The sequence below is a fragment of the Palaemon carinicauda genome, chromosome 10 (assembly GCF_036898095.1).
Source record: "Palaemon carinicauda isolate YSFRI2023 chromosome 10, ASM3689809v2, whole genome shotgun sequence".
In the NCBI taxonomy this organism is placed as follows: Eukaryota; Metazoa; Arthropoda; class Malacostraca; order Decapoda; family Palaemonidae; genus Palaemon; species Palaemon carinicauda.
This window is the reverse complement of record NC_090734.1, coordinates 115665793-115728292: the sequence shown is the minus strand read 5'-3', so window position 1 is coordinate 115728292 and position 62500 is coordinate 115665793. Positions and strand designations below refer to the sequence as shown.

The 62500-nt window shown below is 41.9% G+C and overlaps 2 long non-coding RNA genes across 3 annotated transcripts in view; one reads left to right on the top strand and one right to left on the bottom strand.

Annotated features, from left to right (window-relative positions):
• The window catches only part of LOC137648685 (uncharacterized), a 35368-nt gene extending 10231 nt beyond the window's left edge, over positions 1–25137 (top strand). The window contains exons 2-3 of the long non-coding RNA XR_011045681.1: positions 4378–8141; positions 23021–25137. This is a non-coding gene — a long non-coding RNA (uncharacterized lncRNA). The remainder of the gene's footprint in view (positions 1–4377; positions 8142–23020) is intronic.
• Positions 25138–31254: 6117 nt separating this feature from the next.
• Positions 31255–61160, bottom strand: LOC137648684 (uncharacterized). 2 transcript variants are annotated; one of them, XR_011045680.1, is made up of 3 exons: positions 61113–61160; positions 46864–46987; positions 31255–31350 (listed from the first exon to the last, which is right to left on the bottom strand). It is a non-coding gene; the product is annotated as an uncharacterized lncRNA (long non-coding RNA). The 2 variants fall into 2 exon arrangements; XR_011045679.1 differs by lacking the exon at positions 61113–61160 and adding an exon at positions 57323–57444.
• Positions 61161–62500: the final 1340 nt, after the last annotated feature.

The following is a 62500-nucleotide window of genomic DNA, read 5'->3' as shown; positions in this document are numbered from 1 at the left end:
CCAGCTATGCTACCAGCGCCACGCCACCCACGCCCCGACGCGAGCGCCATCTCTTATATCCTCTGCGACAAGTTCCGTATGCTTACTATCTCTCAGGTACGGACCTTACTTCCCCGTGGGGCCGTCACCACCTCTATCGATCTTACCGACGCCTATTATCATGTCCCAGTAGCTCGGAACTTCTCTCCTTACCTAGGCTTCCGTCTCGGCAAGAAAGCCTTTGCATTCAAAGTCATGCCCTTCGGTCTCAGCATTGCCCCCAGGATATTCACGAAACTGGGAGAGACGGTGCTCGAACAACTCAGAAACCAAGGGATACAGATCATCGCCTATCTGGACGATTGGCTCATTTGGGCCCAGTCGACCCAGGAATGCAACAGAGCTACGTTGAAGGTAATTCACTTTCTCGCCAAACTGGGATTCCAAGTCAATCTCCGAAAGTCTCACCTACAACCATCAAGCCACTTCGAATGGTTAAGCATCCGGTGGGACCTTTCAAAGCACAGGCTCTCCCTTCCTCCCAAGAAGGTAAGGGAGATAGCTTCCAAGGTCAGGAACTTTCTCAAACACAAACAGGTGTCCAGAAGAGCTCTAGAACGCATCCTCGGCCTTCTCCAATTTGCCTTACTGACCGACCGATCTCCTATTAAAAGCCAAACTCAAAGACATCAATCGAGTTTGGAGAAAGAGAGCGACAATACCTTTGAGAGACAAGATCTCGAAGATCCCCTCTGTCCTAAAAATGAGACTACGACCATGGTCCGAACGGAGGAACCTCTCCAAATCGGTTCCTCTACAGTTCCCCTCTCCACAAGTAACAATTCATACCGACGCGTCTCTGAGTGGATGGGGGGGTTACTCCCAACATCAGATGTTTCAGGGCTCTTGGTCACCCGCCATGAAGCAGTTCCATATCAATGTTCTCGAAGCCATGGCAGTGTTCTTGACCCTGAAGAGAATCTCTCCTCCGAGGTTGACCCACATCAGAGTGGTCTCAGACAGCACAGCAGTAGTACACTGCCTCAACAAAGGGGGATCCAAGTCACCCAACCTGAATCAGATCCTGGTCACTATCTTCGCCTTGGCTGCCGACAAAAACTGGTTCCTGTCAGCAACTCACCTAGCAGGAGTCCAGAATGTGATAGCAGACTCATTATCCAGGACAAAACCACTGGAATCAGAATGGTCCCTAGACATACACTCCTTCCGGTGGATACTCAGGCTGGTTCCAGGTCTCCAGGTAGATCTATTCGCGACCCAACTCAATCACAAACTCCCCTGTTATGTGACCCCGAACCTGGACCCTCAGGCTTATGCCATGGACGCATTAACCCTGGATTGGAACCATTGGCAGAAGATCTACTTATTCCCACCAGTGAATCTTCTACTGAAAGTCTTACACAAACTCTGCTCCTTACACGGGGCAGTGGCTTTAGTGGCACCTCACTGGCCAAAGAGCAGTTGGTTTCCTCTCCTCCTCGAGTTGAAACTCCGTCCCTTCCGGATCCCACTCCCCAAACTGACCCAAGTGGTCCAAACTCGGACTGTGTCAGATTCCTCAAGGATAGCCAAAACCCTAACTTTGTGGATTTCATGAAGTTTGTAGCTCGTAAGGATGCGAACATCGACCCGGATAATGTCCTCTTTATAGAATCAGACAAAAGGGACTCTACGATTCGCCAATATGATTCGGCAGTTAAGAAACTAGCAGATTTCTTAAAGAATTCAGACCATACTGTTATGACTCCTAATTTAGCCATTTCCTTCTTTAGGGTCCATATTTGCCAAAGGCCTAGCAGCTAGCACTATAACCACCATTAAGTCAGTGTTGAAGAAGGTCTTCCTGGTTGGGTTTAACATTAACCTGGCGGATTCTTACTTCTCATCTATTCCAAAAGCATGTGCTAGGCTTCGACCTTCGGTTCGCCCACAAAAGGTCTCTTGGTCTCTGAATGATGTCCTCAGACTTGCCTCAGACACGGACAACGAATCCTGCTCCTATATCACTCTTCTTAGGAAGACTTTATTTATAACAGCTTTGGCCTCGGGTGCTAGAATCTCAGAACTAGCAGCTCTCTCACGAAACTCGGAAAACATCGATTTCCTCCCTTCAGGTGAAGTACTTCTTTCTCCAGACAGGGCGTTCCTAGCAAAAAATGAAGACCCCCAAAATAGGTGGTCCCCTTGGAAGATTATTCCTCTTCTCCAAGATACTTCTCTATGTCCAGTCACTACTCTCAGGGCCTTTTTAGCTAGGACTGCTACCCGATCGTCTGGCCCCTTGTTTATCAGAGAACAAGGAGGTACCATTTCCATTCAGGGTATTAGGCAACAGATCCTATACTTCATTAAACAAGCCAATCCGGGATCATTTCCCCATGCTCATGATATCCGGTCAGTAGCTACCTCCATCAATTATTTCCAAAATATGGATTTTGATGACCTTAAAAAGTACACGGGTTGGAAATCTCCTATGGTCTTCAAACGCCACTATCTAAAGTACTTACAGGCCCTTAAATACCCAACGGTTGCAGCTGGGAGCCGTATCTCTCCCCAGTGATCTCTTGTTCTTCCTTTCATCCATCTCTTTTCTTCTCCCTCCTACCCGCCACTCGCACCACGACGCCGCTTCCTTGGTGGTTCGTTAGCCCTAGTTTATTACATATTAGGTTAAGATGATTGTAACTTTTAATGTGTTTACCGTAAATTTAGTGTTGGGGTATTCTTAGCCATGTCAGTTTTGTTGCTTGTTGTGCTCTGATACTCGGAGGCTTCCTTGTTATCATGTTTGTTTAGCCTTACGCTCACTATGTCCTGTGGCTAGTTTATGATTCATGCTTACTTACCTTGATATAATATATGGTTTTCCTTACATGGTGTTCTTTTCTCTCTCCTCATTACTAGTTATTATTGGGCTTGGAAGGCATTCTCTGGTACATTTTCACCGGCCGCCACAGGTCGACCCAGAAAAGGGATTTTGACGAAGGAAAAATCTATTTCTGGGGAGAGACCTGTGGCGCCCGGTGAAACCCTTCCCTATTCTTTTGCACGATCCCACCCTTTCCTTTCCAAGCCATCATGTCCAATACAGAAGGATGTTGTTCAGATGGCGCTCGCGTCGGGGCATGGGTGGCGTGGCGCTGGTAGCATAGCTGGTGCCTCTGTATCGGCCCATCCCTTTGACGAAGGAATTAACTAAATGGAAGACAGCCTGTGAATAGTGGCTTTCACGCGCCTTTGCTTTATACACGACACCCACAAGGTGCTCGCGCGAGGGTAGTAACCTCTGCATTCCATGCTTTTATCTTTCTCTGGTATAATTGGAAGGTTTTATCAGAAAAGGTATCTTAGAAGGACCCCTTTTCACCGGGCGCCACAGTTCTCTCCCCAGAAATAGATTTTTCCTTCGTCAAAATCCCTTTATTATGTACATAAAGGTTACATAAACAAATCAGTTAAATTTGGAAATTTAACATTTGTATGGCTTAGATCTTTTGTGAATTCAACATTTTACTAATTCATGTTAGTCAATTAAAAAAGAATAATAGTAATAATAATAATAATAATAATAATAATCATTATTATTATTATTATTATTATTATTATTATTATTATTAACTAATTGATATTTTTGAATCAATAACTTTCCTATTGAGAAGTCTTCAATTTTCTATTCTAAATTTTACTCCATCAAATACTTAACCCTTTTACTCCCAAGGCTATTTGGAACTTTCCAACCCTTAACCCACAGGTGTTTTCCTTTTTCAAGCACATTTTGCAATATTTTTTTTTTTTTTTTAGATTGCGCTGACAGCCTTAATTTTTGTCATAGAGAGAGGTCAGGTTGGTGTCATTATTTTGGAAAATGCCTTAAGTTTCTCATAAAGTTATCAAAAATATGCAAAAAAAAAGCAAATAGCATTTTTTTTTGAAGGACGTACCGGTACGTCCATGGTGGTTAAGGGACGAGTTTTGTGAAACGTACCAGTACGTCCACTGGGGGTAGAAGGGTTAAAACATTCCTTATAATTTCTAGAAAGTTTTGTGCATACTATCTGATACCCTAATTTCCATTTGTTAAAGCCAGTTTCCATCTAAGAACGCTATTTTTTGCAAACTCGCGAATCAAATCTTTTGTTGATATAAAATCTATATTATTCATTTAGATCCCATGGTAAAACATTTTTAAAAACTGAATCTATTGAATGTGTGAGTGCTAGTTATTATTAATTTTCCTCAAAGAATTGCTATGAAAAGCAAAAAGAATTTTTCACTATATCCTCATCTAATACATAGAACGTTTTTATAGGATTTTTTATCATACGTTTCATTTTGCCTAATTTGTAAGAAGAGTAATTCATAAAATATTTTTTTCAGGATGCATTGGTCACCAGGAGGAGAGTAACAAATTTACGGCAAGAGTAATCTAGTATCTGTGACTTCATGTAAAAAATTACAGTACATGCCATGGTTTTAGGTGTGGAGAGAATTAATAACTCAAAATTCTTTTGTAGCTCTGCTTACGGCGAGGCTCTAAGTCCCTAGATATTGCCTAATTAATCTTAAAGTTAGCTGTTAGAATTCAACTGAAAGCTTAATATTTTTTTTATAAATCTTAAAATCAGTTGCTGTCGTTGCCATTTATTTTTCTTTTTACGTTATACTGATTAAGTCTTACTATTGTAACTGCTATTACCAGGTTTTATTTGAAAATTTTAACAAAGAACAAAGTGTTAAATTGAGTTAAACTTTATTTGCAACTTGAAATATCTCCTAATCCCCTCTTCAATAACTTTGACCACCATCTCAGTCTTTTGCTATCTTGTGTCATACTAAATTTACTAGAAGCCTCAATAATATATCTCGCTCACACTAATTTATTGCTGTCAGTTGAAAATTTTACTTACAATATTTTTTTTTTGTATTTATAGGAGGTATAAGAATGTTGGTAATATCTTGTTTTTTCAGGACTATAGAAAAGGGGTTATGATTTTCAGTTGTGTGCCAGCTTTTTTAATTAGATTTGACCATAATGCTTGTAAGCACATTTTGGGATAACACTTTTATGCTGCATGAATTTGTATTTCCGGATAATTGATCACTATAATTTCCTTGTAGCATTTGAAATAACTCAAACACTTGATCATAGTACAGTTATAAATAAGAAAACACATTTAGCTAAATTTTTTATTACTAATATTAAATAATTAGTCATTTTAGAAACAAGCATTTTGGTATCTTTAAGTCATTTTTTTTCTTTTTACAAAAATTTTGTAGAAAATCTTCAAACCAATTATATAATGTATGTTTTAAAATGATATATTACCATAAGTCTAGATATTTGGTCTTGACTTTACTTAATATATTTTTGTGACCTAAAGTTCAACTGATGACCAATTTCTCAATTAGAAGAGGTCCTACAGGTGAAGATCTTATTTGTTCAGTGATTTCTACTGTTGTATTTTTATGATACGGTTTTCTTGGCGGCACCTGAGGATATTGGACTATATTAGGTTTTTTTATCTTGTGTTTTAACTTATGGTATTATTAGGGTTTGTTTCTATCCTTAATTTCCATTAGGCCTTCTTATTCTATATATATTTGTAGGTCATTAAACTTTACCTTCAATTGAAACACACCATAGTGTAGGTTGACCAAGGAACCAGCCACTCTGAGACACTGCCACTAGAGAGTTACTGGGTTCTTTGACTGGTCAGATAGTACTACATTGGATCCCTCTGGTTACAGCTAATTTTTCCTTTTGCCTACACATACATTAAATAGTCTATCCTATTCTTTACACATTCTCCTCTTTCCTCATACACCTGACAATACTTGAGATAATGGAAAAATTATTTTTCACTCAAGGGGTTAACTACTGTACTGTAATTGTTCAGTGGCTACTTTCCTCCTGGTCAGGGTAGAAGAGAGACTTTAGCTATGGTAAGCAGCTCTTCTAGAAGGTCACTCTAAAATCAAACCATTGTTCTCTGGTGTTGGATAGTGCCACAGCCTCTGTACCATGGTCTTCTACGGTCTTGGGTTTGAATTCTCTAGCTTGAGGGTACAGTCAGGCACACTGTTCTATCTGTCTCCTTTTCTTTCCTCACTGGGCTGTTTCCTCTGTTGGAACCCTTGCGGTTGTAGGTTCTTACTTTTCCAGATATGGTTTAGCTTAGCTAGTAATAATAATGATAATATGCACCATGATGACATAAAACCTATAATAATTGTTATGCCTTTTTCTAGTTCTTTTAGATGCTGCATTTTTGTGAATAACCAAGTTTCAGCAGCAGTAATGTGATTCCACTTTTTCTACTCTGTTTGAAGTGAAGCTTGCTCATGATGTTGATTATTCTGGAGAATTGCACATGATATACATTATTTGCTTAAATCATAATTCTTACCTCATGTTAATTGATTGTTTTGTATATATAGTGGTAGATTTTACTAAGCTATCAAGATTATGTTGTTAGTAACTGATTGTATATGATGGTTCTTTCCAGAAAGTTATCCTCTCGGCAGATCTGTTGCGGAGAATCTATAGTCGGGTACTTAACCTAAAGTCTTCTGTAGTATCTTTTCATGGATCTTGCTGGACTGATATTTTATTATTTGTTAATTGTTGATGGTTTGATAAGTTGGAAATGTTAGTGTTATTTATGAGTTAAGGCTTTCTGATTATATATGTAGGTTCTGTCCAGAAAGTTATTCTCCCAGAGAATCTGTAGCTAAGTTGGCTTCACAGCTTACTTTCCTTTAGATCTCCAGTTTCCTGAAGGCTTCCAGTTTGTTTCCTCCCTAAGGAATAGTTCAAATTCTTTTGTTCCAGTGGTTACTTGAGGAATATAGTAAAATTTAATTTAGAACATTTCTAAATATCTGGATAATTAAATGGTTTGATAAAATCTACAGCAACTAATTAAATTAGTTCTTGAAAATGGCAATAATTTGTCTATGTTTCCAGGGATATTCATCCTAAGGAGACCACTATATCTGTACTACTAGGGTGGCACAGCCCACCCTCCCACATTATCCACCACAGATGGAGCTTCATAATGCTGAATCCCTTACTGCTGTAAATGGTTATGGTCTTCCATTATCGATCAAAATATTTTCCTTCATACCTAAGTTTGCAAAGGTTTTCAAGGCTTTTCTAAGTTTTAGGGTTATGTTGCCTTAAGGAAATTTTAGGCCATTCTAGCTTATAGTTTTGAAAGGGCCAGCTTGGTTTCAAGAGATTTAAGATATTTACTTTCTCTCTTTTAGGGGGTAATACGGCCTGGTTTGATGTATCTCCTTAAAGTAAATTCTGTTATCCTGTGTGTTTGTTCTTGGGTCTCTTCGAGTTATGTTTGGCATTCTTTGCCCTATATAGTAAGAGTTGTTGGTGAGCAATCCTTCTTTACATTTTTTTCAGGTAATTCTGTTGTCAAGATATATTTCTAGTCCCTTCAGAATATAAAAGGGCTCTTTTGTGGTTACTTTGTTTGAAAAGGTCTTGTAGAATGCCCCTGTTTTAAGAATTTTCTCTGGAGAAAAATTGGCTATTGGTTAATACCTTGATTTAGCAAGCTTTCATGATTGTACTCCTAGTTCCTATTTACTGAATAACTTCTTTTATAGCACTCCTTGGTCTATTGAATTATTCAAGGAACTCCTTAGTCATGGATTGTGGATAAATTCAGGCTCTACATGGTTTTATTTTCGGTTATTTGGGATGCTCGTTAGTCTATACAGTATTCTTTGAATCCTTTATCTATGGAGTTCTTCGAGGAGTTTCTTAATTCAATAAGTTATCTGGGGATCTTATTGGATTTACCCATTTTTATTATTCCCTCATTTGAAGAATGTTTTAGCGCACTTTTGTTTATTCAGGACACCACTTTGTCTATGAAGTTATTTGTGTCTTACATCCAGGTAGTTATAAACCTTCTCAGTCTTTGAAGTTATTCTGGACAGTTTAATCTTGATTGTTATTTAGAATACTTTGGGGTTGTTTTGAACACTCGCTGGACAATGAAGGGATCTAGAAGTTATTTGGAACACTTTATTATTGCCTATGCAGTTATTTGTCAATGGATTTGAGCTACACACCTTGGTCTAAGGAGCTATTTTGTGTACTCATTGGATTATTTCATGTCACTCACGTTTGTCTGATTTCTATTCAAGTAATTCCTTGTTTTTCTTTTTTCAATCACACTTGTTTTCAAGAGTTAATTTAGGTTACAGAGTTATGTGGTATTGCTCTGTGAATGAAGATCTGATTGACAGAATCTTTGTAATTGATGGATTCAAGATTTATACACATTTCCAATAATTTTCTTTATCTTTCGGGGAGATATTTAAAAGAGAATTTCTGTTTTAATGGAATTCAAGGTATGTTCTTCACATGTAGCACCTTAAGTTTTTCTTCTTTTGCTATCTGATGATTGATCATAACATTGGTGAGACATTTGCATCATATCCCCTTTTGATTCTTGAATAATAAAACAGTAAAAGCATAATATTCTGTAAATCTCTTGTATATTGATTATTAACTTATGGTTTTCTTTTATTGCAATTCTATTTTCTAAGGATGAAAATAAACTAGAATTCTTCTTTTGATTTACATGTGAAAGATAAGGAAATAGTATGGTGTCCTGTATATCTTATTTGTTCATGTGTGAATAACTATTGAATATTACTCAAATTTCCACCCAATACCCATCTTCCCTTTGACATTTATTTGTATTGCTATGCAACAGTCTCTCTCTCTCTCTCTCTCTCTCTCTCTCTCTCTCTCGCTATGCAACAGTCTCTCTCTCTCTCGCTATGCAACAGTCTCTCTCTCTCTCTCTCTCTCTCTCTCTCTCGCTATGCAACAGTTTCTCTCTCTCTCTCTCTCTCTCTCTCTCTCTCTCTCTCTCTCTCTCTGACTACATGAATATGCCTTGAAGATAACATGCTAATTGTTAAAAGTAAATGGAGATTTCGTTCACTTTTTCAAATAAGGTTGAATTATGAAGAAATTCTCTTTTATTACAACCTGATGCTTTCCTTCAATTTCAGATCTCCCATTCCCCATCCTTGATCCTTCCTTATCCCAAATTTGGAAATGTTATAAGAAAAACAAGAGACTTGCCTCATATGGCTGATGTGTCTCCCACTGCCCCCCTCCTCTTTGAGCATCAGCATTTTCCATTTTATTCTTCACCACTAAAAAGGCTAAAGAGTCCATGAGGTAGATTCTGATCTTAACTAGAGTAATCACTTGTTCTTTTAGACTGTTATTTTTTCCCCATGCACAGAACTAGTTCATTCTTTTACTGGTGTATTGAGAGCTGTAGCTCAATGTGTTAGCTTGAATATATTGTTCTTGTCAAAGGCCAACAGCCTATTCTGGTAAACATGTTGGACTTTCATCTGCTTATTGATCCAGATGTTTTGTCAGTGCAGGTTTAACAATGACAGCTTAAGTCTTGAAAAATTTATGTCTGTGTTATACCATTATTAACTTGCTCAAAAGCCTCAAATTCTTTAAGGTTGTAAATTTATTATAAAATTTTAGAATTGATATAAATGATTTTGTCTAAATCAAATATTTTAAAATGTTTAAGAAGCTTGTATTGTAGAAGGTTATAATGTCAAATGTACAGGTTTTAGTACTGTCATTTTCATTTCTAGCAAAGATGTATGCACTTGTGTCAATGAAAAAAACATCAAATTTGTTATATGTGTAATGTTAGTAGTGGAAACTCTATCTAATGTAAAAGGATTGTGATTCAATGGGCTCCAGAGATGGTTATGCTCATTTTGAAGTTAATTTGTAATTGATGGTAACTGCTATTTCCAGACCTTTTCATAAAAACTTTCAGTTCAAGTATGATTATCATGTTAAAGATTAATTGAAAGGTTACTAACGTAAGTGTTTCAAGGAATTTGGTAAGAGGGCCATTTTTAAGTCTTGCATTTCAGAACTTTTTATTATGGCGAGATATCTGGGCTTTCTGAAAAGGTGCACAGCTCGATTCATAAATTCCATTTTGTTTCTTGGCTCGTGTCATTTGTGCCTATGACATAAAGAAGGGATAAATAACACTTTTATCATTTTTAGACGAATTGTGTAATTAAGTTTTTGAATATCTTGTTGTTGCTGCGAAAGTTGTCCGGATGTGTATGAGTGTCTGTGTTTTTAAAGGGTGTGAAAACTGATGTGGTATGAAGAATAGGTTAATAAATTGTTGACAAAGAATTGCGTCAGGTTTGTATGTGTTATGTGCGAAGTTAACTGGATTTATGGTAAAGATTTTTTATATTTCCGTACATTGGTCAGGGTATGAAAGTGCCATTTCCATAAAATTGCTTTGCTTACGCAGCCTCATAACCTATTTTAAAGATGCATTGATTTCTGGGTAGGTTTTTGGTTAATGCAATACTGATGTGCATAATTAGTCCTGTTGTCAAACAGTATCCTTCCTCGAGGAAAATTCATAACATTGTAAAAGACATAATAGGTTTTTTACACTTGCAAAATTCACAATAATTGGAATATCGTATTCAAAACTTTGTTAATGCCCTAAATATAGATCATTCATATTATGCTTTACTCCCGTTTTTTATCTCTTTATTTTTATGTTTAGATATCTTGTCAATGTATTAAAATTGTAAGATTATTAGATTACCATATACCGTACACTAGGTCGTGGGCAAGTTCATACCAGTCATTTTAGATTTAGTTTGTTAGATTGCCAGAGTTTCGGCCAGATTTTATTTTAATTCATTGGAGATAAGTGGTATCAATCAATTTATCTTTTATGAAACTAGCTTGAACATTGACTAGAATTCTAATAATTAGAATAATTCACAATTAGAACATGGATAGTTATCAAAGTAATAACAAACCATACCCATTATTTGAAATGAGAAATTTACAAATTTTCATATTGAAAGAGGGTACAATTCAAAATGTTACAGTAAAATATTAAAGGTTATGTCTTTCGATGTATCTCAACGTTTTAATCTTGCCGACAACAAAGTACCCACTATTGACCCTATAAGTAAAGAAATGATTTCTGTGCCCACACCCTTCAGGGATAGCATTGGTTTAGTTTTTAGCACTTAAAGGGATCGTCAGAGCTCACTCGAACTAAAGTAGCTTTTCTATTAAATTGAGAATTACAAGATTAGATTAAAAATGACTGATGGATCTGCAAAAGTAATGAAAATGAAATATGGGAAATTGCATATTGTATAATGTAGCTACCTTTCTTTTTCCACAATGCATTGAAATATTGTAACACACACTCTCTCTCTCTCTCTCTCTCTCTCTCTCTCTCTCTCTCTCTCTAAGTAAGTAAGTAAGTAAGTAAGTAAGTAAATATAAATAAATAAATAAATAAATAAAAAAAAAAAAAGAGTAGCCATTAGTGCACTTCACATGATTATCTGTTGGCATTATTTAATGGTTCCTTTAGGCCCTACTGTAACTCTACTAGCTTTATAGCCTTTAATTTTACATCATCCATTATTGCCTTCATTCTTCCATTTTGCCATCCAAGCTCCTATAATTTTACTTCAGAGTGTGCTTGTACGGTTCCCCCCCCCCCCCCCCCCGGTTGCACTTTAGTGCTGAATAGCCTCACAGGGCCAGGTGCAAGGCCATATTCTTAGATTCAATCCAATCTCCATTTAAAAAAACTTTGATCATAATATTCCCTGTCAAATATATTTTTCTTAATTTCTAATTAGTAACGAGATCAACTGTCTTTAAGCCCACTTTACTCTAGGATGGATATTTATTGCACATCAGTATAGGAAAATTATTAAAATACAATAAACTTTTATCCTTTGTACAGTATCAGTGTCTGATTTAATTGTGACAAGATTTTGCAAATATTGAATGTTGGGACTTTGTGCTTTGAAAGTGTTATGAATTCCACTGGAAGGAATGAGGGATTGTCGTGCTAGTATGGAATGATTGGTGTGAGATGCTTTTGGAGAAGTCGAGTCGTTCTTTTGCCTATTTCCCTTCAAAAGATCAGGTTCCAAGGTAGACAAGGAAGTCAGGTTTTTTTTTTTTTTTTTTTTTTTTGTCAGTGTTCCCTTGAAGAAGTCAGACAAAAGATTTTAGTTAGTTTTTTTTTATGTAGATGGGTATGAAATAGGATGGCAGGTTTTAGAATTATGGTGGGTTTTGCATTGTAATTTATGTAGTGTAGCTTATGAAGAAATTTGATTCAACTATGTGAAAAGGTGAAAAATATTCTACAGTATATCTATTATCAAGTACAACACCCAGTAAGTCAGCCCATTGGCAAGCTTCAAACTTGAGTTTCTTTAAAAAAGAGGATTTTCCAAGAGTAGAGTCATCAGCTTCAGTAAGCAAAGCAAAAAAATTTGTTATAAGTTTTTTGGGCTCAAGCCATGGCGTCCTGATGGAAGGTTCCTTTTTGGTAGCTTCCTTGGGTATAAGACTACTAAGATATTCCCAGAGAATTTAACCACAGGTTATCACAGAATTCTAACTTCTGGAGCGAGTATCTCAAAGGTTTCCCTTTAAGACATCGTAATACAACAGGGGACGCGCATGTCTGAACGCGCCACATAGCTATCTTCACCCCGAACAGAGTTAATGCTTCGGTGTGTAAGGACTGAGAATAGCTGGGAGCCGTTCCACAGCTAATCTCACTCGTGGCTACTACTGATACTCGAGACGTAAACAAACGGACGCCATTGCTCTAATGACGTCACGCCCGTCTCCATCCTTTGTTTAGTAGCTGCCCTACTTAGACGGATTTTCCCTGTGTTAACTTTATCGTTTTGCATCTTCGCTATGTCGTTACCTTCAGCCTCGCCTTCTTCTGGAAAGTTGAGTACAAGGTTCCAGTATTGTTTAATTAAGCTCTGGCCGTAAAGTAAATATTACTTTTCGAGATAATTGCGGTTTTGTGGCAGAGCTGTGCCTCTACCGGACCCGCCATTTTATGGCGTCGTTGTTGTTATGCATGTCTTATTTAGTTAGCCACAACAACGTTTCCGGCCTTATATACTAATCGATTACATTAGTTTATTTAGTCTTCATAGCTAGGAACTTTTATATCGTGTTTAGACGCTTTTTATCGGTCATCGATTGACCTCATACCAGTCGGCTACTATAGCCCCCAGGCCAGGAGCCTACATACAAGTGTTCATGCATGATTTATTAGTGATCCTAGACTAAGTTATGAAGATAGTGGCATTATTTTACAATACTTTTGACAGTGATGCAAATGTTTTCGCCTTCAGGGACCATATAGGGGATAGGCTAGTCAGTGACTCTTTCTAGCCTAACCTAATGATAGGACCCCTATATGCTTCCTTCATCCCCTGCCTTGGCATTCCCTCTATTTAGCCTTGATTCCTTTTCTGAGTAAAGGGATTAATTGTCTAATAGAGTATATATCGCCTCTCTGTCCTCCTTAAAGGAATGAACGCCCTTTAGGGTTGCGTCCGAGAGTGAGGTTAGGCTATCCCTACCTCTTTGGCTAGGATAGTCTATGACTTTCCTGCGATAGCGATATGTCTTCTTCCTTTCCTAGTTCAGGACTCTTAGCCCTGCTCTAGGTTAGGTTAGGAAGGTTTCTCTGTTCCATGCTGAAACTGTACTCTTGCACCGTTTTAGCTGATCTGCCTGATCTTAGGTTAGGGAGTGTCCTCCCTTTCCTTAGTGGCCGCTCTGGTACAGAAACCCTTCCTGGGAAGACTTCTCTCTTCTCCCTCCCCACCTATCTCTTGTATAGTCTAGCCTATGCTTAGGTTAGTTTATACCCATCTGTCCCCTGTCCTACAACTCCTCCTTAGGGTGGAATAGTAGGGCTACCCGAGCTTCCTTGTGCAGTCCGCTCTGGTACATATACCTTCATAGTGTCCTATAAGGTTAGTTACTAGTATAGTTCTGCATATGGGAGTCTCCCCCCCCCCCTTTGGGTGTTCCCTAGCCCTCCCTTGGGCTACCTCGCTCCCGGTCCCTAGTGACCCCTGCTCATGGATGTTAGAGCCTGCCTCTATCATGGGTACACCCTCTCAGGGAGGGGGAGGGATGTCTGGAATCCTGATGGTACTTCCTACATCCCTTCCCCCCTCCCCCCTGTCTCTCTCCCTATCCGGGTGCCGGTCTCTTGCCGCCTCTACTGTCGGCAATACCTGCCTCCTACTTGGTGACTCTTCCTAACCTTGCCGCCAGCCCCCCGTGTACCGAGGGACCGCCGGCTGCCGCCGGCTACTATCGGCGGCTCTCCTCCTCCTAGCTTGTCGTCCGCTTGCCGGTCGGCCGCCGGAGTGCCGGCATATACTGCCGGCAACCCGGTACAGCCTTAACCATCCTTATCCCAGTCACCACTCTGGCATCCTCCGACTGCCGGAGCCGCCGCTCCCTTACGGCGTGCCGCCGTTGTGCCGGCGGCCGCCATCCTGGTATTTGACTGACTTTGAACATTGTCTGTCCTAATGCCAGAATCTATGCTGGAGCGAGCTCCGGCAAGCCGGCGGCTTGCCGGATGCCCCGGAGGCGTCAAGAATACTTGCACCCCCTTCCTGTAGCTATCATAAGACAATGATAGCCCTATATCGCAAACAGATAAGCTGTTTCTGCTATTAAGATCAGTACCTAGTACTGCTCTATTAGTGATCATGCTGTCTCTTTGCATTCTTCTAATTCCAGCATGCTATGTGCATCTTAGCACGGCTGGTTGCCAGAAGCAGTTACCTTTTTAAATGAGGCCTTCTGGCCCTTAACTGGGAACCGAATGAATTCGGTCCCAATCTTGTCCTTGGATTTTTCCATGGAATTCCAAAATACTTGGAGTTCTAAGGAATTATATCCGGTGCCCTCGGTCACTCGGATTATCCAGGGACCAAGCTTATGGTAACCAGCCGGGCGAGATGCATGGAGCATGTTCTCCTTTACTATTTTCATTCTCTATGCATCACACCTTCATTAAGTTAAAATTAATAATTAATATTAACTTAGTTTAAGAGCCATTCTTATGACTCCCCCATACTCATTTTCTCTTTCTTCCACAGGAGGAGCAGATGAAGTGTGATTTCGCCTTCTGCGCTGTGAAACGCCCGCAGTTTTACGGGCATACGGCTTGCAGGACTCACGCCCCTTGTGCAGACAAGAAAGGGGATTTGAAGTTTTGGAATCCACTGGATTGTACGGTCTGTCAGGCTCACCTAGTTGAGGCCTTCCATAATCCTCCCTCAGCGGAGATTAGAGACATTTCTCGTGAAAAGCTGCGCAAGTGGGTGCGTGGCTTCCAGAAAAATGCTACCGGACCGTACCTGGCCACCGAAGAACTGAGGTCACTATTGTTCCCTAAGGCCTCCCCTGACTCAGTGGTACCCAAAGACGTGATCCCCACTGTCCAAATTACGGTGGAACCTGATGTAGTCATGGCTCAGTCCATGCACGAGTGTCGTTTGGATTCCGAAGATGACGAACAGATTTCGGATGTCTCGGAAGACACGGAGAAAACTCTTATGGCTCAAGGAGCCGAAGATGACGAAGACAAGGTGGAATACACCGAGTCGGAGCAAGAGGTCGCTCCCCCGTCCATCCCCCCTCCTACTCCTACACCGACGGAAATGTCTATTCCGTCTACCTCCTCGACTCCGGATCCTTCTTCTTCCACTCAAGAATTGATCCGACTGATTAGAGCCGTCATGGACGACAGGCTGAAGGAGAACCAGGAGTCCATCAGGTCGATGATAGGATCCAGAGAGCCGAAGAAGATTTCGGTCAAGGATCTCCCCGCTTGCTCTCATGCCAACCCGTGGAGGTATGCAGAGCATATGGTTATTGCGACCGGCAGGATCTTTGTCAGTGATAAGATCGGCACGGTCCCTTTGGAAGATGTGGAGTTCTTCCCAAGCTTTGAGGCCTACCCGGACTGTTACGTCCGGCTTCGTTCCGAACCTGCCTCGAAGGAAGAGACCGAACCTAAGGAAGAGATAGTGTTCGATCTCGCAAAGGCCCAGGCTATGCTAGCCTCCGCATTCAAGAGTAGAGGCTTTACCTGCTCTAAGCTTCCGGCATTGAGCAAGAAGCACCCTACTTACGTTGCACCTGAAACTGCGGTTCTTCCATTCTTGGAAAAGGCCTTAGCCGCATGCCTTAAAGCGGCGGACGAAGGGAAACCCTGCCCTGCACTGGAGGAGTGCAGACCCTTCTCCATCGTGACCCCCCCTGACGCTCGACACTGGAAAGATGTTCAACATACTTTCGTCGTGGGAAGGCTCGATCCTGACGTCGCCGGACGTCAGTTTAATGAAGACCTCCCTAAGCTCAACGATCACCTCCTTCGTCGGGAACAAGACACGAAGGAGAGGCTTGCGGCATCTCTTTCTCATCAAGTCCAACTTGAAGTTATGGCCTGTGACACTAGAGTACCAGACCACTACATGGTACTCTCCAAATCCCACTTACTGACTGTAATGAAGGACTTGTACCACTTCATAAAGGCTCGAAGAGCCTGTCGTGAATTCGTGTTCGCCGGTGCCACCGTGAAACACGAACCCCGGAGGCTGATTTCCTCCAACATCTGGGGAAAGCACCTTTTTCCTTCTGACCTTGTGAAGGAAATCACTGACAGAGCCGCCACGGAGAATAGGAACCTTCTCCACAAGTGGGGCATGTCCAGGAAAAGGAAACCCTCTCAGGACGACGGACCTCAGCCTAAGAGGAAACCCCAAAAGTCAAAACCCCAGCAACGTCAGCAAAGACGTCAGTTTCCGGGACCTGCTACCTCCCAAGTGGTTGCCCAACCACAACAGACCTTTCAATTGGTCCCCCAACCGGTGTTGTCACAGTCACCGGTCTTCACCCCTGCCTTTGAGCAACAATCAACTACCTTTCATGCCAAAGGTAGAGGCTCATTCAGGGGTGCAAGCAAAGACGCATCTCGCCGTCCCTCCAGAGGTAGAGGAGGAAAGGGAGCTAGCGGCCGAGGCAGCAAGTCCTCGGGACACCAGAAGCAATGAAGTGCTTCCGGTGGGAGGAAGACTCCGCCAATTCCAGGATCGTTGGACCTTCGATCCCTGGGCACACAGCATCGTCAAGAAGGGTCTAGGCTGGAGTTGGACTCAACCACCCCCAATCTTCCAGCAATTCTTCCAACAATCAACCCCCCTTCTGGAAGAATATGTTCTAGACCTCTTGAACAAGAAGGTGATAAGGAAGGTAAAGTCCACCAGGTTCCAAGGGAGACTGTTTTGTGTTCCCAAGAAGGACTCAGACAAACTCAGAGTCATTCTGGACTTATCCCCCCTCAACAAGTTCATAGCGAACAACAAATTCAAGATGCTGACGCTTCAACAAATAAGGACCCTTCTGCCTCAAGGTTCCTATACGGTCTCTATAGACCTGGCGGATGCCTACTGGCACGTTCCAATGAACCATCACGCTTCCTCCTACCTAGGATTTCGACTCCAAAGGAAAAGCTACGCCTTCCGGGCCATGCCCTTCGGCCTCAACGTGGCCCCTCGGATCTTCACAAAACTGGCGGATGCCATAGTACAACAACTCCGCCTAAGAAACGTCCAGGTGATGGCCTACCTCGACGACTGGCTAGTCTGGGCTCCATCGCCCGAAGAGTGTGCAAAGTCTTGCAACGAAGTTACCCAGTACCTAGAACACCTGGGATTCAAGATCAACGAGAAAAAATCTCGCCTCTCTCCAGCTCAGAAGTTTCAGTGGTTGGGAATCCACTGGAATCTTCAGTCACACCGCCTTTCCATCCCCCAGAAGAAAAGGAAGGAAATAGCAGGGTCTGTCAAGCGACTACTGAAATCCAAACGCATTTCAAGACGACAGCAGGAACGAGTTCTAGGCTCTCTACAATTCGCCTCAGTGACAAACCCAGTGCTTCGTGCACAGCTAAAGGATGCCGCGGGAGTCTGGAGACGCTCGGCATCCATCGCTCGAAGAGACCTCAAGAGACGGCTTCCAAACAGACTGCGACGCCTCCTAAAGCCGTGGTCGGAAGAAAAGGCCCTGAAAAGGTCCATTCCTCTCCAACACCCTCCTCCATCACTCAACATCCACACGGATGCCTCACTGGAAGGTTGGGGAGGTCACTCCCACCAGAAACAGGTTCAAGGTACCTAGTCTCCACTATTCAAGACGTTCCACATAAACATCTTGGAGGCCATGGCGGTCCTTCTAACACTGAAGAAGTTATCCCCGCCGCCCTCGATCCACATCCGTCTAACCCTAGACAACTCGGTGGTAGTTCGTTGTCTCAATCGCCAAGGCTCAAGATCGCCCCAGATAAATCAGGTGCTTCTCCCAATCTTCCGTCTGGCAGAGAAGAAGAAGTGGCACCTGTCTGCAGTTCACCTACAAGGATTCCGCAATGTGACAGCGGATGCTCTATCTCGGACAAACCCGATAGAGTCGGAATGGTCTCTAGACGCAAGATCGTTCTCCTTCATCTCTCACCAAGTCCCAGAACTTCAGATAGATCTCTTTGCAACGAGCGACAACAATCAACTTCCTCTGTACGTAGCCCCGTACGAGGACCCCAAAGCAGAAGCAGTGGACGCCATGTCACTGGACTGGAACAGATGGTCCAAGATCTACCTGTTCCCTCCCACCAACCTTCTGTTGAAAGTCCTCTCCAAACTGAGAACCTTCAAAGGGACAGCGGCCCTAGTGGCTCCCAAGTGGCCCCGGAGCAACTGGTACCCCCTGGTCCTGGAGCTGCAGCCCAAGCTGATCCCTCTCCCGGGCCCAGTTCTCTCTCAACAAGTACAGAAGTCGACTGTCTTCGCTTCATCATCGAAAATCAAGGACCTTCATCTCATGATTTTCTCTCCCTTGCCGCAAAGAAGAGGTTTGGGATCTCGAAGAAAAGTCTATACTTCCTAGAGGAATACAAGACCGAATCCACGAGACGGCAATATGAATCATCCTGGAGGAAATGGGTCTCCTTTGTCAAGACAAAAAATCCTAAAGAAATCACGATTGATTTCTGTATGTCCTTCTTTATTCACCTTCATGGACAAGGATTAGCAGCCAATACGATTTCAACCTGCAAATCGGCCTTGACTAGACCAATTCTATATGCTTTCCAAATTGATCTGTCCAACGACATCTTCAACAAACTACCAAAAGCATGTGCTCGCCTACGTCCAGCACCCCCACCGAAACCGATCTCCTGGTCACTAGACAAGGTACTCCATTTCGCCTCCAACTTGGACAACGATTCATGCCCCCTCAAGGATCTGACTCAGAAAGTTATATTTTTATTTGCTCTCGCTTCGGGAGCTCGAGTCAGCGAAATAGTGGCATTATCAAGAGAAGAAGGACACATCCTGTTTACCGATTCAGGAGAAGTGACCCTCTCCCCTGATCCGACGTTTCTCGCTAAAAATGAATTACCCACCAAAAGATGGGGCCCTTGGAGAATATGCCCCCTGAAGGAGGATGTCTCTCTATGTCCAGTAGAGAGCCTCAAGGTCTATCTTCGCAGAACTTCGAACTTTGGTGGAGGCCAACTCTTCAAAGGAGAAACATCGGGCAGCGACCTGTCACTGAAACAATTAAGAGCGAAAATCACCTACTTCATTCGCAGAGCGGATCCGAACAGTACACCCGCTGGTCATGATCCTAGAAAAGTGGCATCTTCTCTGAATTTCTTTCAGAGCATGGACTTTGAAAGCCTTAAAAACTTCACGGGCTGGAAGTCCTCGCGAGTTTTCTTTAAACACTATGCGAAACAAGTGCACGAAGTCAAACATTTTGTGGTAGCCGCAGGTAGTGTTATGAAACCTGCACCTAACTCTGCGTAGAACAGTGAGTTACTTGGGACTCTAACTCTTCGGGTGCCTATGTTGACCCTCGAGCGATTCATAGTGATGTCGAAAAACACTTAGTGCTTTTATAACTGTTCTTATCCCAGGTGAAATGTCATAGTGTCACACAAGTGCCGCATGCCTTGAGCATGATGTGTTTTATTTAAAGACTTGCGTTCCTCGAGAACGAGTACCTACTAATATCCTGAAATTCCTTTTCAGATTCAAGAGCAAGCCTTTAATTTCTATGTACATTATTATTACTGTAAATGAACTTTACTTTTTGGCTGTAAATTATTTAATTTCTGCATTGTGAAATAAAATTTCTATTTTATTACTTGTGCGTCTCTATCAGCTCCTACTTACTATGAAATACATACCTGTCATAGTTTTATTTATTCCTCCTTTCTTATGGTTATGAAGAATTTAAGATGTTTAATCCTAAATTATATTCACCCTGACTAAGTAAGGTTCCTACACGAATACTTACTTCTGATAACCAAGAGATGAACTCTATACACAGTGTCCAACCACCACTGGTCTAATTCAGAATGTTCCTATACAAATACCAAACATTCCGCTTCATCTCTAAGTTCTTCAAGTTCTTCTCTCAGGATGAATAGCCCTTCAATACCATTTTGACGTCGGCATAGCCCATGGGAACTTCACTGCCAAGGGGGGCAGGAAACTTCGTCCCTATGGTTCTTTATCTAAGATTACTTTGCTGTTTTGTCAATGCCTAGGCACTTAATACTGGGGGAAAATCTACCACGATACATTGATTCTCTGGTACTCTTCCATCAGGACGCCATGGCTTGAGCCCAAAAAACGGATTTTGAGCGAAGCGAAAAATCTATTTTTGGGTGAGATAGCCATGGCGTCCTGATGGACCCTCCCTACTACTTCGTCCAGTTTTGTTCCCACCCTGTGCTACTGTATCATGGTGATGGGCAGCAACTGGCTTCAGGATGAAGACGGGCGTGACGTCATTAGAGCAATGGCGTCCGTTTGTTTACGTCTCGAGTATCAGTAGTAGCCACGAGTGAGATTAGCTGTGGAACGGCTCCCAGCTATTCTCAGTCCTTACACACCGAAGCATTAACTCTGTTCGGGGTGAAGATAGCTATGTGGCGCGTTCAGACATGCGCGTCCCCTGTTGTTTTACGATGTCTTAAAGGGAAACCTTTGAGATACTCGCTCCAGAAGTTAGAATTCTGTGATAACCTGTGGTTAAATTCTCTGGGAATATCTTAGTAGTCTTATACCCAAGGAAGCTACCAAAAAGGAACCTTCCATCAGGACGCCATGGCTATCTCACACAAAAAGAGATTTTTCGCTTCGCTCAAAATCCGTTTTTGAAATAGCTCCTCATATAATCTTAAAAATGTATTAGAGTAAAAAGATCACTTGAAATTTTAATATTTGCCTAAATATTATAGATTATCTGGGATTACTGTGTACTGTATTTAAATTAAAAGTTTTGTATATAAATTTATATACATTGAAAATATCTTTAGAGAGCAGATTCTTCTCTTGATTTTAGTTTTGTGGTATCAATTATGGGATTTGCAGAACTATCTAAGGAGAAAATTTCAGTCTTCATAAAGTCACGAGAAATGAACGATGGAATACAGTATTGTAATTTGTCTTTTGTTCAAAGAGATTTGAGTTTGAAGCTTCGTTCTTTATTAGTACTGTATAGGTTTTCCTAACAATAATTAACTTGCGTAGAGGTTATAATTCCAGGTCCTGTGTTTCTCCATTACAAATGATTCTAGTTTCTTTTTCATGTATTATGAATTAAAATTCACAATGAATTCATCATTATTAAATTTCATTATGATGGTGAACTGCTTGGTATTATTAATAATTACAGTAAGTATTTAATAATCTAAAGATATATTTGCCTTCGTGGGTACTTGCTTTCAGCTACCTTACTTTGATAGGTGTTCAAGAACTCAGAGGCGTTCGTGTTCCAAACATTACTAAAATAATATCTGTTAGTATCTGTTCATCTTGTGCCAGTTTTCAGTAGAAAATATCATACTTTGCAAACGTGATTTACATTTGCGTTTGAACTCATTCTGCTAACTTTAAAGTTCTTTTAAACTTCATTTCAGTCTGTTAAGGACAAAAGTCCAGAAAGTATCAAATTATTTGAATTACTAAAAATAGCTTGATTCTTACTCTTGTGACCATAACTTGTTGCAATATATTAAGTTACACAGGACTTGCGTAAAATACGAAATACATAATAAAGAATCCTCTCCATTGATTATTGGCTGATGATGATACCTTAGTCAGGGAATATATGCTCTGATAGTATAGTAAGGGACTATAAGCCGAGGATAGTACAGTAATAGATTATAAGATGAGGGGTGTAATATACGAGTCGTAGATACTTATGAGATGACGATAGTATATTAGGGACTCAAATGCTGAGGGTAATATATTGTAGTAAGGAATTATAAGCTAAAGATAATAGTGGGTGGGGTTGATGTTTTTTAATTTTACAGGTGTATAAGACATACTCGTAAGAGTATTGTATAATTTTGGGTTACTGGTTGTAGGCCAAAATTTGATATACTGTACAGGTATATGAACTTGGAATTAAAACTTACCGGTAGTTTACTGAACCTCAAACTGTAGGGAAATATTGAATTGGAATCATATATTTCATCAGCATGAAAAAAGAAAGTCATTTTCATAAGGTTATTAAGTGTCATTAGCTTTATAAATTGTTATAGGTTAGACTTGCTTTTTCTAGGGTTTGTATTTGAAAACTTTATTACACAGCTAAAGTGATTCAGGTGTCCATGTGTAAGATGAATGCGTACTTCGGTCCGATCTGACTGTCTGCTGGGAGAAGTAGCAAGGATGGTCAGGGCAGTAGCCTTGCATGTCTTCTTCTCTTTTGCCCGACTCAATCATGTGCATTAAATGGGACGAGACAGGGAGGCAGATTTAGCATTTGTGAATCTTGTCTGCTTTTGAGTGAGCTTCAGGTGTCTGTAGTAATGGATCGTTCTGAAATTGCACAAAGGCTTGAAAGTAACCCTTTTACTCCTAGATATTTCATTTGTTTTCAATTCAAGAAATATTAATGACTATAACTATAAACACTGAAGTCTTTTGTATAGTAATGTAAATAGTGATATAAATGTTTTACCATCTAACTTCGGGTGAGCTCCGAAATATTCCTGAGGTCTTTAAATTACAATCCTGATGTCATTGTTTGTAAAATTATCAATAAAACATTAGAAAAAAAGATAAGGAAAGCATTCCTTAGAAAAAAAAATTGCAGTAGTTTCTGGTTACTAGGTGGGACAGGGGATGGCCTTGGTGGGCTTTCCTTTTTTTCTTTCTTTTTTTTTTATCAATAATTTTATCATATAGAGAAAGCACTGCTTACTTATACAATCATGAAATGTGTAACCTCAAATGGAGCAGGTGAAAAAAAAAAAAAAAAAAAAAACTTACACTGACCACATGGAAGATGCCTCACCCAAGAGCCTTCCTTGGTCGAATCGTGACCTTAATGAATCTAGCGCATTTAAAGCTTTCATAAAATGGGGTTTCATGAATCTGATGCATATGTCATTGACTTCTTAGTGTTTTTTTTTTTTTGTTTCCATTAAACAGTACAGTATACCCATAAACTGATGACACTGAAACCTGTCTCATGTTTGGCATTCAATCTTCTACAATAAAAGTATCTAGCAAACTTGTAAGTTTTAATTTATCCAGTGTTAATTAGTAGCTTTGATTACGTAGGTATACTTTTGTACCTAAAATTTGAATATGATAGATTCAACATTGAATTAGAGGCTTTTGAGGAATATCTACTAATGGAAATATCAAGGCCATTATTTATCAAGACTTAAGTTTGGAAAAAAAAGAACCTACTTGACAGACAACTGGGTTAATAAGTAGACTAGTCCAAAATGAAATACTAGACATGTTAGGCCATCTTGATGTTCAATATATCTTAAAACACGTACTGCAGCTCTCATCCTCCCAGTGGTGGGTACAGAGTGAACAAACTGTGTATGTTGTGGATCAGTAACAGTCCAAATGGACAAGTGACTTAGTTAAGAAAAAGGACTACTTCGTGAGCCTTTTGGTCCACTTATCATGGGGAATAGGCATTTGCTGGTACTAAAAGAGGTAGGGGGCCCGTTTAGGGAGAACACTTATGTGGGATTTTATGTGGGGAGAACACTCTTATGTGGGAAGAATACCCAAGTTGTTACGTTTTCTTTTTTAATTATCATTCCAGGTTTTCTTTTAATGTATCAGGTTAACTAAATTAAAGAAATTAATACTTTTTGTGGATTTTATTTCGGAATTCTTATGATGTTACAATGTTCAAGCATGGTGAAAATATCTTTCATCAGTTTGATGATGTTCTATATCTTTACAAGATTACTGAACATATTAATTTAAAATGTCTCTTACATAAAGCAAATTGATGTATGAAATGAAGCAATAAATTTTTGTTTGTGGAAAGTCCTGTGGGCACACTGGTAACAGGCTCCAGAATAAGAAAGTATTTGTTACAATCAAGGTGCGTGACAAATTGAACTAGATGAATGCCAACAAAACAAAACTTTTAAGAGTTAAAAATTTGAAATATTTTGTTGTATATAATAGTCATTACTCTATAAAGTCTATTGCAAAAGAATAATTGGTATAGACAACAGTACTGTACTTGAAGATACAAGAGCAACAGTTCTGAATGGGAAAAAAGTGACATACCACTGGTAGATGCCACAACATTTTTACGTCAGTAATGTAGGCATTCAGTACCAACCAAGGTTCATTATAGTCATGGAATGGGAAAGAGTTCATTCATGATATTAAGTACATGATACTTGAATAGCTAATTATTAACTTCTCCAAAACAGAAATGAGACATCAAATATTACTAACAATGTGAGCCTGATCCCATTAAATTGGACTTCCATGGAAATAGTCTACTGAACAAAGGTGGTTCTGAGTCTATCTCTTATATAAGAATAGTTTTACATTCCTACTGCTGTTTTGAGAAATCACCAAAATCTTACTTTAACATTTATGTGGGGTATTAAAACTTAACATCCCCCTTGCTATAACTCAGGATTAGTCAACTTAGGATGTATATATTTTTTTATGGATAAGTACTTGATAATCCATGAAAGTGGAGGAGTGGAAAGCCAAAATGATTACACCCTGGTTACAGGAGCTGACGAGCACAATGTGATGAATTGCAAAGTGATTTTGGGGGGAAGCATGAGATAAACAACATTGACAAGTAGTGATGGATTTTCAAATGACCTTAAAGGAGAGAAATATATATATATATATATATATATATATATATATATATATATATATATATATATATATATATATATATATATATATATATATGCATGGAAGATTAAACTAAGAGTGGACTAGGTAAGTGGAAAATATGTGGGTAGGTATGGAAGAAATATATGCAGGGGAATTTGTGGGAAGAACCAGCAGATTATATGTCGAAAGGCGAAAACTGGTGGTGGGGCAGATGCGTAGAAGACAATTAAAAGAAAATTGAAGGCATCCAAGGACTGGAAAATAAGGCATGCACAGGGTATAGAGAAGAAAAAAAAATTCTAGGAGGAAAGTAGGAATAGCTATTGGCAGAGCAGTAGAGCAATTATATGAAAAGCTAGGAACAAAGGAAGCAGAAAACGATATCAATAAGATTTCAATCATGAGAAAAACGCAAACAGGATTTGAGGCAGCTAGAAGTTATCAAGGATAGAGATGGAAATCTACATAGGGATAAAAACAATAAGAGGAGATACAGTGAATATTTTGAACGATTGATTAGTGAGATTAAGAGGAGCTGGGAGACACACAAAGGGTGGAGGAGCCAGAGATGGAGAAGATATGGAATGAGGTATTGAAGTGGGCATTCAGTAAAATGAAAAATGCCAAACCACTAGGTCCATCAGTTTCAAATCGAAATGGTCAAAATAATGGCTACAAAGGAAGAATGGATTGTATATTTATTAAGAGCAATAATGGCAATGAAATAATGCCTCAAGACTAGGAGAGTCTAATAGTATTCATATTTAAGCAGAAAGGTGATGTCATAGGTTGTGGTAACTACAGGATATTTAAAATAACAGACTGGCTTGAAAGTTTTGAGGGTACTAGATGAGACTGTAAGGAATGGGAAATAGCAGTACAGATTCATGATTCGGAGAGGGACATGTGAATGCAATCTTTATAAAAGCCAGATACAAGAAAGGAGAGTAAAGGGAAATCAGCTCTTCTGTACCTTTGTAGATCTAGAGAAGGCTTATGATAAATACCAGAAGAAATTATGTTTTGGTGCTCGAAGAAGAGGAATGTCCCAGAGAAGTTGGTTAGAATGGTGGAGATGATGTACAGGACAACAAGGACGAAAGTAATAACTGCTGTTGGGGAAACAGAAACCTTTGAAGTTGGAGTTGGATTACACCAGGGGTCAGCATTAAGTCCCTTTATATTTGTAGTGGTCATGGATGTAAGTGAAGAGATTAGAAATGAAGAGTTGTGGGAGTAGCTATATGCAGATGATTTGGTGGTTACTGTTGAAAATGAGGAGTTACGGAGAAGAGTTGTACAGTGGCAAGAGACTGGAGAGGGATGGCTTAAGAGTAAATAGGAATAAGACTTAAGCTATGGTGAGCAGTAAGGAAGGTAAGGACAGGATAACTATGCATGAAAGTAGATCAGTTATAAAGGTTATAAAACAGATGGAACAATTTAGATTGGGATCTACTAAAGTTGGGAATACAATAAAAACAGCTTGGGGGAAGTAGAGGGAGGTAGCAGTAATAGTGTGATAAAAATAATGGCAACCAAGATAAAAGTCTAAGATCTATAGCACAGTAATAAAAGCAGTGTTAATAAATGAATCAGAAATGTGGCATCTAATATACATAGCAGCAGCAAATTTTTAGAATGCCGAGTTGGAATATGGCAATATCACTGTTTGATATGGTGGGGAGGGAGTGAGGAGAGCTTGAGAAGAACCTGTTTCAGGGGGAAAAGATCGAGAGGGAGGAAGAGTATTAGATGGCGAGATAAGGTGAAGGATGATATGGAGAGAAGAGTTTTGGTGGAAGAGGACGAAGGCTTTTGAGATGGCGCATCAGGCAACCGACCCCTTAATGTAGGGATAACGGTGGGAAAAATGACGGTGGTGATTTCTGTTACGGATGAAGAAGTTTATTCTACTTAGCTATTCAAATATCTTGTACTCGTATCATGGATGAACCCTTTCCAGCTCTCTAACTATAATGAACGAAGAATATGACCAAGGTAACCAGTAATGCCTATATTACCGACGTCAAAATACTGGTGATTTTTATTGCCATAAATTATCATTCAGGACCCTTGCTCTTGTATCTTCAAGAATTTTCGTCAATATCAATTTTTCTTATGCAAGTGACATTATTGAGTAGCACCTATTATTTAAAAAATATTTAAAATAATCATTCTAACAAATGTACAGTTTGAGTTATACAAGTACCTCGCATCTCAAAGTTTTAATGAATAATATTTGTATCTAATAAAATGTAAACGTCAAAACAGTATTTTATCATAAATAAAAAGCAACCGGTTTGAAGCATTTGATACCTGCTTAATTATCATTTTCAGTTGGTATCCTATTTATAGGAAGTTATTCTTTAGATTTGCAAGGCAATTCTACCTATAAAACCACCTGTTAGGTTTAAAAGATAAAAGCTACATTTTCATTCCAATTGAAATCCAACCCTAATATTATCCTCTAAATCTGTGTAAGTGAATCTCAAAGACATTCAACAAATTTCAAAAAACTAGTACAGTAATTGTTTTCCTTCGACCTTTCCTTAAGGTAATAATTCCTGCCATTTAAAGGCCGCTCATGCATGGTGGAGGCAATGGACAATGAAATTTCCCTAGCAAGCAGGAAAATGCCCTAGAGAGTGATCATATATACATAACATCACCCAAGCTAGCACCAAGGACCTATAGGCTTCCCCACCTCTGACCTACCATCCTTAGCTCACAAGGATGGTGAGGTTGCAGCGACCAAAGAAGAGACTTTGAGCGAGACTTACACCAGTCAAGGCTGTTACCACATCAGCCACCAAAACCCTAAATAATTGATCACAACTTGATTATCTTTTCTCCGAAGAAGTGCCTATCTGCAATTCCTAAATCCTTTCAAGTTTAGCCTACATATCAAAAACTGGATGTGTCTTAAATCTCTACAAAATATTAACATTTGGCCCTTTCAAGGAATAATCTTGAAGTTTTACATTAAAACTCCTCTTAGAACATCTACTTTAGGAGATGTATTTTCTGTGAATATTGATTTAAAACTACTAAACTGATGATTTCCTTCACTTAAGAATACCATAACTCAAATTACTACTCCTTTTGTACAACCTTTTGATACAAATCTAATTTGTAAAATGTTTCAAATTACAACTTATGAACTATATAGGCAATATTCTAGACTAGAGTTCAAGTGCATCTCTTGTATAGAGATTATGCAAAGCTTAAAACCAGTTGACGAGAGATTTTATAATTTGAATAGCAATATTGTCATTGTTTTGAAACACAAATTCCTATTTACTAGATTAAAGAAAAATAAATAGGCTCTTCTATTGCAAATAAAGCATTTGGAATGTTATACATGACCAGAATTATGATGATATTTTTTTGAAAATTATAAATTTAAGAACAATCACCAAAACACATTTGATAAGAAATTGACAAACACCTTGGAAAAAAAAAATAAGAAAAATTTAAACTTAATTTGAAACTGGCAGAGAATATTTCATTACGGATATAACCTTGAGAGAGAGAGAGAGAGAGAGAGAGAGAGAGAGAGAGAGAGAGAGAGAGAGAGAGAGAGAGAGAGAGAGAGAGAATATTACATTAGCCTTCTAATGCTTAGTAATGCTAGAGAGAGAGAGAGAGAGAGAGAGAGAGAGAGAGAGAGAGAGAGAGAGAGAGAGAGAGAGAGAGAAATATTACATCAGTCTTCTAATGCTTAGTAATACTATTCAAGACCTTAAATACAGTGATTCCCTTCACAATTATTATATTCATAACTTTCCTTATTTCCTGGTTACACAGATACATGGATTATTTGTGCCCACAAAATATGTAAACCTATTTGATATACAGTATAAAAGGCAAAATATTTACAGAGCATATTAGGTTCTCCCTTTGTTTAACAAATATATGGAAAATAATTCTAGTACTGGGGCTTTATATGAAATTTTCAGTTAAGCAGACTATCTGTCATTATTGCAAGGGAGGAAATATAAGAGTTGAAACATAAAAGCAAAAATAAGGGACATAGTAAGAGTTGAAACATAAAAGCAAAAATAAGGGACATAGTAAGAGTTGAAACATAAAAGCAAAAATAAGGGACATAGTAAGAGTTGAAACATAAAAGAAAAAATAAGGGATTTTGACATGGGAAAAATCTATTTCTGGGTGAGATAGCCATGTCGTCCAGATGGAAGTTCCTCTAGGCAGCTTTTTACTTGGGATATTTCCTGGGAGTTATATACCAGAGAATTTTACCTGTAGAAGTATTACAGGGTTTCTACCCCTGGAGTGAATATCGCAAAAGATATAATGTACGCAACAAAAAATAGTTAGTATTTTCTACTTCTCTAATATATTTATAATACCAATAAACTACTTATAGACATGTTAATTGCTAGAATATGATAAGCTATTCTTTTCTCCCCATCCCTAAGAAAAAAGTGATTGAACAGCACTGGCAAAATGTGGCTAATTAGAGAGCCAGACTTTTTTTTTTTTGTCCAATAGCTACTCTAAAACATATCTACCTACATCTTTTAAGAGAACACATGCCTACTATAGATTCACCGTAGTGTAGAAGAAAATTCAATGCCATTATTATTATTACAGGCTAAACTATAATTCTAGTTGGGAAAGCAAGATGCTATAAGCCCAAGGGCTCCAACAGGGAAAAATAGTCCATTAAGGAAAGAAAACATAAATAAACTAGTGTACAAGAGAAGTAATAAACATCAAAATGAAATATCTTAAGAAAAGTAATGTAATAACCTTAAATTAGATCTTTCGTATACAAAATGAAAATTAAATGACAGTCTCGAAAGACAGAGATGAAAAGGTATGCATAAAACAAGATGAAATTATATTCATATTTAAAATAGTTAAAGGTTATATTCACATGCAATTAATGTACTTTAATATACAGTTTGCAGAATGAATTTGAATAAACGGCCAAAAATCTAATCAAAATCAATCCCCCTTTTAGTAACAGAATTTAGATAACTTGTTTACAGTACTTTACACTAGAGGTCCAGAGGAAACTGATATGATTTACTAGTTAATGAAAATTGAGAATTTGAGCAGCAAATTTCTAAGGCAGAAGGCCTTCCTCATATAATTTTTCTTAATTGGTTACATGTTTAATTTCCTCCTTTAAAAAAAATTACAATAACTTTCCAAGGCAGAAGGCCTTCCTCATTTATATTTAGTTTTCTTGTTTGGTTGTTAATGAGTAATTTCCTCCTATTTAAAAACATTTACAATACATATGAAATCTACATGAAACTAATCCATCTGACATTACCTAAAACAATTAAGACTAATTAAAGTACCAATTAGACTATATTAACATTAGGTATACTTGAACTTGTCAACTAAATGAAGGATTGAAATTGTCTGATATAAAAAAATTAAGAAATTGCAATCTGAATTTTAATTAGAAAGTCAAAGTAACTCAAATGTAAATCTGGATCTACTCTCAGTTAAATTTTGGGCATTTAGAATTCACTAGAAAAAATAGCATCACATGTATTCTTACTGGTAAGATGCATTGAATTAGAAACTAATCTTATTAACTATTAGAAGAAGAATTCACTAGAAAAAATAGCATCACACATATTTTTAATGGAAAGATGCATTAAATTAGAAACTAGTAAAAATTATCTTTATATGTACTGACTTTAAAAACATTTAGAGCTAATAAGATACTTTCCACTAGGTTGTGTAAAGTTAATAGCTTTAATAATTAAATTTGCAGCATCTAAAAATAGATACTTTGATAGACTTGAAATAATTTGGCAGTATTGTTGCAAAAATTTATAATAAATTACTTATTTACTGTAACAACTTTTTTTCATTGAACTTTTGGGATATCCATTGTAACACAAAACTCCCTAAAATCTCAGTAACTCTTGTCAATTGCGCATTTCAAGATATTAGTACCGTAATATTTCTCGTATGGGTAATTTGATACTGCAGAAAAGTTTGATGATTGAGTGGGTACTTTAGTCAAGACGATTCAGAACTCCTTTTGAAATTAGATATTGATCTTGTCTCCCTCAAAACACTTTGGATTTATTTCTGTAGTAAATCCCAGATTTATTCGCTGCCGGTCTTCATCTTGATATCATTAAGAATGTCTCACTATACAGTGCATTTTTCAGTTTTTCCTTTTATTTTGTTGATTCTAATCTGAAAAATAAATAAAATGTTAATTTTACAGATATACATATACCAAGGCACTTCCCCCAATTTTGGGGGGTAGCCGACATCAAACAAATGAAACAAAAAAGGGGACTTCTCCTCTCTACGTTCCTCCCAGATATATTTTACAGATATATTAATCTTAAAATATTTTACTATGCACTCCAATATCAACCCCATTCTTTTATTGAAATATTCTGCAAGATAAACTATAAATAGAATATCCTAATGCAATAAATATAAAAGTGAAACTAATGACAAATTAGACTTGTCCATGACATTTATAATTGCAATTATTACAATCAAAAGTGTATCTTGTCATAAAAGTAGCTACTAAATTACATACAAAGAAACCATGCAATTACTGTGTCAGTTGGTAAACAGTGCCTTTGTTTGCATTTAGATACTAATAATCAGTTATTCAACAGGTAATTATTATTAATAACACTGCAAACTATTAAACTTCCATACTGTTATACATATTTCTATTATATTGGTATAATAAACATTAATGAATTAGGCTTAACCTTGTGACTGATTGTTATGGTTGTTATTATTATTATTATTATTTGATTATGGGTTATTATTATTGTACAATTATATTTATATCTTATTTGTTATTACAGGTTCCACCTGGTTAAGGAATTTAGATTAATAAGGCCTAAATGTAGGCCAATGGTTTAATTATCACAATCAAGAAATCAACTTTCATATCTTGTAAAATGGAAAATATTATCTCTAACATTTTAAACAAAGAAATTCTTCACTAAAATCATTTAATGACTGGCCTCTGATAATGCACTGACAAACAGGAGCTCCCAATCCTTTAATTATATTTAAGAGATACTCAAAACCATAATTCTTTGAATAAAACACAGGCTACCTAGTCATCAAACACAGACGATACTCATAAAATATTTAAAAAAACATCATGAATAAATTCTGAAAACACTAAACGCTGACAGTTTCAGGTGTATAATAATACTAGTATACAAGAGTGTAGTGCTGTTCAAATGAATAATTATTGGTAAGGGACCTCTGGTAGTGGTTTTAACACGCCCCAGTTACTACACCGACACTCTATTAGAGTGAGCGAGCTTGGTTTATTCCTGGCATTCCATGCAACTTTTTCCTCTGGTATATTTAGCAATATTTATACCTTAGAAATGGTGCTAAGGAGCATTTCACTGGGCGGCACAGGTCCCTCGCCCAGAAATAGATTTTTCCTTCGTTAAAATCCCTTTATTGCAGTGTTTTCACTCTACAAAAACACTTGATTAAATAACTTGCAACTTCACAAATTTTTCAAGCAAATGTATCGTTCTCATAACTGAAATGGAATACTAAATTTTAATTATATACTGTATGGTATAGATCTTCCATAAACTAACTACAGCTATCCTACTACATTAATTCATCCTAGTGGATTTTCAGGTTAACCTTCAATCAATGAACCAGCTTATTCAACCCATTTTTGCCATCTCTACTGGTGCCTTAAAACTATGGATAAACTTATCACACCCTCTCTCACTTACTAACATAGTCTTGATCAGTTCATTGACAAGCTTATTCAGCACTATTGTCCGAGACTTACCGGGTATACTTCATCCATGGACTAACCTATCCAACACTATTAAACTGACAACCTGGAGTCACGTCTTTAATATTCAAACTCAGAACAACAATGTGTGTCTTTTGCCAATGTTACCTTAAATCAATGAAAAATCTATCCAACCATTAATCATATAAGCATGCCTTTTATCCACCATTGGCTCCCCACTCCTGTCTATCCCTTGACTGACCTATTGTTGTCTAAATGAATTACAAATCTTATTTTGCACCACCAAAAAATTCTATTGTTTTACCAATCATAGTGTTTACATAACCAATTTTTTAGCAAGAGTCGACATGACATAATTGCAAGCTCCTACAGTTTAGTGCTTCTTTGTAAGAACCTAGGCATCAGGCTATATACTTTATCTACTAAATTAATAATAAACAATGGCTTAGGTAAAACCATCTATCTTACAACCCTAAGAATGAATAAAAATATCATCATAGGATCATGACTTAGTCTTTTACTGTACTCTTCCAAGTGAATTTGAAGTATATCTTTCACATTTTTTTATCGATGTAAGGAGGATTGTAAAATAGTTTCTTTTACAAACCCATTAATAATATAAAGCATTTAACAAAGTACAGTATGTTGTTGCTTGGGTATACAACTAAAGTAAATAATGAATTACATAGAACAGGGACACCTCGTAGTAACGAGGGATGTTGAGGAGGGAGAAGTCTAATTGGAAAGGGACCTCTGGTAGTGGTTTCACATGCCCCAGTTTTTATACAGACACACTATAAGGGTGAGCGAGCTGGGTATATTCATGGCATTCCATGCAACTTTTTTCTCTGGTATATTTAGCAGTATTTATGCCTTAGAAATGGTGCTTTAAGGAGCATTTCACGGAGCGATACAGGTTGAGCCCAGAAATATTAGAATTTAACTATAATTTCTATACTGTATACAATTTTAATATCAAATGAAAAAGGCATGACCTTAGAAAAAAAAATCTATGCAAAAAGCTCCAGATTTTTCTTTCTATTGAAAATTGTACATTATTTTTAACAGGTCGGGGTGACTGCAACGTACCACACTTTTCTCTCCTAAAAACTCTGAATTCCTCTTTAACTTGACGATTCAGTGAGTAGAGATCTAGCTCATAAGGATCCGGTGTGTGGGGACCTAACACCACCACTCCCAATACAAAAGCTAGTACTAGCATTACGTGTGAGAACAATTATTTCAGGTACCCAGACACTTCCTATATATGCACACCGATCTTTTTTCCCATAAAAGACATCTATCGGCACTCACAGGAGACTGGTATTCGCACTTTCTCCCACAGGGAGAGGAACAGCAAGAGTCACGCTACCTCAACTTCTATCGGTCAAACCTCCTGGACATCTTGAATGTCTATTGTTCTCTTCCTGGAAGTAGTAGCAAAGGCTCCAGAAGGAGAGAGGCAGAGGAAGGAAGAACTTTATGTTTGCCTTAACAGGGTCGCACAGACTGATGACGACACGCGCAGGGAAAAGGAGGAACTCTAAAAAGAGACAACAACCAACTGTATGTCCTTAGCATATTTTCTGGATCTGGTAGACATTGGAAGGATGATGGGCAACAAACTTTCCCATTGCACTAAGCAATGGCTTTCTTCAGTAGAAGTACATCAAAGCATAGGGGTATACCCCTTCCTAAGGATTCGTCATCGTTGTCATCATAGAGCTATACTGTATCGATATACTGTAATCCCGACAATGTTAAACGGCGTGTATCAGTGTCTGTTCTCAAAAGGAACAACTTTTGGTACAGTATGCTTCTTTTCCCTCACTTGCTTGAAAGCTAGTGGGTACTCGTGCAGTTAAGGATGAGAAGGATGAGGCCGTTACTACTACCGGTGGTGTGCACAGTCGCCCCTGTGAGAAAGCACAGGTAGCCAGTGTGTAAGCACTTGCATCGCATACCCATACATGTCTTCCAGAAAGGAACACTCTTAGTATTTTCTCACCTTGAAAATTTGTCATTGAATCTAGAATGATCAAGTTTCTTGACTTATTAGAAGGTAGATATCATACAAGCTCTCATAAGATGAGTGTGGCTTTCTAGAAGAGCGTGTGTGAACAGTAGAGCATTCCTGATCTAGAGATCACTAGCCAGCAATAAAGCGCATTCGAGTGTGAAGAGGTGCAACACCAGCATCGGATGAGTGCCTGGCACTTGAAGTACTTGTGATCGGAAGATCGCATGCCAACATGCGAGCGTGCTTGGGAGCAAATAGATAGGAATGCACAAACATGTGAATACCCAAGTCAGATGAATGAGTGCATAGAGACAGGCGAGATAGTGCAAAATCAATCTCGAGCAGGTGAGGTGGAGTTTCTGTAGATTGGTTCAATCACAAGTAGCCGAGGTAAAAGGAGCGCTCGGTCAGATGCACTCGAGTAGGAGCGTGTGATCACAAAATAGAAGACCCTGATTGCAAACAAGTGAGACAGCACTCTCATAAAAGCTTGCTGCCCTAACATTCGCAAACAACTGAGATGACACTTCCATAACAGTGTGGTATAGCCAACAAATGAGGTGGGTCTCTTTTTGGAGAGCACGCAGACATACTGTAGTATGTAATATGTCCTTTTTTTTTTTTTTTTTTTTTTTTGAAGGATTGAGAAACTGTCTCCTACAGTGACAGAAAACCTAGAAATGACTTCTTGTAACTCAGTCTTAAAGGACTAATTGTCAAAAAAGAGGAAAAAGAAGGGCAGCGCTTTTTTATTTCCTTCTGACAAGCAGTGAGCAACAAGTCCGATGAATGTGAGGATCACTCGTCGGTGCTAAGAGATGAAGTGATGACATGTGAAGGAATAATTTAAAGTTCTCCTTCTATCAATGGTGAGCAACGACCTTTCATTCCAAAGTTATGACATCACTGTCACTACTCTACACTAAAGGGGGATTATTCAGCAACAGCAATGTTATTAACAGGAACTAAAGTGTGTATAAGCAGGTTATACAGAAACTGTCAGTCTGCTATAGTTATTCGAGAAAAATGCAAAACCTTTCATCTTCACAACTAACTGTTAAACCATAAACTAGGAGACAAAAATAAAAAAAATAAAAACAGCCACTTAACACTACCAGGAATATGGCTATTATTTTGTGACTAGAAACAAAGTAGCTACTCAGTGTACTGGTGAGGGTTGGGGCTTTCCTGCCACCAACTATTGACATCTCTTTATGAATTTTCATAACCAAAGTTTCAGCCAAGAACGAGGGATTGTACTAGTATAGAAACAACTCTGCGTTTAAGTACCAAATTTGCCTCACTGATTGTTGGGCAGGTGTGCCATAAAAGTACAGTGATACCTCGGTAGTCGAACGACTCTATACTCGAACAATTCGGAGTTCGACCAAAATTTTCGAGAAATTTTTGCTGCGGTGCTCGACCAAAAATTCGGTACTCGACCAGCCGAACACGTGACGACCGCATGGGCTTTGTGATGATCGCGCCATCTCGGCCACTCTCGCTTGTTCGGGAAGCATCAGTTCTCTCGAGAGCGTCACTCAGACAACGCGCGATCAGCATTCGTTGTGATTTAGTGATTTTCAGTGCTTTTAATTGCTTTTTTAGCTTTCATAATGAGTCCCAAGAAAGTAATGAGTGTTAAGGGGAAGGAGAAGAGGAAAACAGTGCGAACAACGATCGAGTTGAAGAAGGAAATTATAGCGAAATATGAGAATGGTGTACGAGTGTCCGATTTAGCGGTAGAATACGGAATGGCGAAGTCGACCATTTCTACGTTTTTAAAGCATAAAGAAATGATTAAGAAGGCGAATGTTGCAACGGGAGTTACGGCGGTAACTAAGCAAAGGCCACAAGTGATTGAGCAGATGGAAAAGTTGCTTTTAATATTTATTAAAGAAAAACAGTTGGCCGGGGAAAGTGTTAGTGAAGCGTTCATTTGTGAAAAAGCGTTGCATATCTATGAAGAATTAGTGAAGAAAAGTCCGAGTACCAGTGAAAGTGATTCATTTACATTTAAAGCGAGCAGGGGTTGGTTTGAAAAGTTTCGTAATAGAACAGGTATTCGTAATAGAACAGGTATTCATCATTTTCGAAGAATACTGCAGAGGAGGAAGAAACAATTAACAATAGACCAGTTTTTCACAAAAGAAAAGAAAGCTGCTACATCAAAGCCTGTTTCTCCTCCAAAGAAGAGACAAAGAAGAGAAGAAACCCCTGAAATAGATCTGCCCACCCTTTCATTGGAGAGAGAAACAACTCCTGAAGGAGAACTACCCCGCCACATCATGGAAGGGGACTCTCCTTCCAAGCAGTAACCTCCCCCTTCCATCCTCTCCACATCCATCCCTGTATGCCATCGAACCGCTGCTCAAAGGTATGTTCACTACAGTACAGAAAATGGTTTAAAATTGTTTTATTTTAGTACAGTAAATGGTTTAAAATTGTTTTATAGGATTTTCTGACCAATTTCATACACATTTAGATAATTATTGTTGTTTAGGTACACGTTTTATTAATATTTTGGGCCTGTTCGAGTGCTTGGGAACGGAATAGAATATATACCATTATTTCTTATGGGGAAAAAAAATTCGGTACTCGAACAAATCGGAGGTCGAACACGGATCTCGAACGGATTATGGTCGAGTACCGAGGTATCACTGTAACAGTTTTGGCTTCGGACAAGACCAGGTTTGTAAAATTCTTCCTCTTATCAGTTACTTAAGTTCTACAAAGTGAAGTATGATACTGCACTGGACCATAGGTCACAGCCAGGACATTGCTTGCATGCTGGCCATGGAGGTGGCTTCCATAGCAGCAGTCTTGGATAAAGATTAACTTCTCAGTGTCCAGTCTCTTCACCGCGATACCAGGGGTCAATATCATGAACACCGTGTCAACTGAAAGGGGAGAAAAGCTCAATCCTTCAGGATTGTAGAATCTCATCTGATAAGAGCAGATTTAGGGTAAGATTCTGTTTAAAACAAATTACCAGTCATAGTGGGCTTCCCTCCCTTCACAGGGTTCCTTGAAGCCTAACCCAAGTTGGTACCTCCATGATCAGAGCTAAGGCTTTGATGAACGTCGAATCCTTCTCCAGGTTCTTTGCCTCTGCTGGATTTGTACCTTGGTTAGGGGTTATAGGATCAGTGGTCACCCTAAACACCTCTTCCCCTCAAGGAGACTGCACACACTGTTGTTGCTATTACTCACTTCTTGCCTCTCTAGCTCAAGTGAGAGCCTTGGGTGACCTATTCCCTGTACTGTACTGCTGAAGGGCTAATGCAATCCTGTCAAGGACCCTTGGAACAACTCAATACCATGGTCTAGATGCATATGCATAAAGGTAACCACTAGGGAATCATGGCATGGATGACGATCGTATCCTTGCAGCAACTGCCAATCTTGTGAAGACCTCCTCCTCTAGGGTTTTGCCTTGATCAAAGCATGCATGTACTTTTGGGTACATGCTGGCGACTTCTCACTCCTATTGAGTACCTGCATGTTGGTCGGTCACGAACAGGTGAGAAATCTGGATCATAGGGGCATTCCGTAACTGGAGACTGCCCTCTGGTGTGAGGGTGTGAATGCACGCAGGCCGACGTACTTTCTCGAACCATAAAATGATCAGTTGAGAAACTGTTAGTAAGTAGATGAAAGAAACTAAATGAACTGGCCTGTAATGGTGAATCCTCATACATATGTGTGAGAGTGCAGGAGTTTTAAAATTCCAAACTGGAGAGTGCTCCGGGTGCTCAGTCTTCTCAGAGCATTTTGTAATAAAAGAGGGCATGGCACAGGAGAATGTATATTGACAGAAGCGTCTGAGTGCCCTGGAAAGGGTACCTCCATTAGTGCGCAAGGAAATAGGCGCATCTAAAGAAGATTACTCACGCACCAGTGAATGCGTAGCAAGGGATCAGAGCCAGTGGGTAGGAGAGCTTACAGTATGTGGGTGATTGGCATTCCAGAAAAAGGTGAGCGACAGGACTGCACAAATAGGTGAACAAAATGGGTGAGCACACAGTGTAGGTGGGCAAGCTCTGTCTAGGGTGTGCAGGTTGATCATGCAGAGATGGATGCGCATGTGAAGTTTCACACCGTGCTCCAAAGTGTCTGATAATTTAATGGCCCTTGTTTTACTTGCCATCAAATGGGCCTCTTCACAGTACATTAGTCTTTCACCCTTGCAAGGCGTGCAGGAATTGGCAAATGCAAAATGTTATTTTCCTTAGTAAAATAAATTTTTGAATATACTTACCCGATGATCATATAGCTGCATCCCTGCTGCCCGACAGAAAAAACCTACGGGCGGAATACGCCAGCGATCGCTATACAGGTGGGGGTGTACATCAACAGCGCCATCTGTCAAGTAGGTACTCAAGTACTCGATGTCAACAAAGAACCAATTTTCTCCTCTGTCCACTGGGTCTCTATTGGGGAGGAAGGGTGGGTCCTTTAATTTATGATCATTGGGTAAGTATATTCAAAAATTTATTTTACTAAGGAAAATAACATTTTTCAATATTAAACTTACCCGATGATCATATAGCTGATTCACACCCAGGGGGGTGGGTAGAGACCAGCATTACATGTTGACATTATTATGAGCTAAGTATTCCGTATTTCATTTTAGCAGTTATTCAAAATAACAAGCATAAAATAAATAAGTACCTGGTAAGGAAGACGACTTGAACAATTACTCTGCCTTTTTAAGTACGTCTTCCTTACTGAGCCTCGCGATCCTCATAGGATGCTGAGCGACTCCTAGGAGCTGAAGTATGAAGGGTTGCAACCCATACTAAAGGTCCTCATCAAAACCTCTAATCTAGGCGCTTCTCAAGAAATGATTTTGACCACCCGCCAAATCAAGTAGGATGCGAAAGGCTTCTTAGCCTTCCGGACAACCCAAAAATATTTCAAGAGAAAGATTAAAAAGGTTCTGGAATTAGGGAATTGTAGTGGTGGAGCCCCCACCACTACTGCACTCGTTGCTACGAATGGTCCCAGAGTGTAGCAGTTCTCGTAAAGAGACTGGACATTCTTAAGATAAAAGACGCGAACACTGATTTGCTTTTCCAATAGGTTGCGTCGAATATACTTTGCAGAGATCTATTTTGTTTAAAGACCACGGAAGTTGTGACAGCTCTAACTTCGTGTGTCCTTACCTTCAGCCAAGCTTGGTCTTCCTCATTCAGAAGGGAATGAGCTTCTCGTATTAACAGTCCGATAAAATAGGATAAAGAATTCTCTGACATAGGCAAAGATGGATTCTTAACTGAACACCATAAAGCTTCAGACGGGCCTCGTAAAGGTTTTTAAAATAGAACTTAAGAGCTCTTACAGGACATAATACTCTTTTAGTTCATTTCCAACCATACGATAAGTTTGGAATATCGAACGATATTGGTCAAGGCCGAGAAGGCAGCTCGTGTTTGGCTAGAAAACCAAGTTGTAGAACATGTAGCCGTTTCGGATGAGAATCCGATGTTCTTGCTGAAGGCATGAATCTCACTGACTCTTTTAGCTGTGGTTAAGCATATCAGGAAAAGAGTCTTAAAGGTGAGATCTTTCAGGGAGGCTGATTGAAGTGGTTCGAACCTGTCTGACATAAGGAATCTTAGAACCACGTCTAAATTCCAACCAGGTGTAACCAAACGACGCTCCTTCGTGGTCTCAAAAGACTTAAGGAGGTCCTGTAGATCTTTATTGTTGGAAAGATCTAAGCCTCTGTGACGGAAGACTGATGCCAACATGCTTTTGTAACCCTTGATAGTGGGAGCTGAAAGAGATCGTTCTTTCCTCAGATATAAGAGGAAGTCAGGTATTTGAGTTACAGAGGTACTGGTCGAGGATACGGATACTGACTTGCACCAGTTTCGGAAGATTTCCCACTTCGATTGGTAGACTCTAAGGGTGGATGTTCTCCTTGCTCTAGCAATCGCTCTGGTTGCCTCCTTCGAAAAACCTCTAGTTCTCGAGAGTCTTTCGATATTCTGAAGGCAGTCATACGAAGAGCGTGGAGGCCTTGGAGTACCTTCTTTACGCGTGGCAGACGTAGCAGGTCCACCCTTAGGGGAAGTGTTCTGGGAACGTCTACTAGCCATCGAAGTACCTCGGTGAGTTATTCTCTCGCGGGCCAGAGGGAAGCAACTAGCGTCAACTTTGTCCCTTCGTGAGGCATCTATATGAACTACTGCTGAGTCCGGGATAGGTGAGCAAAGTATTGGGAGCCTCTTGGTCATCGAGGTTGCGAAGAGATCTATGGTTGGCTGGCCCCAGGTGGCCCAAAGTCTCTTGCATACATCCTTGTGGAGGGTCCAATATGTTGGAATTATTTGTCCCTTCCTACTGAGACAATCTGCTATGACATTCAAGTTGCCTTGGATGAACCTCGTTACTAGTGAAAAGTCTAGACCTGTTGAACAGGAGAGGAGGTCACTTGCGAACTCGTACCATGTCAGAGAGTAGGTCCCTCCTTGCTTGGAGATGTACGTCAAAGCAGGGAGTTGACCGTGTTCACCTCCACCACTTTGCCTTGAAGGAGAGACCTGAAGCTTTTCCAGGCCAGACGTACTGCCAGAAGCTTCTTGCAGTTGAAATGCATTGTCCTTTGACTCGAGTTCCATAATCCCGAGCATTCCCTACCGCCTAATGTCGCACCCCAGCCTACGTCCGATGCGTCCGAGAAGAGAACGTGGTTGGGAGTCTGAACAGTCAGGGGAAGACCCTTTCAAAGGTTGATAAAGTCCTTTCACCAAGTCAGACCAGACTTTATCTTTCCGGAAACCGGGATCGAGACCGCTTCTAGCGTCTTGTCCTTTTCCAGTGAAAAGCTAGATGATACAGAAGAGGACGGAGGTGTAGTCTTCCAAGTGACAAATTGAACCACGGATGACAGTGTCCTAACCAGACTCATCCACAGCCTGACAGGGCAGTGTTCCTTCTTCAGCATCTTCTGGATGGATAGCAGGGCTGGGGGTTGATCGTCTTGTTCAGCAATGTCCTCATCAGAGGGTTCCTCATCCGAAACTGATGAGGAAACGGCAACGGAGTGGGCAACGTCTGACTCGCTGAATCCGGTCGCACTGGTGGATGCGTGACGGAGCCGGACACAAGATCATGGTACTGCTGCACAGTCTGTGAACTGTCAACCATGGGGACGCGAGGAAGTACAGCGTCAACCCGAAACTGTCTAGACTGTCTGGGTTGTGCAGTCAACCCCCTACCGGGTTGCTGAGGTTGACGCACTGCTTCACAACAAGTCACCTCTGCTGGTTGTTGAACGTCTTCCTAGTGACACACTGAACGTCCACAACCACCTCCGAGAGTCGCTTAACGTCAACGTGCAACTGGCAACCCACACTGGGTCGCACCGGTGGAGGAACCATCTCAACTGGCGGACGTGAGTAGGATACCTCAGCGTCAACAGGGCGTACAACCAACCGGTAGGAAGGTTGTTGGTTAGAAGGTTCTTCTCCGTAAAAAATCCTCTATCAAGGACACAAGCTTGGACTGCATGTCTTGCAACAAAGCCCATTAGGGTCTATGGGAGCAGGTGTGGCAACAGACGGGGTTAGCGACTGAAGCGGAACCATTTACCATCCCTGGAAGCATTGTTATGCTTTAATTAAAGTCCATAGGAGGCTAAGCAGCTTAAGGCTCCTCTCCAAATGACAGAGTCCTCAAAGGAATATCAGAAGGAGGGAGAACAGCACTTTCTCATCTACAGGAACCATGTCCGAGAAAAGCTAGGTTATCTCAGTGAGGGTTTCACTGGTGCATAAGCAGCAGACCAGAAGGCAACGTTATGTAACTGCTTGACAGTCTGTGAACTGTCAAAAACTGAACTGTCAACCACAACAGGTGCGTGAGGACATACAGCACTGGTGCATTAGTAGCAGACCAGAAGGCAACGTCATGTAACTGCTTGACAGTCTGTGAGCTGGCAACAACCAAAGCTGTGTGGGGAAGCCTCAACTCCTGACTGACTAGTCTGCTGCGGGCGAGTGGCGGTAACCACAGTGGGTTGCGGAGGCTGACACACCGTGTCAAAACACGGCAGCTTGTGGTAGCTCACGCACGGCAACGGAGTGCTCCGTGTGTCTGTGGGAGTCAGCATGCGTCTGGCAGGGTCGACTGCGCATGGGTGGAGGAGCTCTCACAACAAGAGTGTGGGAGCAGGCAGCCATGCTAGTCGCACAACCGTGGCAGGCTGTAGGCCAACGGGTGCATCGTCAACCTTCTCCGCAGTCGGAGTGTGGGAGCAGGCAACAACCAAAGCGGAGTGGTGGTGCGTGGTGGGGACTGCCGTGGGTTGCGGAAACTAACGCATTGCGTCAAAACACGGCAGCTTGACTCCACCTTCCCACTGCTGATGCGGTAGCTCACGCATGTTAACGGAGGGAGCCGCACGTCGGCTAACGTTAACATGCGTCTGGCAGGGTCGATTGCGCATCGGAGGTGGAGCTCTCCGCAGCCGGAGTGTGGGAGCAGGCAGCCACAGCGTGAGCTGGGCGCACAACCGTGGCAGGTTGTAGGCTAACGAGAGCAGTGTAAACCTTCTCCGCACGAAACTCCTGCATAACCGCAGCTAACTGAGTCTGCATAGACTGCAGTAAAGACCACTTAGGGTCTACAAAAAACGGCAACAAACGGAGCTACTGTCCGTTGTGACTGAAGGTCTAAAACAGCTGGTGCGGCAACAGACGGAGTTACTGCCTGTTGCGGTACCACCTTGCCTCTCTTGGGAGGTGTGCAGTCGTCGGATGACTGCAGCGAGTCCGAACTGACCCAGTGGCTACACCTAGGCCGTTGGACTTGCGCGGAAGGGACCGACTTGCACTTAAAAAGCTGCAAGATTTGGTCCATGGTTTCTACGAGAAACCTCTTCCGCAGACGAGGAATAAATGGGCTCTCTCGTCTTTGTGTGGGTGGGGCGATCTCACGTCGGCAACGTGTGTAGATACGCCCGAAACCACGGAGGGAAAAACGTCTGTTCGTCGATCAAGGCCTGTGGAACCCATAAGTCGTTCGACATTACTTCTCCCCTGGGCTTGGGAGCTTGTAAGAGGTCCCGGACTAGGTGAACAACTGGCACGAACAGACGAACCCTCGGACGCAACACTGTAACACTTTGCGCATATCACTTTATCACTTTTGATTTTCTGTTTGCACTTATTTCACTGAAATCGAAACTTTAACTGATTTCTACCTGAAACACGCAATCCTATCCTTCATTAAAAGGTAGTAATTGCGAAAACAGTTTTACAATGCAACAGAAAAACATAAATAAAGATAAAGAATTCAGTGGCTGGAAAAGAGACTAAACACTAGATCAAATAAACTACGTTTACAATCTCTCACCGCATAAAGCCTGGGAACAAGAATAAAACTCTAGAAACGTTTTACCTTCTTCCCCTACAGCGACTAGGGAGAAGAGTAAAAAACGAATTCAGTGGCTGGAAAAGAGACTAAACACTAGATCAAATAAACTACGTTTACAATCTCTCACCGCATAAAGCCTGGGAACAAGAATAAAACTCTAGAAACGTTTTACCTTCTTCCCCTACAGCGACTAGGGAGAAGAGTAAAAAACGAGAACAACGTTACCCGCTTGAACGAAACGTTTATTCTCCTCTCTCTCCCTCCGTCTCTATCTCTCTCTCTCTTCTCTCTTGACTAAGCACCTGAGAGAAGAGCCCAATTATATATCGTTAAAACATGTTATTTGCTAAAGGAAAAAACTGAAAGGTTTCCCAAATAAAAAGTTCCTTTATTTAGAATTTAAACCATTTAAGCTAAGAAAGAATGAACGAAACGCTAGAATCGGTTTACTCTTACTGCAACGTGAAACCGTGATACACTCTCTCTCTATCGTAACGATAGAGCGCATGTTGAACGTTCTGAACGTCAACAACTGCGGAGACTAAAAAACTAAACGTAGGTTCATCTTTGAAAACAGTACGAGACTATCAAAGAAATTCTTTCATAAAACATTAAAATTAAAAAAGTATTAAATTCTTAAAAGGTTAAATACGATATGACGGGCTCAATGTTAATTAAAATAAATAGATCTATAACTTGTTAAGCAAAATTACCAAAAACCTAAACACACTTCCGTCTAAGGGAAGGGTCGGCCATTTAAAAGTGAAAGAGAGTCCATACTCTCTTCGTCACCATAATTAAATCTATCCAAAACGAGTTCAAGTTTTGAAATGAAGATAAAACCCCTGCATAGCGAAAGCTCAAAACTGGAATAGTGTACTTCACCAAATCGTTGTGAAAACAAATCCAGTTAGGGACGGCGTATTTAGTAGGTCTTGCCAGTGGCACGACAGAGGGAAAATTGGTTCTTTGTTGACATCGAGTACTTGAGTACCTACTTGACAGATGGCGCTGTTGATGTACACCCCCACCTGTATAGCGATCGCTGGCGTATTCCGCCCGTAGGTTTTTTCTGTCGGGCAGCAGGGATGCAGCTATATGATCATCGGGTAAGTTTAATATTGAAAAATGCTTGGTAAGGTTGATTAAATTAGACTAGTCAAGAGGAAGAGTTGTAGGTTGCTTCTTCTTACTTGAAGTTGTTGTCAGTTGCTGTCAGTATAGAAGCTTCTATGGTCTGAACCACTGGAAATACGGAAGAGAAGGGGTCCTAATCAGGAATTTCATCTGCCCATGTGGCAAGTGTGGAAGATACTGGCCTGTAAGTACCCAGGATGTGCAGCAATTTAAGTACCCAGGATGTGCAGCAATTTATGCTTTGAAGGGGAAGCCCTTTAAGCCCACAGAAGGCCATAGTGTTCTTATGGCCATTTTCTTAGCATTATTGGCAACATAGGTTTGAGGCTAATTATCAGTTGAACAGCGGAGAATAGCTGCCTCTTCTGGGTAACCTGCTACCACTCTCTCATAGCTCACCTGAGGGAGAACAGAATTGCCATCCTTCTTTGTCACCACAGCGGAGGGTGGTGGTGAAGGGTAAAAAGTTTAGGTACCAGAACAAGAAAGAAGAAACACCTGTGGACTTCATCGATTTTGAGAATGACCCCGAAGGGAAACTGACTTGTTTAGGCGTTTTCTTTTTCTTGTTATCAATTACCCAATGTACTACTAATAGGCATTCCTTACACTAGTTGCAGGGGAAAGGCTGCGAACAGTCATGCCTCATGACAGAGGTGAAAATAAAATGGGGATCCACATGGCTTCTGCTCATGGAGGTTCCATGCTTATTTCCAGCAACCCCAGATGAGGATTGCATGTCCACCATCACAAACACACTTTCACAGTTAAATAGTCAAGATAGGGAACTTGTGTGTGTCTATGACCTAGCAGCTTTAATCAAAGTGGCTTCTTGGTGTGGTGGCGAGGGGGCATGGCCTCCTCCCTGCCACGCACCAGTAACAACGGATGCCTTTTTATAAATATTAACAACCGAGTTCCAGCCAAGATGAAACCATACTACTACTGTACTGTAATAAAGGATGAGGGTTTGTAATTGTGTATGAACATGTATTGGAAATCCAACACTATCACAATCTACTGACAAACAAATCCCACCTTATTTCATTAAGAATCCAATACTAATTTAGTCTTCTAACAAGAGCACATAAGACCTTCAGCCTGCTTCATTTGGTAAAATTAGAATTAGTTTAACTAACAATTGCCATTGCAGTACAGAATGAAGAATCATATTTTAATTTACTACCAATAAAATTCTGCCTTGTATAACTAATTATAAATAAAATTATTTAAATTAAATCTTAGACAATCCATATAATTATCTGTCCTAAGGCAATCGATTGACAGTCAATAATCATTGTAATCCATATGTCAATTTAACCGAAATCTACCAACAAGCTAACATTTTTTATAATACCATTCAAACCTAACAAACAATGCTCTTTATTAACCTTACCTTTAGAATTCCAGCTAACGGAGCTACTGTACAGCTGGTTCTTATAGATTCTGTACTCTTACTGATGAACAGCAAAATTTTAAACCAATTTTCAGTTTCCCGTAGCTCATAGTTGAAGATGCACCTGAAAAAAAAAAATTGAAAATATTTAAAAATTCTCCCACATTATGTATAATCATATGATGGAATTGAACATGATGCTCCTGCTATTATAATTAAAAGGGACTTTAAAAAGGCAGTGATAGTTAAATATTCAAAGGTATTAATGGATTGACTACCATAAGTTTAGTTTTAATTCATCTTAATTTACCTATTGGCAGATTTTTTTCATTAATATTAATATTCATCTACATCCTACCTCTAGTAACAAAATACCTACAGATTCTCCTATTTTTTGGTATAAAAAAATCACTGCTGTGTGTGCTACCTATGATTCCCATCATTAAGAGTGGCACACGGATAAAGACACATCCCTCAATGACGCTGAATGAGAGGATGTTTCCATCTGTGAAGTACAAAAACTTTACGGATGAGGGACACTGTGAAGCATAGCCGAGAGAAAAGAGCCCGGCACAGTCGTGTTTCTAGGAACCTACCAAAAGAGCTAGAATATCAGGATATCACTAAGATTAGGACTACAATGACTATCCCTTGGAGTTTAGTAGGGATTAGAAAGGTAGACAAATGTTCCACCTTCCCCTAAATGGAAAGGGTACTCAATTTCCTACCTTCACAATGTCAGGAGCATCTAAAAGACTCATGCACTGGTTAATCAAACATAAGAGAAGTTGCACGGTTAACTCCGTTAATCTCTTCTTGAGGGGGAGAGTGGATTCCAAGGAAAGCATATTTCATACCCATAACAGGCCTTTAGTGATGGGTCAGTGCAGGACTGCTCACCAGTTACTGTGAAACAGCCATAGCTGTCAAAGGGGGCTCTTCCTCTCCTTGACAACCCTTAAGGGTACCCATGGTTGGGTAAGGTCCATTACTCACTCTTGGAAGAGGTGAATGGATCTCCTTCCATGTCACGGCAGGAATGGGGATCGTGGATGTAACAACTCTCTTTCACCTGGGCAATGGTGCAGGTGTTAGGTCCCTGGTGGGACTGTCCAACTGCAACCAATCAAAGGCAGTAGTCATCATATTGGCTCCCGATCTGTTCGACCGGATCCAACGATACCTATTAAGAGTGCATTCAGATATTCCCTCCAGGAGAGGGAAAGAGGCTTCATTAGAGCTAAAGTGTTCCTCCTCCCATGTCATATCAGGAACAAAGGAGGTTGCTGCGTAAGATCCTCCTCACCTGACCTACTTACTGTTGCCTGGACATTTCACCTGAAACCTGGGCAACATTTCTAGCTGTTGTACTGAGCTTGCTATCTCCTAGACTAAATCCAGAAGTACCAGCTAGCTCGATGACTTAACGGATCTATGAAGAGATGAAATTCCTCGTGATGTGTCGCTTCATCCTCCCCGTGCTGACGGAGAGTCTGTTGAGACGAGGACAGCATCCTCTCGTTCATTTAAGAGTATAGCCTCAGCGCCCTTACAGGCCAAAGTAACAGCTGATAAGGATCATTGGTTACAGAACGGAGACACTCATTCCGAAAAGGCCCTAACCTAGGATAAGCTACTGACGGATTTTGAGTTTTGGCTGCAAACTCTGGTACAAAACCGAGCGTAACCTGCCCCCATCCCCTTGAATGGGCAATGTCGTAGAAGAGACCGTGTAGCTCGCTGACTCTCTTCGCAGACGCAAGTGCTACTAGGAAAGCCGTCAATAGTGTCAGGACTCTGTCAGAGGGCTGGCGAAGAGGTTCGTAAGGTGCTCCTTTCAAGGAACGTAGAACCCTTACTACGTTCCATGGGGGTGATCTGACTTCCGACTGAGGGCAAGTCCGCTCGAAGTTTCGTAAGAGAAGAGACAATTCTCTCGAAGAGGAAATGTCAACGACATTCAGTTCAAAGACGAGGCTTAAGGCCGAGCGATAGCCTTTCACAATCGACACTGAAAGGCGCCTTTTCTCCCTGAGGGACAACAAGAACTCCGCTATTGTTGGAACAGAGGCACTGAGTGGATACCAACCGCAGAAGATTGTCTACTTGGTGTGATAGAGGGCCGAGGTGGACTCTCTGAGGTGTCCAGACATGTGCCTCGCGACTGGCTCCGAAAAGCCTTCCCTTGGGAGGAGCTGCTGGATAACCTCCAGGCGTGAAGTCGAAGCGATTTCACCGCCTTGTGGAAGACCTCGCTGTGTGGTTGTCTGAGAAGCTCTGGACGAGGTGGTAGCTTACAAGGTGTCTCGACTAGCTGATATAGAAGGTCTGTGAACCATTCCATACCGTGCCAGAGCGGAGCTATCAGGGTCATCTAAAGGTTGTGCGATTCCCGGATTCTGTTTAGTAGCCTTCTTGCAAGGCAGAAGGGGGGTGGGGGAAATGCATAGACATCCAGATTGTCCCATTTGTGCTGGAATGAATGTGCCAGACCTCCAGAGGGTCCGGCACTGGGGAACAATATATCGGAAGCATCCGGTTGAGAGACGTCGCAAAGAGGTCTATCATCGGCAAACCCCACAACGTCAAAACTTCGTTGGCTATCTGTAGATCCAAAGACCATTTAGAATCCACTATCTGAGACTTTCTGCTCAGATTGTCTGCCATGATGTTCTTCTTGCCCAAGATGAAGCGAGCTGGCAATGGGGCTGTGAAAAGGTACCTCCTTGCTTGTTGATGTGGGACAATACTGTACCGTACTGTTGTCGCTCATCAGCACTACTGTGTGCCCTGAAAAGAGCTGTTTGAAGGTCTTGAGGGCCAAGAATGCTGCCCTCATCTCAAGGAGGTTTATGTGGCACAGGTGTGACAGGTGAGCCCTCCACCCTTTTTTGACGTGTCTGTGAAGAGCATCAAATCCGGAGGTGGAGAGAGGAGATCAACGCCCTGGAAGAGGTTGATGTCGGACACCCACCACTCCAGGTATCTCTGCTGCTCAGGACTTATCGGGACTAGCGTGGCCGGCGAGTCCTTCTGTTGTACCCAGTAGAAATTTAGTTGCCACTGTAGAGACCTTAGACAAAGTCTGCCATGTGGGACTAACTTCTCGAGAGAGGTTAGGTTCCCTAGAAATTGCTGCCATCGACGAGCTGGTAGCATGGTCTATGAGAGGAATGGTTGAGCTACGTTCCTCAACCTTCTTACTCTTTCCTCGGACGGGAAGATCTTGTAGGTAATAGGTTGGCCAGGGCACCAGCCACCCATTAAGATACTTCCGCTAAAGTGTTTTAGGGTCTTTTGACTGGCCAGATGGTACTACATTGGATCCTTCTCTATGGTTATGGTTCATTTTCCTTTTGCCTACACACACACACACACATTTAATAGTCTGGCCTATAATTTACATATTCTCATCTGTCCTCATACACAGATTACCAAATGATGGAGTACCTGCAAGTATGATATGTTTTCCCATGGCGGGCAGGTGCCAAGTGAGTGTGCCGGTTGCAGAGAGCAACTGGGTCGAGTCGGTACCTGAGGACGCAATAAACCACATGCCTTCACCACCGTGTATCTCTTGTCCCACCTTGACATACAATATGGCACAGTGATTCTCAAGGACCTCCGTGACCCTCACCATGCCCTTCCAGCGCCGCTCAGTGCAGTCCACCCCAAGGGCCGCACGCCCCGTTGTCCCCCGTGGGCTCGTCCCTGCCCTGCAAGAAGCCAGGCACAGCAACAAATGATCAACGTTCTCCGTGACCGGCTTACGACACATGCTACCCCTGCACCTCGTGTCCCTGCGTCTGCAGCCCCGGAGAAGTGTGAAATTGAGCTGAAGCCCGCCATATTCAGGTCCTGGAGGAGGTCGATGGAATGCTGAATCGAATTGTTCAGACTACCGCCCTACGAGGTCATCCACCACATCAGGCTATACAGCACACCCCCTCTACAACGAGCGCTAGATGCCAGATTCACCTCACAGGAATGGAGTAACCTCACCGCTACGGAAGCCATGGATTTTATTCGTGATATTGTGTTACGATCTACAAACCGTGCTGTGTTATGGTCGGAGTTTTTTAATGCGATACAAGGCACAGGAGAAAGTGTCAGTGATTATTTTTTCAGTGCCCTCAGTGTCAGTGTAATCTAGCTGAATATATGTTATTACCTAAATTAATGGTGGGCCTAAGTGATGAGGCTATGCGTCGCCATGTGTACCAATGTAGCAACGACATCAATAGTATTAGTACCGTTAGGGCCAGGTGCTGTGCTTACGAGGCGGCCCGCGTCGACGCCGCTGCGCGCCAATGCAACTGGAGGGAATCTGCTTGCATGGCTGGCAGCGAGACACTCGAGGCAGATCATCCGAATGCAACCGTCGCTGGCACAGGCAGGGGGCCCCACAGCCTCCCTGCGGGAACTGCGGTGGCCGCCACGCCTCTGGCAGAGCCTCATGCCCTGCTAGGTCCGCCGTATGCAACGGGTGCCGCAAGCAGGGCACCACTACAAATACTACAGAAAATCACAGGCAAAATCAACAGGATCCCCGACAGACGTGACTAGTGCTATGTCTAGCGCTGTGCTTGTTGCGAGCGCCAACCTCGCCCGCCACCCAGTGGTGAAGGTGACAGTCGTCCACACCGACACAGGAGTACGAGTGCCTGTCACCGCCATGGCGGACACCGGGGCACAGGTATGTATGGCAGAGCCCTCCTTGCTATCGCACCTCCAAGTCCGCCTAGCAGCCCTTACACCCCGTGCCGGCTTACGGGATGTGGCAAACCTCCCCCTGAAGTGCCTTGCATCTGCCATGTGCCACGTCACCTTGCAAGGCCGCACCACGGAGCAGGACGTGTACTTCGTGCAGTCGGCAAAGCACCTCATCCTGTCTCTGGATGCCTGCAGGGACTTAACACTGGTACCCAAGGAGTTCCCCCACCCCTCCCCCGCGGTGGCACACGTGAGCCTGTTTGATGGCATGGCCCAGGTACCAACCCGACCCGCCGAGGTGCCCCTGCCGCCCCAGGAGGAACATGCGGCCAGGTTAAAAGCCTGGCTCCTGCAACATTTTGCCACGACGACATTCAACACAGCCATGAAGCCACTGCCAGTGATGCAGGAGAAACCGTACCATATCCACCTGCTCCTAGGAACTACAGTAAGCCTTACGCATGCCACACCCCAGCATCAGTGCCAAAACACTGGGAAGAGGAAGTGAAGGCCCAGCTCGAAGATGTCGCCCGTGGCGTCATAGAACCGGTACCTGCCGGGCAGCCAAACAAATGGTGCGCCCGTATGGTGGTCGTTGTCAAGAAGTTAGGACAGCCACGCCGTACAGTCGACTACCAGCGCCTCAAAACATTCTGCCTACGAGACACACAGCACAACCCCGCCCCATTCGACATGGTGTCCGGGGTACCTAAGCACACATTCAAGACCGTGGTGGACGCGTACTGGGGATACCACCAGGTGTAGTTAGACGAAGAAAGTCGCGACCTAACCACATTCATTACCCCCTGAGAGAGATTTCGTTACCGTCGTACCCCCATGGGGCACTGCTCCGCTGGCGATGCGTATACTCGACAATTCGACGACACCATCCAGGACATCCAGAGGAAATATAAGTACGTAGACGACACCCTGCTCTACGACGACAGCATTGAAGGGGCTTTCTGGCACGTCTAAGACTTCCTCGAAACGTGCGCAGCCAAGGGCTTTACCCTGAAGCCGGAGAAATTCCAATTCGCAAGAAGGGAAGTGGACTTTGTGGGCTTCAACCTGGGCTGGTAGGCCTAAAAGCCAACAGAGGAACGTTTGGCGGCCATCAAGAACTTCCCAATGCCACGTCAGCCCTCTATCACCAACATAAGGGCTTGGTACGGATTCGTCAACCAGCTGGCGCCCTTCCTCGCGACAGCCCCCATCATGAACCCATTCAGGGAGTTCCTCAAAAAACCAACCGGGAAGCTAGTGTACTGGGACGAGGCACTCTGCCCCAAATTCCATCACGCCCAAGACATGATCTGCCAATTAGCAAAGGACGGGTTGGCCTACTACGACAGGAGCCGCCCCACAGCAGCAATTACCGACTGGAGCAAAGAAGGAATAGGGTTTGTAATCCTTAAACAGTATTGCGCATGCAGCTCCGCCAACACGCCCTTCTGCTGCACGGGCGGGTGGCGCCTGGCACTATGCGGCAGCCGCCATCTCACCGTCAATGAAGCTGGCTGCGCTGCCGTGGAGGGGGAGGCCCTCGCGGTAGCCTGGTGTCTCCAGAAGGAGAGGCTGTTCTAGCTGGGGTGCCCCAACCTCACCGTTGTGACGGACCACCCCCCGTTAACCAAGTTGCTGGGAGATTGGGCCCTCACGGAAATCTCCAACCCCCATCTCTTCAGGCTGAAGGCGAGAACCCTGCAGTACCGATTCAGGGTCAAGTATCTGCCGGGGAAGCGTAACAGCAGACTTCCTGTCACAATACCCCGCCTTGAAAGCCGATCCCAGCACCTACGACGTGGACCTCGACGAAGACCTCACCGACGCCATAGCGGCCGCCGTCTTGGCAGCAGTAGAGCATGACAGCTGTGTCGTGGACGAGGCGAGGGTTAGGCACGCCGCTGTCAGCGACTCCGTGTATCAACTACTCATGGCCAGGGTCCTGGCCGGGGACTGGGCCGACAGGAAGTTCCAGGAAGTTGCATGCCTTCAGCCCTTCTACGGTGTCAGGGAGATGCTGGCCGTTATCCAAGACTTGGTGACATACGTTCGAACAGGGCAACGTCCGCCTAGCTATCCCAGAGCCTCTCCGTCAGCAGGAGGCTGCCAACCTACAAGCGGGTCACCAAGGCCTGGACTCGATGCAACGATGAGCGCGCCAGACAGTGTACTGGCCTGGACTCGAGGGGTTACCTGTAGTATCACCGATCCTCGTGTGAAGAATGCGACGTACACGCACCATCCCAGGCCGCGGAGGAACTCATCATCACGCCGCCCCCAGAGTACCCCTTCCAGATGACGGTAGCAGATATGTTCCAGCACGACAGACACTCGTACATGGCCTATGCAGACAGGCTCACAGGTTGGCTGGAGCTGGCCCACTTCCCCCACGGCACCTCCTCCTCTCACATCAAGACCCAGCTACGTCGCTACTTTGCCAGGTGGGGGGCCCCGGAGCAAATCTCCACGGACGGTGGCACCAATCTGGCAAGCGAGGAAATGGGGGAATTTTTCAAGTTATGGGGCGTGTCCATGCGTCTATCATCCGCCCAGTACCCGCAATCCAATGGTAGGCCGCAGTCAAGATCGGGAAGCGGCGAACACGGGCAGCGGCGGCAACCTCGACCCGGACAAGTCCTCTATGGCTATGTTGCAGTACCTCAACACCCCCCTCCGCGGAATAAATAAGTCACCCGCCCAGATGGCAGCAGGCAGGCAGCTCCGAGACGGCGTACCTCATGGTAGACAAACACTGGGGGGCAACCTTATGGCAAAGAGAACGTCAGATGGCTGACAGCGGTGCTGCCCTCACCGGGAACAGACCCTCCAGAAAGCTTCCTGTTATCAACCCGGCATCCCAAGTGCGAGTGCAAAATCAGGCTACTAAGCTGTGGGACCGTACCAGTACCGTGGCGGAAACGCTCCCATACCGACAATACTTAGTCAGACTGAATGGCAGCGGGTGCCTCTCCCTCCGTAACAGGAAGCACCTGCGCCTCACATCATCGGGGCCCCAGCCTGGGCGGGCCCCACCTGCTACGCATCCAGCCATGCCCACGCCTGAGCAGCCACCGGTCAGTCACCCTACGCCCAGCCCACAAGCAGGACGGGAGCCATGCCCATCACGGTGCACTAGAAGGCCAGCGTGGATGGACGACTACATGTGACGTCGTTGACGGTCATTTACCTTCTCGAAAGTGATCACGTACATTACAGTAGCACCTGCATATATTTTTATTGTATCTGCTTCTCATATTATTTTAAGAACATGTATTACCTACACATTGTATTTTAAACTACCAACAGCTATGTATCTAACTTCCTATTCTTGCACATGCACCCAATTTAATCCATGTATATCCATGCATTATTCTTTATCATTGCCTCTCCATGTATATATACCCATGTATTAATCTCGGGGGGGGGAGGGGGGGAGGAGGAGGAGGAGGATGATGGAGTACCTGCAAGTATGATATGTTTTCCCATGGGGGGCAGGCGCCAAGTGAGTGTGCCGGTTGCAGAGGACCACTGGGTCGAGTCGGTACCTGAGGACGCAATAAACCACATGCCTCCACCACCGTGTATCTCTTGTCCAACCTTGACATCCAATACCAAACAATTCTTCTTCAATCAAGGGGTTACTGCAATAATTGTTCAGTGGCCACTTCCCTCTTGGGAAGGGTAGAAGAGACACTTTAGCTATGGTAAGCAGCTCATCTAGGAGAAGGACACTCCAAAATAAAACCATTGTTCTCTAGTCTTGGGTTGTGTCATTGCCTCTGTACCATGGTCTTCCACTGTCTTGAGGTAGAGTTCTCTTGCTTAAGGGTACACTCGGGCACACTATACTATCTTATTTCTCTAGCTCTTGTTTTATTAAAAGTTTTTTCATAGTTTATATAGGAGATATTTATTTTAATGTTGTTCTATGGTTCAAGAAAACCCACAATTAATGCCAGATGAGCAGTACGTCCAAGATTGCGGGAACCACAAATTACTGGAATCCCCTTGAAAATTACCGAAATCCCCTACACTATCACAGCAAACCCTTAGAAATCGATAAATAATGTTTTTTTTTTATTAATTTACATTAAATGTGTATTTTAAAGCATTTTCCTATATACCCTTTACACAATACATAAAAGGGTACGGAACTTAACAAACGCACCTAACCTAACCTAGTAGTTCCCAGGTCACAACCCCTACCCGGGGGCAAGTCCCCGGACCCCCTTCCGAGGTAACAAACCTTCCCAGGTCACACCACGTAGCTGGTGCCAAGCCCCAGACCCCTTCCCAGGTCGCAACCCCTAGCTGGGGCCAAGTCCCCGGACCCCCTTCCGAGGTAACAAACCTTCCCAGGTCACACCACGTAGCTGGGGCCAAGCCCCAGACCCCCTTCCCAGGTCGCAACCCCTAGCTGGGGCCAAGTCCCCGGACCCCCTTCCGAGGTAACAAACCTTCCCAGGTCACACCACGTAGCTGGGGCCAAGCCCCAGACCCCCTTCCCAGGTCGCAACCCCTAGCTGGGGCCAAGTCCCCGGACCCCCTTCCGAGGTAACAAACCTTCCCAGGTCACACCACGTAGCTGGGGCCAAGCCCCAGACCCCCTTCCCAGGTCGCAACCCCTAGCTGGGGCCAAGTCCCCGGACCCCCTTCCGAGGTAACAAACCTTCCCAGGTCACACCACGTAGCTGGGGCCAAGCCCCAGACCCCCTTCCCAGGTCGCAACCCCCAGCTGGGGCCAAGTCCCCGGACCCCCTTCCGAGGTAACAAACCTTCCCAGGTCACACCACGTAGCTGGGGCCAAGCCCCAGACCCCCTTCCCAGGTCGCAACCCCCAGCTGGGGCCAAGTCCCCGGACCCCCTTCCGAGGTAACAAACCTTCCCAGGTCACACCACGTAGCTGGAGCCAAGCCCCAGACCCCCTTCCCAGGTCGCAACCCCCAGCTGGGGCCAAGTCCCCGGACCCCCTTCCGAGGTAACAAACCTTCCCAGGTCACACCACATAGCTGGGGCCAAGCCCCAGACCCCCTTCCCAGGTCGCAACCCCCAGCTGGGGCCAAGTCCCCGGACCCCCTTCCGAGGTAACAAACCTTCCCAGGTCACACCACGTAGCTGGGGCCAAGCCCCAGACCCCTTCCCAGGTCACACCACGTAGCTGGGGCCAAGCCCCAGACCCCTTCCCAGGTCACAACCCCTAGCTGGGGCCAAGTCCCCGGACCCCCTTCCGAGGTAACAAACCTTCCCAGGTCACACCACGTAGCTGGGGCCAAGCCCCAGACCCCTTCCCAGGTCACAACCCCTAGCTGGGGGCAAGCCCCGGACCCCCTTCCCAGGTCACAACCCCTAGCCAAAGTTCTACCTCCAAATACATAAGAAATATAAATGCTAAAAACATAAAATTATCCGGGGGATTCCAGTAATTCGAGATACCGCAAGATTGCAAACTATGTCACTGAGAAACACAGGCAAGATTAAAAACATCTACTTTGGAATTCTGTTCCTGAACACTTTCAAATAATGTAAAGTCCCTCAACGAAAACACTGGTTTTTTATACGCACCTTTATAAAAGTCCAACTGGTTGAATAGGTTATAATTCTAGTACATTAAAGAGTTATAGTCACACCTTTGACTCCAGTTGATTAGTCTACAAAGCAGAGATTGACGCTCGCCACAAGGAAAAATACTTATAATAATTTAGTAATTGAAAATGAACTCCAGCAAAACGAAATAAACTATTACCTTTATAATGAATGAAGACTAAATATTCATCTGTCACTAGATAAGGCTTCATATTCAAATCAAAAACCGATTTCTTTGCTCACTCACTGGACGCCGTAAGGACCGGCATATCTGCAGAAAACTAATTTTGTCGTGACAGTGTTGCCAGATGGGTTAGTGTAAATATCCCCAAATCTCATGATAAAAAATCCCCATTTCTACAACTATATATTTTCTTGTGATCACGTAGGCTTTACCAATATAGAAATTACTCTCTATACTTCATATAAGTGCAAGTAAACTAATTGCAACGATATGAATGTTTACTCATCTTTGTTTCTTCATAGAAATGTGTACAGAATATCCCCACCAGGCACCCAAAATCCCCAAATCTAGGGACAAATTCCTACATCTGGCAACGTTGTTTGCCGAACTGGTCGAAAAACAAATCATGACTACTCTACCACCAATTTCTGGGAACTGTTACATCATAACTAACGAGGTAATTATGCCTGTCCAGTTGTGGAAAATGAAGCAAAAACAAATAAACGGATGGAAGATTAATACAAAATATATACGAGGAAGACATTATTATTATTATTATTATTATTATTATTATTATTATTATTATTATTAGCCTACTTGCTAAGCTACAACCCTCGTTGGTAAAACAGGATGCTATAAGGCCATGGAGTCCAACAGGGAAAATAGCCCAGTGAAGGAAAGGAAAATAAAATATTTTAAGATTAACATTAATATAAATATCTCCTGTATAAACTATAAAAAACTAACAAAACAAGAGGAAGAGAAATAATATAGAATAGTGAGCTCGAGTGTACCCTCAAGCAAGAGAACTCTAACCCAAGATAGTGGAAGACCTTGGTACAGAGGCTATTAGCCAAGCAAATACAACATGTTTCAGTGTATCTCCCTCCCCTTGCAACCATGCACTTCTTCTATAAGAGAGAGAGAGAGAGAGAGAGAGAGAGAGAGAGAGAGAGAGAGAGAGAGAGAGAGAGAGAGAGAGAGAGAGAGAGTCTAGTAGCAATGGAAGTACTTATCAAAACCCTATTATATACAGATGTACTGCTTTGTAAAGACGGGATTATATAAACAACGAAAAGTGAGGAGTCTTCTGATTACGCTCGAGAATAGTTAAAAAAATACATTGCAATTATATAAAAAACCCCGTAATTTTTCACAACTTTCTGCTTTAGTTGAATGTCATTGATAAGTTCCAATGGAATGAAAATATTGAAAAGTTGGCAACAATGTTGCCAAAACGACGAAATTAAACAGCCCTGAACTATAGGCAGTGGCCTACTTTGGTGAGGAGATTCACCGTTGAAACTCGAAATTTACTAACAGGATACTCGTTATAAAACCTAAATAAAGTAAAATATATCATGGAAGGCTTCCATTCTGAGAGAGAGAGAGAGAGAGAGAGAGAGAGAGAGAGAGAGAGAGAGAGACTGGCGGCCGTGGCTGATACTGCCAACAACTGTCAAACAGGGCTGTAGACACAGAGAAAAATAGAATCTTGAACCAATTCACTTATTCAAACAAATGAATCAAAAGCTCAGTACCACTTCTAAAATTACTGATGGTGGTTATTGTTATTATTGTTATTATTATTACCTGCTAAGCTACAACCCTAGATGGAAAAGCAGGATGCTATAAGCCCGGGATCGTGTTTACTTTCTTACAGATGAATGATGTCTGTGATAAGGGGTTGTGCTAGATAAATCAGTACTAGGGGTTAATTTTCAACAACAGGTAAAATGATCAATGAATTTGTCTGTCATATACGCTGTGTATGTACAGCTGTTCACTGCTTGCATTTAATACATCAACCGATGAATTGGTTTTGTGTGTATTCATACGCATGCCTTAATAACCATTCTACACCTATCACCTAAAATTCACGAATCCTTCTTACAATTTTGCAAGAAAAAAATTTCGCAAATTTTGTTTTTACAATGTTTAACATTTTGAAAAATATGTAAAAACAATTCAATCAATTTGGCTTCAATTTCAAAGATAAATGTGATTAAAACTCATTACTGGTTCTAAATAGAACACTGACCAGACTTTACGAAGATAAGACCTCCTGGATTCCTCTATGATATCAATTGAGAATTTAGTCCTGTGACTAGCAGTGGTGCTGGTAATTACACAGTTTATTCTTTTATTAACAACTACGATTAAAATACACTATAGGGGTCCTACTTGGAACTCAAAACCACATTAATAATACAGACACATGCTGACGACCCATACAGACTATTCGAAATTAGTGTGAATCATGCAATAGGAGGAAGAACGTTTTGTTATGCTGCACCGAGACTCTTTAACGACCTTCCACTTTATGTCAAGAATAGCAAAAAATGTGGCAGCTTTCAGGAAAAACCTGAAGACTTATCTCTTTGGAAAGTGTTATAATAGTGAACTAAAAACTATTAAGCCTGAATACAAATGCTAGCGAATAACTGAAAAGATACAGAGCAAAATATTAACTGGAAAGAAATTATTTTCAGACTCTTAGTGTCTGATGGAGGGCGAGAAATAGACCCATAAAGGTAAAAGTAAACAGCCACTAGGAAAGTCTCAAACAATAACCCTTCACAAAATCGTATCTATTCAGGAGCTAAAACTATTTTTTGCAAATGCTATTATCATTATTTTTCGTCATTTCAAATCTCTCAAGTGTTTAAAATGATTAAACTTCAACGGAAAATTAAGGGTAAATATATGATACTTTAATTTCTAGCCAAATACATGCGCCACATATTATTCCTACTCGTTATCTTATGTTCTATGTATTTCTGACCTTGATTATTGGGGTAAACCGTTCATGAGTTTTTTTTACCCCCTTCTATAAAGACAATCATGGGGGACCTCATTGGGAAACCTGGGTTTTTACGGAGGGGAAATGTAATAAACGAGTGATTTGCAGCAATGATAATGGTCAGAAATGCAAAATAAGCATAAGATAACCTGTTGGAAAAATATATGGTTCATGTAAGTGGCTGAAAACAGGCCAAAGCGTGATTAACACTTTTGAGATTTGCAAAAGGGTACAGAACCTAACAAATCCACCTAACCTAACCTAGTAGTTCCTAGGTCACAGCCCCTAGCTGGGGGAGGGGGGGGGTGGGGGCAAGCCCCTCGGACCACTCTTCCCAGGTCACAACCCATAGCCGGGGGGCGGACCCCCCTTCCCAGGTCACAATCCCTAGCCGGGGGGGGCAAGACCCCGGGAACCCCCTTCCCGGGTCACAAACCTTCCTAAGTCACAACCACTACCTAGACCCCCCTTCCCAGGTCACAACCCCTAGCCGGGGGGGACCCCCCTTCCCAGGTCACAACCCCTAGCCGGGGGGCAAGCCCCTAGGACCCCCCCTTCCCAGGTCACAAACCTTCCCAAGTCACAACCGCTACCTGGACTGCCCTTTCAAGGTCACAAACTAAAGTAAATCACAAATAAATCCTTACCTTATGATTGACACCCCCCCCCCCCTCTCTCTCTCTCTCTCTCTCTCTCTCTCTCTCTCTCTCTCTCTCTCTCTCTCTCTCTCTCTCTCTCTCTCTCTCGTTTTGTCTTTGCAATCTTTACAGAAGCTTTGCAATAGAAATGTGCTGGCCTTCCCGAAAAAGTAAGTCAGAATCGGACCTTTGAGGCATTATTTCGCTGTTATTTTTCAATTTCACGTGAGAAACAATAGCTTTACACTAAACGCAGAGCATTTCCACCATAATCAATTGCCAACACAAACGCAATTACACTAAATTTTGAAACAGATTGATGTACTTCACTTAAGTTCCTTCTGGGAAACGTCCTCACGTGATGGTGGTTGAGTTGAAACTGAAGGCGGGGGTGATCAAAATATGTCTGTTGTAGAACAACGTCCGGGAACTTAGGAGGAAGTACTTGTAAACTTTTAATTGGTTTAAAAAAAACCACCTGACAATTACGTCACTGTAAATGCACAGAAAACTCCCCAAACACTGGGAATACACGCATCGCGCAATAAGTTCCCTTCAGTCTCTCAGATATAAACAATGGACAGAATGAAAAACATACTTCACATTTTAATAGACTGATATGTAAGTTATCACGACACACCTCCTTGTCCATTTCTTATAGCTTTGTAAATACTTCTCAGATTGGCTCGTTGGAGTAAATTGTTTCTTAAAAACATTTTGTATAACAATTATTCATCATTTGATGGATTTAAACATGGTTTCTTGATATCGTTAACACTAAAAATACATTTAATAAAACATAAATTAAGCAAGTCGACATTCTACCATTGCTCTCCTAAAATAACAAATTAACTTGACCGTAAAATGGGGGTCAAAATTTTTATTCTATTGCAGTTACCCCTATAAAAGAACTCGAAAGTGTCGTTTTCTTTTTAAATTGAAATTTATTAAAAAAAAACGTTTTTATGGGAAACAAAGTTAAAAAGTAAAATTATAATTACACTGGAGTACCGTTTCACTAGTGAACTATAGATTCTTTATGGGGGAAAATGGTATTGAGAAATATGATTCTGTGATACCTTGCCAGGAATGAACCCTGTTAAGGAACGATTATAAAGTCGAGATTCGGTCGAGACTGTAATTGTTCAGTGGTCACTTTTCTCTTGATAGGGTAGAAGAGACTCTTTAGCTGTGGTAAGCAGCTCTTCTAGAAGGACACTCCAAAATCAAACCATTGTTCTCTTGTCTTAGGTAGTGCCTTAGCCTCTGTACCATGGTCTTCCACTGTCTTGGGTTAGAATTCTCTTGCTTGAGGGCACACTCGGGCGCACTGTTCTATCTTATATCTTATTTCTCTTCCACTTGTTTTGTTAAAGTTTTTATAGTTTATAAAGTGATATTTATTTCAATATTGTTGCTCTTCTTAAAATATTTTACACTCTCTCTCAAGCCAGGTCCATAGAATAAACATCTTACGTACGCATGCAAATCTCGCCAGCTCTGGCGTCGACCAACTTTCGTTTGCGGTCGACGTAATTCGATAACAGACTGCGGGGAAATTGCATGCGGTCGACGGTTGGATGTCAGCGGTCTATACCGCAGGAAAGTCATTGAGGTAATGGGCAGAGGAAACGCGTTAATAACGTCTTGCTTTCAGTTCGAATAAGTGGCTGCACAAATCAGAGATGCGAAGCAACCATAGGTTTAAGAAGG